The 55,145-nt window shown below is 47.0% G+C and overlaps 3 protein-coding genes across 4 annotated transcripts; 1 reads left to right on the top strand and 2 right to left on the bottom strand.

Moving 5' to 3' along the window:
• The first annotated feature begins 9,283 nt into the window (after positions 1-9,283).
• CCDC65 (coiled-coil domain containing 65) lies at positions 9,284-20,178 on the top strand. Its single transcript, XM_047740681.1, has 8 exons — positions 9,284-9,627; positions 10,203-10,370; positions 16,388-16,557; positions 17,093-17,231; positions 18,564-18,761; positions 18,962-19,180; positions 19,515-19,667; positions 19,782-20,178. The coding sequence occupies exons 1-8, from the start codon at positions 9,496-9,498 to the stop codon at positions 20,097-20,099; spliced, it is 1,497 nt and encodes a 498-aa protein (XP_047596637.1). The 5' UTR covers positions 9,284-9,495; the 3' UTR covers positions 20,100-20,178.
• Positions 20,179-20,559: 381 nt separating this feature from the next.
• Positions 20,560-25,986, bottom strand: FKBP11 (FKBP prolyl isomerase 11). Its single transcript, XM_047740682.1, has 6 exons — positions 23,928-25,986; positions 23,683-23,748; positions 23,214-23,301; positions 22,878-22,911; positions 22,440-22,510; positions 20,560-20,796 (listed from the first exon to the last, which is right to left on the bottom strand). The coding sequence occupies exons 1-6, from the start codon at positions 24,054-24,056 to the stop codon at positions 20,579-20,581; spliced, it is 606 nt and encodes a 201-aa protein (XP_047596638.1). The 5' UTR covers positions 24,057-25,986; the 3' UTR covers positions 20,560-20,578.
• Positions 25,987-34,763: 8,777 nt separating this feature from the next.
• ARF3 (ADP ribosylation factor 3) lies at positions 34,764-51,978 on the bottom strand. Of its 2 annotated transcripts, XM_047740684.1 has the most exons (6): positions 51,756-51,978; positions 38,469-38,537; positions 36,987-37,226; positions 36,065-36,175; positions 35,703-35,827; positions 34,764-35,159 (listed from the first exon to the last, which is right to left on the bottom strand). In XM_047740684.1, the coding sequence occupies exons 3-6, from the start codon at positions 37,132-37,134 to the stop codon at positions 34,998-35,000; spliced, it is 546 nt and encodes a 181-aa protein (XP_047596640.1). In that variant the 5' UTR covers positions 37,135-37,226; positions 38,469-38,537; positions 51,756-51,978; the 3' UTR covers positions 34,764-34,997. The 2 variants fall into 2 exon arrangements, with proteins under 2 accessions (XP_047596640.1, XP_047596639.1); XM_047740683.1 differs by lacking the exon at positions 38,469-38,537 and having other exon boundaries at positions 51,756-51,977.
• Between the last annotated feature and the right edge of the window lie 3,167 nt (positions 51,979-55,145).

The raw sequence follows: 55,145 nt of genomic DNA, 5'->3' as shown, positions 1-55,145 counted from the left end.
TCTGTCAAATAAATAAATAAAAATCTTAAAAAAAAAAAAAAACCTAACATAAAAATGAGCAAGAATTTTGCATGGCTATCCTGCAAAATTGGATGCCCAGACGGCAAATAAACAGTGGAAAGGGTGTTTGACTTCATTAATCATTAAGAAAATACACACCCACCAGAAACACTCAAATTAAAAAGATTGAAAATAACAAGTGCGGGGAGGATGTGAAGCACCAGGAACTCTCATACACTGCTGGTGGGTGTAGAAACTGACACAGCCACTTTGGAAAATAGCTCAGTCTATTCTGATGAAGTTTCATGTGTGCACAGTCTGTGAACTGGTGTTCGTACAGACTCATAGCAATACACGCACACGTGCCCCCAAGGAACACGTACGAGAATATTCACCGCCCCATTATTCATGACAGCTCTCAACGGGAAACGATCCCAATGTGCACTGACAGCAGAACAGGAACAATATACAAGTCATACAAACTTATTGCTTTTATTTACATACATTTCAGTAAAAGGCACTACCACACTACGGCTTTTTGACTACTGATCTGAGGACTTCTCAGCCCCCATAAACACATGAGTCAATTTCCTATAATAAATCTGTCATGTCTCTCTCTCTCTCTCTCTCTCATCTATCTAATCTATCTTTTATTGGTTCTGTTTCCCTGGAGAACCCTGACTACTACAGATTTGGGTTGGTAGTGGGAGTGGTTCTAGATGAACAGAACTTTAAAGATGAGTTTTCTGAATTGGTTCTGGGGTTTCTGGAATTGACTCTCTAATCTGATGAGATATAAAGACATTCATGATTCTGTTTCCATTGATAAAGAGAACACTGATTGTCCAGGGCATGATCTGGCAAGAGAGGTATGCAAAATATTACCACTGGATGTCTTTTTTTTTTAATTTTTAAATTTTTTAAATTTTTAAAATATATATTTTTAATAATCCACTGGATGTTCTTAATCAACCCCCTATAAGAAGCAGGGACCTGGGTGCTGTGTATATGATACTCTAACATTTTTGGCAAACTAACAAAAATAATGAGATTAGCTGCTTGCTGATTGTTACGGGACAAACGAGGAAAGAAAAGGAAGATTTTAGAGATTCAAATTCTGAGCTCAAGTGCCACATAAGTGACCTCTAAGCTACTACGTGTGTCCTCAAAGAGCCCCTGTCTCCTCTGGCAGCAGGGTGGACACGGCTAAAAACCAAACACAGATTCTCATCTGAATTACAACACAACTTGAACTCCCAATCTCCCAGGGTGTCTACTATTAAAGCAAGGGCAGTGTTTGGCAAGGAATGGGATCTTGAAAGCTGGAATGGGGATGTGTGGGAAGGCCCTGATGAAGGTGTGGTCATTGAGCCCCTAAATTCCAACAAGCCTTCAGAAAAGTCCTCTCTACCCCTGTGGTATTGGCCTCCCTATCCCCCCATCTGAGGAAATTGACCTTGCATTTCCTGAGGAACCAGGATTGGCCTCCCCTGAGGCAGTTGTCATGCAAGACAAGGCCTATTCTCTTCAGGACCCACACCCACCACCCCTCTTTGCTTCAGGCTTATAACCAGACTTGAGTGCCAGCAGGTCCCTAAAGGTGAGGTGCAAAGTGTGTCCCACAACGTGTACTACATTCCAAAAGAACTACTTGAGTATTCTAATTTATACTGACAGAAATTTAGAGAACATGTGTGAAAATGGATATTAAGGGTATGGTGTAATGATGAAAGAAACATTCAAATTGGCTCTGGCTCAGTTTATTGACATGAGCTCATTAAGCACGGATTCTGCAATTAATATTGCATCCTGGGGGATTAGAAAGGATTTTAACAGTTTTACTGGTTGTCAGAAACATGGACCAGAAGGTGACCCACACTGAGCAAGCTGAAAATGCCAGCCCTGACTTGGTTTCACGTAGAGAAAGGAATTCAAAGGGTTAGGGGAACTGGAATGTTAGAATGGAGTTGTCATTTAAGATCTACTCACACACATCGGGAAGGTTCAGATGACATAACTTTCACCATGACTGTGGAGGGGGTGGGGGGGATAGAAGTTGTGACGGGAGCATCAGCATCCTTATACAGCTTTGTGATGGCTCTTCTCTGTGGGCCAGACCTTACGATGGGAACTGCAGTCACCAAATTAGTAAAACAAAATGCAATAAGAGTAACTGGATCCCAGGGCGGCCGACACCAAGTGGTTGCCCTCAACCACCAAAGGCAACATGGGAGCAGTTACCATAATGGACAGCAGAGTCAAAGCAGAAATTAGAACAGTCTGACTTGGGACCCCTGGCTGACTTGGTCAGAAGAGCACGCTACGCTTGATCTCAGGTTCATGAGTTCGAGCCCCGTGTTGGGTGTAGAGATTACAAATAATAGTAATAATATTTAATAAACTTAAAAAAACACACAACAGTGTGATTTACAAAGACTTATGGCATTGGCTAGTTGATCATGGTGAGATAGAAGTGAGATAGATAAGAGGCCTACTAAATTCTCACTTGATCTATATGAACAGAGAAGTTCTAGGTCAAGTGAACAAAATTCTAACCTGAATCACAAAATCAGAGTTTCCAGACTTGAGCCAACTGATAGACCAGTAATCCCCCAAATGAAGGGGAGTTTGGGTCCTCTTAAGGGAGGACCCCAGGACACTACCAAAGATTTATACTGTTAATCTTTCTCCTAGCCTTCTCCCCACCCCAGAACCAATGGCCTTTTATCAGGCTACCTGTGCACTGGGGGAAAGGAAATCATCAGACTTTGGGGGGACTACTGGACACTGGCTGGGAACAGACACAAATTCCAGGAGACCCAAAATGTTGCTGTGGCCCACCAGTGACAGTAGGGGTTTATGGAAGTCAGGTGATCACAGAGTTTCAGCTCAAGTCCAACTCACAGTGGGACAATGGGTCCTTGAACCCATCTTATGGTTAATTTCCCAGCTCTGGATACCAAACTGGACTAGATGCAATCGGCATTTGTCAGAATCCCCGGATTGCTTCTCTGATCCATGGAGTTAAGGAAAGACCAAGTAGAAGTGACTAGAACTGCCTTTTTCTAGGAAAATAGTAAACCAAGAGCAATACTGCACTCCCAGAGGGATTGCAGAAATTAGTACCATCAAAGATTTGAAAGATGCAGGGTGGTCATTCCTACCACATTCCTATTCAACTCATCTATTTGTTCTGTGCAGAAGACAGATGGCTCTTGGAGAATGACAGCAGGTCATCCTAAGCTTTACCAAGTGGTGACTCTGATTGCAGCTGTTGTGCCAGATGTGGTTTCATTGCTTGAACAAATTACTGTATCCTCTGGTACCTGGTGGGCAGCTGGTGATCTGGCAAATGCGTTTTTCTCCATCCCTGTCAATAAGGACCACCAGGAGTAGTTTGCTTTCAGCTGGCAAGGTCAGCAATACACCTTCACTCTCTTACCTCTGGGTGTATCAACTCTCCAGGCCTATATCATAATCTAGTTCACAAGAATCTTGATCACCTTTTGCTGGAAAAGACAATCTCATGCTTGCAGCCTTTCCACTGCTGCTCAGCCATGTAAGAATGGACCTTGGGCCTGCAACACTTCTTTACCCAGAGATAAAGAACCCACACAGCCTGTGCTAGACTTATCACCTTGTATGGGAATATCTTTGCTTGTTTCATTGTGTGTACTCCTTTGTTCTGCTGAAGTGTGGTATCAGTGGCCCTCTGGCATGCCCCCCAGCTGTCAAACTCCACAGGTGAGGTGGGGAGATCCTTCTACTATGGCACCACGGGGTACACGTCAGTCAACTGCCCTGCATTGGCTTCCAGGAGGCACCTGCTAGCATGGGGGACCAAAGCCCATGACCAAAGCTGAGCTCGTTCTATCTCTTCTCTCTGCAGAAAAATATCGTTTCATCCAGTGCTTGACTGCATTGTGTTTCCTTGGTGACTCTGACACCCAGATGCAGTGGGCAGAAGTGTTTGGGTTTGTATTTCTGGTGACTGGCACTGTGATGATCTTTGCTAGCCTCCATGTCATTGGCACCTTCCCCTGACACTGGTAACAAGTTCATACTATTCTGCTTAACACCTTTCCCTTCCACAAGATATCACACTTGTCCATTACATTGATGACATCATACTGATCGGATTTAGTGAGCAACAAATAGCAACTACTCTAGAATTACTAGTAAGACATTTGTATGTCAGGGACATTTGGCTGGCTCAATCTGTTAAGCATCTGTCTTTGGCTCAGGTCATGATCCCAGCGTCCTGGGATCGAAACCTGCATGGGGCTTCTTGCGAAGTGGGGAGCCTCCCTCTTCTCTTTGTCCCTCCCCTGCTTGAGCTCTCTCTTTCTCCCTGACAAATAAACAAAATCTTAAAAAGGAAAATAAAGACATTTGTATGTCATAGGGTGGTAAATAAATCTGACCAAAAGTTCAGAGGCCTTCTAGCTCAGTGATATTTCTAGGGGGGGTCTAGTGGGGTGGGACATGTTGAGATATCCCTCCCGAGGTGAAAGATAACTTGTCGCACCTGGCTCCTTTTATAACCAAAAAAAGGCACAACACCTACTTGGGCCTCTTTGGATTTTGGAGGCAACACCTTCCTCCTGTGGTTGTGTCATTCTGGCCCATTTTCTGAGCAACCAGCAAAGCTGCTAAGTTTGAGTGGGACACGGAAGAGGAGAAGGCTCTGCAACATATCAGACTGCCGTGCAAGCTGCCCTGTCCCTTGTGCCACTGGATCTGGTCGATTTCGTGGTGCTGGAAGCAGCAGGTCAGACCAGATGCTGTTTGAAAACTTGGTCAGCCCCCGCTGGGTGAACTGCAGCACAGACCTTTAGGATTTTGGAGCAAAGCCTTGCCATCCTCCACAGATAACGACTCTTCTTTTTCAAAACAGCTCTTGGGGAGCACCTGGGTGGCTCGGTCATTGAGCATCTGCCTGCTCAGGTCATAGTCCCAGGGTCCTGGGATGGAGCCTTGCATCAGGCTCCCCACTTGGCAGGAAGCCTGCTTCTCCCTCTCCCACTTCCCCTGCTTGTGTTCCCTCTCTCGCTGTGTCTCTGTCAAGTAAATAAATAAAATCTTCAAAAACAAAACAAAACAAAAACAACTCTTGGCTTGCTAATGGGCCCTAGTAGGGACTGAGTGCTTAAAAAAGGACCAAGTTACTCTGTGACCTGAGCTGTCCATCCCGAACCAGGTGTTAGCTGACCCACCATGCCATGGAAGCTGGGCGTGCAAAACCGCATTCTGTCAGCAAATGAAATTGGAATAGATGAGACTGGGTCCATGTAGGCCCTGATGGCATAAGTGAGTTACATGGAGATGGGTCCCGACTGCCCGTGGTCCCCGTGGTGCCCCAGCCTGCACTCTGTCCTCCGGGGCACTTCTCTGGGGTCATTTCACAAAGGAAGAAAACACTGAGGCCTGGCTGACAGATTATTCTGCACAATATGAAGCACCACCCAAGAGTGAACAGTTGTAATACCACAGTCCCTTTTAGGGACGTCCCTGTAGGATGGGGGTGAAGGGGAAGCCTCCCAGTGGGCAGAACTATGAGCAGGTCTCCCGGTTGTTCACTTTGCTTGGAGGTAGAAATGGCCAGATGCTATGGGCTGTGGCCAAGGGTTGGCTGGATGGTCAGGGACTTGGAAGAAACATGATTGGAAAATGGTGACAAGGAAATTTGAGAAGGTATGTAGATAGGTCTCTCTGAATGAGAAAAACAAAAAACACCCACAAAGAAACAAACAAGCAAACCCATGAAGACAGCGGGTCTCGGTCTCATGTGAGTGCTTACAAAGGGCAGCCTCCGCAGGAGAAGATTTTAACAATCTAGTGGATAGGATCATCTGTACTGTGGAGACCAGTCAGCTTTATCCCCCAGCCTCTCCTGTCATCTGCCAACAGAGACCAACACTGGGCCTCTGACATCAGATCATTCCCTGGGCTGAACAGGTTGATTACACCAGCCCTCTTCCACTGTGGAGGTGGGGGTAGGTGTTGACTCTGGCTGCAGATTTGCCTTCCCTGCCTATAATGCGTCTTACCCAAACTACCATTCACAGACTTGCCATTGTCGTGGTAGTCCCCACAGCACTGCTTCTGATAACGGAATTCACTTCAGAGCAAGTGAAACATGGCAACAGGCTGGTGCTCGGAATTCACTGGTCTTATGTTCCCTACCATCCTGAGGCAGCTGGTTTGAGAGAACAGTGGACTGGCCTTTTGAAGACTCAGTTACAGTACCACCTAGGTGGCAATACCTTGCAGAGTGGGGGCAAGGTTCTCCAGAGGGCTGAAAGTGCTCTGAATCAGAGTCCAACATGTAAGGCTATTTTTTCTGACAGCCAGGATTCACAGGTCCAGGAATCAAGGGGGCGGAAACGGAAGTGGCACCAAGAACTATGATCCCTAGTGAACCACTAACACAAATTTTTGCCCCTGTCCTGTGCTGGCTTAGAGGTCTTAGCTCCAATGGAGGAATCCTTCCATCAGGTGACACAATAACGATTCCATTGAACTAGAAGTTAAGACTGTCACCCAGCCACTTAGCGCTCCTCATGCAACTGAGTCAACAGGGAAAGAAGGGAGTCACTTTGCTGGCTGGGATTCGTCCTGACTACCAAGGGGGAAATTGCATGACTGCTCCACAATGGAGGTAAGGAAAAGCATGTCTGGGATACAGGCGATCCCTCAGGGTGTCTCCTAGCATTACTATGCCCCATGTTTGGGTCGATGGGCAGGACTACTAATAGCCCAGTTCCTTTAGGAATGAGAGTTTGACCAACAGAGGTGTTTGCTGAAGGCAAAGAGAATACAGAATGGATAGTGGAAGAAGGTAGTTATAAACTGTCAGCTACAACCACATGACCATTACAGAAATGTAATTTCTGTAATTACAGAACTATAATTGTCATAAGGGTTCCTCCTTGTTTTGCTATGAATATGTGTATGTGTGTGTGTATAAAAATATCTTTGTTTTCTTTCGTCTCTTATTTCCTTATCACCATCCTTAGTATCCTATGACTTTACATCATAGTATTTAAGTATTATATCTTGTTATTGTCTTTATTTGGAGTTTAAATATAGTTTAAGAAGATGTGAACTGAGAAGAGGTAGACCTGGGATGGTTAATTTTCTGTGCCAACTTGACTGAGCCACAAGGTGTCCAGACATTTTGGTCAAATATTATTCTGGGTATGTCTGTGAAGGTATTTCTGGATGACATTAACATCTGAATCAGTAGACTGAGTAAAGATTGCCTTCTATACTGTGGGTGAGCCTCAACCAATTAATTGAAGGCCTGAATAGGAAAAAAAAATGCTGAGCAAGAGGGAATTCTTCCTGTTTGACTGTTGAGCTAGAATATGGTCTTTTCTGGCCTTTGAACTCAGACTAAAACATCAGATGTGTGTATGTACATACATCCTATGGGTTCTGTTTCTTTGGAGAACCCTAATACATCATTATATCTCACATTTAAAACAACTTTATTGGGGGTACGAGGATGGGGTAACTGGGTGATAGACATTAAGGAGGGCATACGATATAATGAGCACTGGGTATTATACAAGACTGATGAATTGGGACACCTGGGTGGCTCAGTTGGTTAAGCCGCTGCCTTCGGCTCAGGTCATGATCCCGGCGTCCTGGGATCGAGTCCCACATCGGGCTCCTTGTTCTGTGGGGAGCCTGCTTCTCCCTCTGCCTCTGCCTGCCACTCTGTCTGCCTGTGCTCGCTCTCTCTCTCTCTCTGACAAATAAATAAATAAAATCTTTAAAAAAAAAAAAAGACTGATGAATCATTGACCTCTACCTCTGAAACCAATAATACATTATATGTTAATTAACTGAACTTAAATTTAAAAATGATAAATAAAATAAAATGATGTTTGTTCATTAAGGATTTTTTGCATTAATTTAGATATTTAAAATATTGCATTAAAATTGTATTTGTCAGGTACCTGGGTGTCTCAGTCCATTAAGTCCATTTAGCTCAGGTCATAACCTCAGAGTCCTGGATTTGAGCCCCTCATCCGGCTCCCTGCTCAGTGGGGAATCTGCTTCTCCCTCTCCCTCTGCCTGCCACTCTCCCTGCTTGTGCCCTCTCTCTCTCAATCTCTCTCTGTCAAATAGGTAAATAAAATCTTTTTAAAAAAATAAAAATAAAATTTTATTTGTCTTTTAAAAAAACAACTTTATTGAGGTACATGTTGCCTATCATATAATTTGCCCCTTTCAAATATACAATTCAATTCTTTTTTAAACCAAATTCATCAAGTTGTCCAACATAAATCAATTTTATTTTCATTTATTTTTAAATTTTTTTTAGAGAAAGAGTGTGTGTGGGGGAGAGAGGAAGGGCAGAGGGAGAGGGAGAGAGAGAATCTTAAGCAGACTCCATGCCCAGCATGGAGTCTGACAAAAAGCTTGATCTCATGACCCCAAGACCATAACCTGAGCCAAACTCAAGAGCTTGACATTTAACTGAGCTACAGACACCCCCATAATTCAATTTTAGGACATTTTCATCAACCCAATATAATCTCTCATGCACATGTTATATTAATCTCCCCTATCCCTCTTCCAAGCAATCAGTAGTCTACTTTCTGACTTTATAGCTTTGCCTTTTCTGGATATTTCATATAAATGGAAACTTACAATATATGGTCTCTTATATGTGGCTCCTTTCACTGAGTGTGTTTTTGTAGTTCATCCACGTGGTAGTATGCACCCATAATTTGTTCCTTTTTATTGCCAAATAGTATTCCATTGTATGAAAAGAGCATATTTTGTCTACCCATTCACACATTGGTGGACATTTGGTTTTTTTCCAGTTGGGCTATTATGAGGCATGCCGCTAAGAACAGTTCTGTGCAACTCTTTGTGTGGATACGTTTCCACTTCTTTTAGATAGATATGTAATGGCTAAATGGCTGGACCACACAGTAAATTTCTGTTTAACATTTTAAGAAACTGCCAAACTGTTTTCCGAAGTGCCTACACCATTTTACATTCCCACAGCGAAGTGTGAAGGTTTCCATTTCTCCACATTCTCTTCAAAATATGTTATTACCTGTATGCTAAAATATGGACACTCTATGAAAAATAACTTCCCCCAAAAAGTTTTAAAATATTCAGTGAGGAGGCTACCTTTATCCAGGTGAAACGACCATCTCTCAAAAACTGACTGCAGTCCTCCAGCCAGCAGGGGGCGCCCTAAGCCAAGGTCTCTCCTCCTAGCCTTTCACAGCGCCATCTTAGCGAGATCCTCGTTGCTAGGAGACGTAAACGCGTCTTTGGGTTCCGGACCCCAGCCTCACCGCTGTCCCAAATTCTCTCTCTTGTGTGAGGACTAAGATCTAAGGTCCCACAACCATTCAGGGGCAGTTCCGCAAGGCCCACTTTGGGGGCGTTTTCCTCCTCCTTCTTCTAAAGCTGACCAAAGCGGACTAAAGATCCTTACCTAGCTCCATCCCTCTCGACCCCGCTATGGCTAAGAAAGGGAAAAAGGCCAAGTTGCCCCTGTCCGATGAGGAGCAGCTGCTTCTGTTTCAGCAGAAGTTGCTGGCAGAGGAGGAGATGGCCAAGAAGAAAGAAAGGCTCCTGAGCCAGTTCTTGAAGGTGATGGCTTTCTGCATTACTCTCTGCCCAACCCCACCCACTCCCTGCACGGCCCCGTCTCCTTGACCCCTCTCATTGTGGCAGCCTACGTTCATGCTGGCCTCCCCTGCTCCGGGAATCTTGAAACCCAAATATACTCAGATTTCTGGCAACACTGTTTGGGGAGGAGGCAGTTCTTTGTGAAGCACGGAGGGGGTAAGTGGTATAGAGGTTGACAGCCACGACTGAGCCCCAGACTGGGACAAGAGGTGTTAGCTGTCTGAGCGGTCTGAAATTCTGATATGCTCCCTAGAGATTACAAACAACATCCTGCTCTGATGTCTTCACCTGAAAGAAATTCACACTTGCCCTCCCTAAAGTGCCATCAGGCTGTTCCTGTCTTACTTCAGACCTTCCCAAAAACAAGAACAGGAACTCCCTGAGTGTTAGTCATCAGGAACTTTGGTCTTCTATGAAAAAAAAAAAAAAAAAAGACAAAGGGTAAGGTGTCAGTGACAATCTGTGATCTTGTTTGTTTTACCGTAACAGGGCTTCATGCCCTGACCTTCTGGGGGCGTATTTATTCCTTCACACAGGACAAGTTGGCCAAGGAGGAGCACAATAGTGCTCTGAACCTTAACAAGATTAACACACAGTGGAGAACCGTCCTTAGGGAAGTCAAGACCAGAGAGCTTCATAAGGACATTGAGATCCTCAGCCAAACATTTGAACGAGTGGTGGACTGCAAGGACAGTGTCATCAAGGTAGGCGTTCTTCCCAAGGAAACACTTAAACCTGGTTGCCTTGATCTCTTAACAGAATGGTCCTACTGAATTAATTTATTAATCAGTTTTGGGGGGCAGAGGGGGAGAAGGATGGGAGAGAGGTAGAGGGACAGAGAGAGAAAGAATCTCAAGCAGGCTCTATGCCCAGAGCGGAGCCTGACATGGGGCTCAGTCTTTCAACCCTGAGATCATGACCTGAGCTGAAATCAAGAGTTGGACGCTTAACTGACAGAGTCACCCAGGCACCCCTAATTTTTTAATCAATATTAAAGCCCTTACAAGATGCAAGCTGTAATGAAGCCAGCATTAGTAATGCCAGTTTTCACTGAAATGAAAAGTGGACTCCTGGGCTGTCCTCCCCTCTCCCCTGCTTCAGCGTAGCCATCTTCCTTGGTCATCTACTGCCTGAAACCAGCGCTATACAATATTAGAGTTGTAAGGCACAGCAGACGTCACCCAGTGACTTGAACTTAGTTTTGCACCTTCACTTTGATATGAGAAGACTCGGTTCCAGAGAAGGGAACTGGCTTGCCCAATGTCACACAGCCAGTCAGCAAGAGAACTGGAACGAGAGCATGAGTTTCTTGATTCCTCCTACTCCAGTGCTTTATTTAACCAAACTGTTTGGCCTCTTTGATTCAAGCTCACTGGCCCTGGGTGAATCTGAGATCTCCATGCCCTCCATGGGTAAGGGCTCTCTAGGCATCTCAATCACAGCCATATGCTCTTGGGAGACTCCCTTCTTTCACCTATTTTTAACCTCTTTTTACCACTCCTCCTTAGTCTTTTCAATCTTAAAACAACAACAGAAATCCCACAGTAATAGCAAAATATACCTTACTGGCCTGGCATGCCCCCTATTGAAAAGACGCATCTTTCCTTCACACCCTAACCCCTGAGGGAAAAAAATTTCAGTAAACCTGGGCAAGCTTTCAAGTGATACATATTAAGAGTCCCCAAATTTGCAAAAACCACTATATATTAGAATTCCTTACCCCACTCGTTGTACCTTATGGCTTTTTAAGTGACTTCTTCAGCCCCTTATTGGCAGTTATCAAATACTTGCGGAGAAGAGAACCAGCAGGGTTCGTTTAAGGATGCTGAGCCGTGGCCAGGCTCACCCTCCAGCCAGTTAACTTCCAGCTTTGTAGCTAATGCTGCCAGTCCCGCCTTAGGAAAGTCACACGCTGCTAATTAAGCGCCTTCAGGGTCATTCCTGAATAATCGAACCTACACATGTTAAATGTGCAAATGTTAGCAATCTTGCTGACTCTTGCTATCTCCACTTCTTCACTTCCTCTGGACCCTGCATCCCACAACTGCTTTCCCTCTTCCCTAGGAACTTGCTCTGGTAAAGACTACCAGGCCCGAATCGCAGATACTTTCCATCATTTAGTCTTCATCTAACCTGAGTCCTCTGTGGCATGGACAATTTTTTTTTTAATTAAAAAAAAAATTTTTTTTATGTATTAGAGAGAGAGAGAGACCCCGAGCCGGGGGCGGGGAGGGGGGAGAGGGAGAGGGCCAGACACACTCCCCTATGAGCAAGGAGCCCTATGTGGGACTCGATCCCAGGACCCCGAGATCACCACCCAAGCTGAAGTCAGAGGCTCAACCAACAAAGTCACCCGGGTGCCCCTGTGGCACTGACTTTCTTATTCACGCCCTCCTTGAAACTCCCCTTTGGTTTCCATGACATCACTCTTTCCTGGCTTTTCTCCTGCCTTGGGAATATATAGCGAATCCTCTTTGTGAGTTTATCTTCCTCTCTCCCAATGCCTGAACTTAATTTTGCACATTTCTGAGTCTGGCCATCTCGCCCTTTAACCACATGTCTAGGGCCTAGACAGTCGTGCTCATTACCCTGACTCAACTTTTTTAGATTTCATTTATTCATTTCTTTAGAGAGAACACAAGCTGGGGAGAGGGGAAGAGAGGGAGAATCTCAAGCACACTCCTCACTGAGTGTGGAACCTGACGCAGGGCTCAATCTCACAACCCCAGCTGACAAGAGTCAGCCACATAACCGACTGAGCCACCCAGGTGCCCCTCATTACCCTGACCTTTAATACCACTTTTATATCAATGACTTCCAGGTTCTGCAACACCAGACTGGATTTCTTTCTCAAGTTCCACATCATTCTATTCAAGATTCCTAGATATCTGTTCCTGGCTGTTGCATTGTCCTCACAACCAAGCTCAGGAGCTTCCTCTTCCCTGGCCAGGCCCAAACCAATTTTTCCACAATCTGGTCTTCCTTACACTCAATTCAGGTGGCCAGTGCCATTCATTCACCAAACCACCCAACACAGATATCTGGGAATCATCCTAGGCATTGCTTCCATCCCTGACTTCTGTTCCAAGTTTTGTATAAATCCTCTGCTTAAGTATTTTTCAAAGCTATACTCTGCTCTCCTTCCCCACTGTCCTACTACAGGGGAGACCTGGGCATCTTCTCTTATATGGACTGTTCCAACAGTCTCCTATCTTCCAGCCTTCATGCCCAGCCACCTGAGATGACTGTTGACAAAACTACCAGGATCATCTTTTTGGAACAAAAATCTGATTCTGTTATTCCACTGCCTAAATTTTAGTGGCTTCCCACTTCCACAGGAAAAAGTCCAAACTCCAGGGAAAGGACATCAAAGCCCTTCATGATCTGGCCTCTCCTTGTACCTTTCACACACCCCACATTGTTTCTTACCTGTGATTTTGCACATGCTGTTCCCTCTATCTGGAAGTCTCTCTTCCCCATCTCATCAGTCTTCCTGGCAAACTCTTACTCTTTCAGGAGTGCTACAAATGACATCTGTCCTGTGAAACCTTCCATGGTGCTCTTAGTCAGACGCAGGCATTCAGTCTTTTATATACCATTGTCACTGGTCAATCATCAACCTCATAGCAATTTCCAGGTTATACAGTAAATTTCTGTTTATGTAACTCCTTTCCTACTGCAAGACTGCAAGCTCCTTTGGAGGGCAATGAGCATGTCTTTTCATCCCCAAATCCTTGGCACCCAGCACAGTGCCAGTAATGACAGGTTTAGTAAACGTTGGCTGAGTGAATGAAGAGGCTTCCATTATCAGCACCTATCTCAAAAGATCCTATTTCATACCAAACATATAAAGTAAAAGCTAGCTCTGCACAGAGGTTGTGGTAGTTTACAGTGAGTGTCTCAATATGTCTGATCGTGTAGGCATTCACTAAATCCTTTTTTGTTTGTTTGTTTCATTTACTTTTTTAAAGAGATTTTATATTTAAGTTACCTCCACACCCAACATGGGGCTTGAACTCACAACCCCACGATCAAGAGTTGCATGCTCCACCGACAGAGCCAGCCAGGCACCCATTTCTTTCCTGTTAATTTTAATTTGTTTTACTTTTTTGAATAGGTAATACACTCACATTATTCAAAATTGAAAAGATAAAGTTATACAGAGAAAAGTGCCCTCCCACCAGTGCCTTTCAGCCATGTAGGGCCTCCCTCAATCATTGTAGTTTCATGAGTAAACCTTTTTTTTTACACAAATGGTAGAACTACATGCTGTTCTGCCCCTTGTCTTTTTCAAACAATTTATCCTAGGGACTATTCCACATTAGCCCATAAAGATCTTCTCTTTTTCTTTTATTTATTTATTTATTTATTTATTTTTTTTTTAAGATTTTTATTTATTTATTTGAAACAGAGAGAGAGATCACAAGTATGCAGAGAGGAAGGCATAGAGAGAGAGAGGAGAAAGCAGGCTCCCCGCTGAGCAGAGAGCCCGATGCGGGCCTCGATCCCAGGACCCTGAGATCACGACCCGAGCCGAAGGCAGAGGCTTAACCCACTGAGCCACCCAGGCGCCCTCTTTTTCTTTTAATAACTGCATCATATTCTATATTGTAGTTTAACAAATTACTTTGTATTCTGTATTTCCTAGATTTTGGTAATTAAATCTAGAAGGTTGGAGGTGTTGTATTCTTCCATATTCTTCCATCAACCAGGGACATATGTATGGTTATCTTTTTTTTTTTTTTTTTTTAAGATTTATTCATTTGAGAGCAAGCAAGCATGTGTGAGTAGGGGAAGGGGCAGAGGAAGAGAATCTTCAGGCAAACTCCTTGCTGAACGTGGAGCCCAGGGGGGTGGGGGTGGGGCTCAGTGGCACTACCCCGAGATCATGACCTGACCCAAAATCAAGAGTCAGACGCTCAACTGACTGAGCCACCCAGGCACCCTGCCTGGTTATCTCTTTTTGTGATGTTAGTAGCTGTTGATTCCATTAATTCATTGGGGGTTGCAAAATGCTGATTTTTTAAAATTAACATATAATGTATTAATAGCCCCAGGGGTACAGATCTGTGAATCATCAGGTTTACACACTTCCCAGCACTCACCATAGCACATACCCTTCCCAATGTCCATAACCCAGCCACCCTCTCCCTACCCACCCCCCTTCCCTCCACAACCCTGTTTGTTTTGTGAGATTAAGAGTCTCTTATAGTTTGTCTCCCTCCCGATCCCATCTTGTTTAAAATGCTGATTTTCTAATAGTATCATTCCTTTTTCATTTATTAGCTTGAATAGTGCTATAAAGAGATACCTTCTATCATTGAGCATTCAGTTACCAGGAGGTATAGTTTATACAATAAAGGCAGCATAAATACTTGATTATTTCTTTGTCCTTTATACACCATTAAGAAAAAAAAAAAACCAGTGGGTTGTCTGGTATTCTCAATGGTAACTGATTTTTTAAGTATCCTTATGAATTCATAAACATAACTGATATTTTTCAGTCCATTGTAGTTTTTACCCTTATCAATGCTCACGTTGCCCCCTTTCTGCCAGTGAAGTGTTCCAGTTATCCAATACCGTATAACATGGCATCCCTAAATTAGTGACTTAAAACAACAATTTATTTTATTATTTCTCATGATTCGTTGATCTAGTTCACCCGCTTGGTGCTTGCTTGCTGTCTCTCCTACAGTGTTCAGTCAGATGTCGGCTGGGGGTACAGTCACCTGAAGGCTTGACTGGGCTGGATGTCTAAGGCGGCCGGCGGTTGATTCTGTCAGCTGGCAGGGAGGTCAGGGGGGGCTGTTGACTAGAACGCCTTAACGTGGCTCCTCCCCGAGCACTGCCCTGCTCACACTGTGATGGCTGGATTCCTGGAGGGAGTATCCCAAGAACAAACATTCCAAGGGGCAGGAAGCAGAAGCTGCCAGGTCCCATAAGGGCTATGCCTGCAGCTGGAACAGTGTCACTTCCACCATATTCTCATGGTCCAAGAGTCACAGCATTTCCCCACATTCAAGGAGACGGAAGGAAAGATTACCTCTTGATGGAGGAATGGCAAGGTCATGTTGCAGAAGACTGCAGGATAGCAAATATTGTCATGCCCATCTTTGGAAGATACAATCTGCTCCAGTGAGACACTTTTCTTGGTTCCTGAGTTCTTCTGACATGACGCCATTGGTCTTTCATAGCTGCTCTGCTATCTTGTATGAGATACCTTAGGTTCTACTCACTTATGTTCTGCCTCAGACCTTGGAGCAGCCATATCTCCAAGCATCCTCAATCCCTTTTATTATGTTTTTTAAAGATTTTATTTATTTGACAGAGATCACAGGTAGGCAGAGAGAGAGGGGAAGCAGGCTCCCCGCTGAGCAGAGAGCCCGGTGGGGGGCTCCATCCCAGGACCCTGAGATCATGACCTAAGCCAAAGGCAGAGGCTTAACACACTAAGCCACCCAGGCGTCCTCCTCAATCCCTTTTAGTGGTAGCCTCATTGTTAGAAATATCTTTTGTCCCTAGGATACTGCCTGGCTCCATAGGGTCCCGTGATGTCGCTTGTACTTTCCAATCACGAGTAGGAGAAGCAGCTCTCCTAAGCCAGAGAGCTGGCATTAGGAACTCGGGGGAAATGCCATTCACGCCATCCAGCTGAATACACTTTTATGTTCCCATACTGATGCCATTCAGCCAAAATGGGAGCTCTCTGTTTCCTACCCAGTCTTTAGCCAAGGACCTGTCAGAAGCAGAGGAGCAGTATGCCCATGCCCTGCGCAGCCACCTGCACAGCATCGACCAGCTCTTAGCCCTGCAGAGACGCCGGCTCTGCCTCCTAGAGGAAAGCTACAACATGGAGCTGGAGGCCCTAACCAAGGAGTTTGAGACCGAAAGGTATGGAGGCCTATGAGGAAATTGGGGATTGAGTCCAGGAGGGGATCCAGAACCTGTGTCAAGGAGCTACCTCTACGGAGGCAGCCAGCAACCTGGAGCATCCCACCTTGCTTATGACACGACCCCCACAGAGTCCATCCAGAGTTCCTTCTGAACTAACACAGGTTTAAGCTTGTAGCCTTAGCTTCCCTATGCCCGTGCCAGGTCTCTCCCTCTAACTCCCTCACCACCTACTTTCAGCTATCAAAATCCAACTCATCTGGCAGGGGACAGGGAAAGGAGGGAGACCTCTCACTGAAACCTTTTGTACTTCTTTGCTTTTCGTATCATATGAATGTATTCCCTGTTCAAAGATGAAAATAATCTTATTTACTCTTTCTGACCCTAATATGAATAGAGCCTACCCTCCCTCTGTGATCCTTCAAGTACCTAGGAGTTTGTATCACTCATACAGCTCTACATACTGTGCTGAATGGTGGTTATTGGTCCATAAGCTTTATCCCTCAGAGCAGGGACAGTGTCTTATCTCCTGTAGGAAGACAATTATTGACCAGCATGAAAAAGAGATTCACTACCTACAAGATGTCTTCATGGCCATGGAGCAGAACTATATAGATTCTGAGTATGAAAGTAAGCTGGAGTTCCAGAGCATGTGGGATGATCTCAAAAACAAGGTATGGAGGGAGTACCTGGGCAAGAGCTGGGAGAGAAGGGAGAGAAAAATGCTCAAGGCCACTGGAGGGCCTACAGACACTTAACCAACACAACCAAGAAAATGCCTGTACCCCTACTGCATTTTGTAATTTTGTAGAAATTAGCTGGGAATACTATTCCAAAATGTCAAGGAAATGCACTTTAGAGCTAGAAGGCACCAAGGAGATCATCTGGATTCACCCTGTGATTTGCAGATGAACAAACTAAGGCCCAAAGAAGTAAAATGATCTGCCAAAGTCATGCTGCTGCACTGTGGTAGAACCAGGAAAATCCAGGTCTGCCCTTGTCCCAAAGTGCTTTCCACCATCCTAGAGGCTGCAAATTTAGGTAACCTGCAGACCTGGGTTTGGGCATGGGTTTTGTTTTGTTTTGTTTTGCTCCACAGTGTTTTTTAAAGTTTTAAAATAAGCTTCCTACATTCAAAAATTGGGAAATTTCAGGGCGCCTGGGTGGCTCAGTTGGTTGAGCAGCTGCCTTCAGCTCAGGTCATGATCCTGGACTTTCGGGATCGAGTCCCGCATCGGGCTCCCGGCTCCTTGGGGAGTCTGCTTCTCCCTCTGACCTTCTCCTCTCTCATGCTCTCTCTCACTCATTCTCCCTCAAATAAATAAATAAATAAAATCTTTAAAAAAAAAATTGGGAAATTTCAGTGGTGGCGCCTGGCTGGCTTAGTTTGTAGAGCGTAAGACTCTTGATCTCAGGGTCATAAGTTCAAGCCCCATGTTGGGCATGGAGCCTAGTTAATAAAAAAAAAAAATCGGGGTCCCTGGGTGGCTCAGTTGGTTGGGCGACAGCCTTCGGCTCAGGTCATGATCCTGGAATCCTGGGATCGAGTCCTGCATTGGGCTCCCAGCTCCACGGGGAGTCTGCTTCTCCCTCTGACCTCTCCCTCTCATATGCTCTCTCTCTCTCTCTCTCTCAAATAAATAAATAAAATCTTAAAAAAAATTTTTTTTAACCAAAACTAAAAATGGGGGAAGATTTCACATAAAACCCCAAAATTTTAGCTTCTCTTGAAAAAAAGATCTGGTAACACTGGGTCCCATTTCCAAAGGGGGACACTGGTGTGGAGCTGAGCAGATATGCTCTGCACCACCCCCAAAGCCCATGAAACATTTCTTCTCTGGTTCACCACAGGCCTCCTCTAGCTTACAGCACTTATTTACATCATCTGCCTGGTCTTTGTAGCATTCTCATTGGTGACCTCTGCACTGTACTAGGTTATAAACCGTTCAAGAGGGGGAGGGTGCTGGAGGCAGCCAAGCACTGGCTATTTTGGTGCCACTTCCTAGAATCTAGAAGAGAAGCATTTTCTAAGACTGCAACTGGAGAACATAGTAGAAGACCTGTGGAGAAGGTTCCAGGAGGCACTCAAGAATTACACCGATGCCACAGAAGACCAAAAGATTGCCTTTGAGACTCTGAAGGTGAAAGATGAGAAGAGCTCCAAAGAGATTGAAGCACAGATGAAAAAAATACAGAGACTACAGGTGAGTGCAGCCAACTGGAAATACTCACTGCTTTAAGTGCTCCATTATCCCCTGGTCATCTTCTCCCAATTTCCACTGGACCCCGTCACTGGTTGGGGAAAAACAAGATCCTTGGATTTCAGTCCCCAGATTGTCCTTTTACCTGTCTCACTGAAGGCCTTTAGCTCATCAAGGGTTTCCTCTAACCTCTATCCCTCCAGGACTCCATAATTATTTTAAAAAGCAAGATCATGATGCACAACCGTGAGAGTGAAGACCAGAACCAGTACATCCGTAAGGACAAAGAGCTGGTCCTTGCCCAGCTGCGAAAACTTAAAGCCCAAAGGACTCAGGCCCGGGAACTATCACAGGAAAACTTAGTCAAACTCACCTTGGAAAGTAATGCCACCCTCAAGGCCCTGAGAAAGATCGTCGATAAGGTAACAGGGGAGAGGACAGTAAAAAAAAACAAGGAACTTGGCTCCTTGCAAAGTGAAAGGGGTTTGAGAGAGGTAGAGGGCTTTCTCCTGCTTCCTACCTGCATGGATGTCTGGACTACCTTTTGTCTTCCACGTTCCCTCCCCTCTTACGTTTTAAATTAAATGAATAATGAATTTGCTCAGACTGTAAAGTACTTGGAATAGTGCTTGGCACGTAGTAAGCACTCTGTGTTAGATGTAGTCATTACTCTAGTCTCACATTTGGGTGAATAGCTCCCCTATTTCCCCTCCCCACCCCATTTCCTTATAAAAGGTCTCTTCCTGCTTCTGACAGGGTGAAAAGATTCTGAAACTTGCTGAAATATGTAGGAAGTTTGAAACCGAGGAAGAAAAAGTACTGCCTTTCTATTCAACAGTCTTGACTCCCGAGGAGCAGAAGGAGATAGAAGAAATTTACCCAGAGGAGCTTACTGAGGAGCTCACAAAGGTAAAAGGTCCTAGGGTCCTGGGGCCACCACCCAAGGCTGGCGATCACGGGCCACGGGGACTGCATTTGCGAATGGGCCTCAACACGCACCTTCTTCTTTAACTCCACTCCCAGGTGATAGTGAACTACAAAGGGATGGAGAATTTCTGGAAAAGGTACAACAAAGTGAAACTGGAGCAACTGAGCCTCCAGCACAGACATACCCAGTTGTCAGAAATCAATAAGAAGTTGCGGGAGATGCTAAAGCAGTACTTGGATGGCATCTCAGTGAGTGATGAAGTGCTAAGCCAGCTCAACCCACTCTTCATCGTCAACCATCGCAGTAACTTACCCCAGCCTTTGTCCACACCTACCACCCAGCCAGGTGACAAACCACCTCCAGCCACTTACAACATCATTGAAGCAGCCCACGTGATCTCCCACATCCTGTGATAGAAGGAGAAGATCGCTTTTCAAACCCCAATTTTTTGAGAGAACTGAAGACTTTGCTATTAAACATTTCCAAGAGGGTTTATGAGCGCCTTCTATGTTTGCTATATTGGAGAGCGCAGCCTATTTGGAAGATACTAGGAATACGGTGGCCCCACAGAGTGGAGATAATAGCCAGGCAATTACCAGGAGGCTCGCTATTCAAGAAGCACTGCTTCAAGTTCTGGGCGCTAAGAGGGCCAGAACCCATACCTTTGGGATGTAGAGATCCTACAGGAACATTCAAGTGCAGGTCCTTGGCAGTAAGTTAGGACAAGAGGAGGCAGGGGAAGAGGTGATCCAGAGCCTCCGACCACCCCAATGTTAGGCAGGATCCAACTCAGAATGCCTTTTTCCCCAGCCCTTTCCCTCATTCCCACTTACAGAAGTAGCCTCAGAAAGTATCAGGTGAAGAATCCAGAGAAATTTTTAAAATTTATTTATTATTTCTTTTTGCTCTTGTTTCGTTTCTCTTCCTTGAGCTTCTTTTTGGAGACTTTAGGTCTGTTGGCCTTTTTGTATAGGTGATACCCAATGAGGCCCAGGAGGGCTGGCACCATGGCCATGCCTACCAGAGGCAGAATGCCCTTCACCAGCTTTTGCCAGTAGTTGGCTCGGATCAGTGCAATCAGCTCCACATCAAACTGCAGCACTGCATCCGCTGAAGGCAGAGAGGAGGCGAGGGTTAGAATCTCTGCATTTTATCCAGGGCTCCCAATCTAAATGAAAGCAGGGAGGGCAGGCCACACAAAAGCAACAACTACGAAGGTGGCAAGATTTAAACAAGGTGAGTTCCTCTCGACAAAAGCAGAGAAGGGTTATGAGCAGACTCTACTGATAGTTATGTTTACCCCAAATCTATAAATGTGGCTTGTGTTCAGTGACAAGTCTATGACAGGACAGGAAAACTCTGTGGATCTAAGACATACAGGCTGTTCTCCATTGGTAAGTCCGAGAACCCCTATACTAACTGCACTCCCATTTCCAAATAGCCACATTGACAGAATCTTTGCAGGGCTGTAATTAACTGGCTTTAACCTAGACATTTTAAAATGTCACCAACCAATGAGCCCAGGCGATGTGACTGTTAGAAAACACAGATGTTTCATCACAGAGGAAGGAGGTGGCTTAAGAAGGAAGAAGCAGGTGAATGAACAGGAGTGTCAGGGGAGAAAGGCAAACACTAGAAAGGGGGAGATCGTAGAGCTTTGGATGAAAGAGCTTTTCTTTAGTCCCATGACCCTCTTTGTGGTTCTTCCTCTAAGTTGGAACTAGGATAAGAACTTTTATCCTAATACTCTGAAGTACAAAACATTTTAGCTAATAGAACATCTGTTATAACCCAGAGCAAGAGATCTGCATCTTGGGAAATCTGTCCCGGGACCTGTTGACAGCTTTTAAAGTTATAGGGTGGGCTTGGCTTTTTTTTTTCCTTTTAAATTTTTTTTTAAGATTTGATTTATTGGGGCGCCTGGGTGGCTCAGTGGGTTAAGCCTCTGCCTTCGGCTCAGGTCATGGTCTCAGGGTGCTGGGATCGAGCCCCGCGTCGGGCTCTCTGCTCAGCAGGGTGCCTGCTTCCCTTCCTCTCTCTCTCTGCCTGCCTCTCTGCCTACTTGTGATTTCTGTCTGTCAAATAACTAAAATAAAATCTTTAAAAAAAAAAAAAAGATTTGATTTATTTATTTGACAGAGAGATAGAGAACACAAGTAAGCAGAGTGGCAGGCAGAGGAAAAGAGACAAGCAGGCCCTTTACTGAGATGGAAGCCCAATGCGGGCCTCGATCCCAGGACCCTGGAATCATGACCCAAGCCAAAGGCAGACGCTTAACCAATTAAACCACCCAGACACCCCTGGGCTTGGCTTTTAAAAGTTGTTTTTTGTTTTGCTTTTTTTAAATTACTTGACTGTGATGATTTTTACTGCCTCTTCCCTCATGGAGGCTGAAAGGAGGGGTGGAGATGTGGTGAGAAGCCATGCCAACAGCATAAATGACACGGGTTGGAGTTGTGGAGAAAAGGCATGAAAGAGGGCTAGCAGAGGCAACAGACCCAAGTGGCTCAAGTCGGTATTTCTTCCCTAACAAGGTGCTGTCTGCCAGAGGGAAGCCAGGGAGCCTTAACGGGTTCTATGTGTCTAGTCCCTATTGGTGATCTGAAGAGGAAAAAAGCAGCAGCCCTACAGAAGGAGGCCCCAGCCACCCCTGGCCTTTTCAGCAAACTGGATTCAGACTATCTCAAGCCCCAGACAAAGCTCTGAGGGACTGGGTACTTTGATTGCCTGACAGAGAGGACTAGTCAGATTACCTGGGATAGACGGTGGAAATCCCCGTTTTCCATATGCCAAGTGAGAGGGAATGATTGCCCTTCTCTTCTCTCTGAGGGAAGAAATATGAATCACAGCTGGGGTGGGACCAGGTGGGCTAGGAGCCTCAGTCCATCCTCAGCCCCACCAGCAACACTCTCTGGATATTCACCCCAAATGATGAACCCTCCCAGCTGAGCACCAAACAGGTTGACCAGGAAAGGTCTCTGTCCCCCCACATGCCTCAGCTCCTCCAACAGAACCCACAGCCAGAGAGGCACAGTGGCTCTGGATGCCCTTTGGGTTCCCAATGACCAGGACCTGCCCAGTGCAAAGCCTTTATGACACATTCTTCTGCCTCTCTGAGGAGCAAGGACAACAAAGTAAGCCTCCACCCATGCAAAGAGGGTGCCCAAGCCCACCCCTGCCCTGATACTCACCCCACACACATGTCTAGAAGGCTCTGCTCCAGACCTTGAGGAAGAAGACACAACTGAACAGGAAGCTACCTATCCCCCAAAGCCCAGGAGAGGAGAATCAAACGCTCCCTACGACCTTCAACTAAGTTTCCCACTTCTCAAATCCCTAAACTCCCCACTTCTCAAATCCCTGGTTATCCGTGGGGTGTGGGGCAAAGGGAGTGTCAGAAGCTGGGTTTGAACCTCAGGAGGTGACTGGTAGAGTCCTGGTGGCATTTTCAACGTATGTTAGGGATTGAGGAGGCTAAGAAGGGCTTAGGTCGGGAAGAAATAGAATGGGAGGCGCAGGTCACATACCTGGGATCACCTGCTTTTGGCCAAGTTCTATAACCAGAGGATCTCTGGTCAGGGAAGTGTCAATAATGCGTCCATCTACCAAGCTGCCCTGTGGGGAGAGAGCAGCAGGAGCGCACACCTCGCAGGGCACCACACACACCTGGGCCCCTGGGCAGCGGCGGCAACCCCCTCGCAGCTGCAGCCCAGCATTCCCCTCCGGGCAAAAAGCAACAGGAAGCCCCAAAGGGCTGGCGCTTCTCGGAGATCTCCCCACCCTTCGCTTCTCTGAGCCGGGGCGGAACTGGCGGAAAAGCCGGGAAGGGAAATGGGCAGGCAGGAGGCGCGCCCCTCCCCCCGCCACGTGCTTGACGACCCCAGAGCTCCAGCTTCACTCCCGAACCGCTTGCCACGTGTCCCAGCCAGCGCTGACGTGTTCCAGCAGGGCGCCGCCCCCTCCCGGGCCCCGCCCCGACCCCCCCAGATCCCTCACCGTGTAGTGTATGTGCAGCGTGTCTCCAAAAGCAGCGGGCTCCGCGCACGGCTCGGGGGGCTCCACCTACGAGCGGACTACAGGAGTCACGCAGGCTCCTCCAGAGATTCCGTTCCGTCCCCGACACCCAGCACTCCCCAGATCAGTTCCCGCACTCGCTCTCCTCCCCGCTCCCAGGTTCGTTCCGATCCCCTCGTTCCCCACCAAGGCCTGGCCGCCGCAGCCCCGGGACACCCTCTCCTCACCAGGGTCTCCACTTGGAGGGTCCGGACGGGACTTTCGGTTTCAAACCCAGCCTCAGCCCGGCACATCGCCCCACTGAGCAGCAGCAGCAGCAGCAGACGGAGCGGGATAAGTGAGGGGCGCAGGGTCATGACTGGACGCGGGGCAAGGCACGGGGCACCAGGACAGGCTGCTCCGGTGACGGCGCCTAGGACAGCGGTTCCCTCGGAGCCCAGGCCGGACTGGACGGGACGGGGCGGGTCGCAACGCGCCAGCTCCTCCTCCAGCAGCCCTTCCTCCACCTTGTCCCCACCTCCTGGAGGGAGGAGGCCGCCGGGAGCCCTTCCCTACCCTCAGAGATAGGGAGGTCGCGTTTTAGGGTCCATCCGTTGGCCGTCCGTCCCCTAGCGAGGGGCTGGGTCACTTAATGGCACCCACTTACGATGACCTCTTGTGTGCCAGTCACTTTTCTGTAATCCTCAAAGCCACCCTGAAAGGTAGGCATAATTGTTTCCATTTTACAGATGAGTTCAGGTTAAGAAACCTGCCCAAGGTCTTCTAGCTAGGTGGCGCCAGAGACAAGATTCAAACTCAGGATGGCCTGAGTCCCGCGTGTTGGGTCTTTGGTTTTTCCTCTTAAGATACAGGTCTCTTCACATCTGTCCTGGCAGTGTCTGTTTGGCCCAACCCACCCCAGCGGTTGTTAAAGAGGGCACCCCTGTCCCACTTCCAGCCATTCACCTTGAATTCTGGAGGTCACAGGAGGCAGAGAGCGGTCTTGTCTGCCTGTTCTTTGGAAAGATAATTTCAAAGAGCCAGAAACTATTTTCCTGCAAGGATGGGGCGAATCCCTGATCTTTTCCTCACACCGACCTATCCCTCCTCCTTTATCAGCAAGCTTGTAAAAAGGGCAGCTTACAACCTTTTAATGTTTATTTTGCCCAACCTAGGGCTTGACCTCACCCCAAAATCAAGTCTCATGCTCTACAGACTGAGCCAGCCAGGTACCCCCAAGGACTTCAATTTCTTAAAGGGGTTTTAAAGTATTTCGGGCAACACAACCAGTCCCCTTTTGTATGACTTAAACCCTCACTGCCCACTCAGGCCATGGCAACTGAATTCTGCTCCCTCAAAAAGTCATCGAGCTCAGTCACCAAATTCTTGTGTCATTTCTTGGTCCCTGTCCTCTTCAGCATCTCTCTCGTATTTGATGCCGCTGGGCTCTGAATGCCCTCCCAAGCTCTAGATACAACTAACTGCCTGCTGGGTATCTCCACCTGGGTGTTTGACCAGTACATCAAATCAACACACCCAACACTGTACTCATGCCTTTTTCTCCATCCATCCCATCTGTAACAATCTAGAATTCCCTCCCAATTTTCTGTTTCTGTTAGTGGCTCTGCTGTTAGCATTCTCCTAAATTCTCCTCTCATTCCCACATCAACCAGTCTCCTTTGATTTGTCCTTCCACCACCTCTCCAAGCTTTCCTTCCATTCCCAAGGCTACCACCCTAATTAAGCCACTACCTCTTTGGAATTGTTGAAAAAGTCCCCTCAGGAGGAAGGGATTTCTAGGGATGATGGAATGCTCTATATCTTGATAGGGAGGTGGCTAACATGGGTGTATGCATTTGTTAGAACTTAAACTATATGAGAAGATCTGTGCATTGCACTGCACAAATTATACTTCAAATTATACTTCCAATTAAAAAATAACAATAAACACAAAACTACATTTTCAAGTCTTCCTCAAAGCTGGATAAGGTCATATGACTAAGTTCTGGCCAGTAAGACATAAGCAGAAGTGTTGGAAATATTGTCCTGGACTTCCAGCAAGGCCCCTTAAAGAAAATTAATTCAGCTAAGAAGTGTGTCATTGTGTGCTCCTCCTCCTCTCCTCCAGCTCCTTCCCTTCCTTTGTTCTGCTGCCTGGCATATAGATGAGATGAATTACACTCTAGCAGTCACATCAGACCATGAGGTGACCATGAGGATGAAGCTATGTTCGAGGACGGTGAAGCAAAAAGAAGTCTGAGCCCTGGGCACCTGGGTGGCTCAGTGGGTTAAGCATCTGCCTTTGGCTCAAGCCATGATCCCAGGGTCTTGGGAGTGAGCCCTGCCCGGGGCTCTCTGCTCAGCAGGGAGTCTGCTTCTCCCTCTCCCTCTCTCAAATAAGTTAATTTTTATTTTTTATTTATTTATTTATTTATTTATTTATTTATTTATTTATTTATTTATTTTAATTTGACAGACAGATCACAAGTAGGCAGAGAGGCAAGCAGAGAGAGAGAGGAGGAGGAGGCAGGCTCCCTGCTGAGCAGAGAGCCCGTTGCGGGACTCAATCCCAGGACCCTGAGATCATGACCTGAGCCGAAGGCAGAGGCTTTAACCACTGAGCCACTCAGGCGCCCCAAATAAATTAATTTTTAAAAGATCTTATTTATCTGTCGGAGAGAGAGCACAAGCAGGAGTGGCAGGCAGAGGGAGAAGCAGGCTCCCCACTGAGCAGAAGCCTGATGCGGGACTTGATCCCAGGACCTGAGCCAAAGGCAGACACTTAACCAACTGAGCCACTCAGGCATACCTAAAGTCCTTATTAAAAAAAAAAAAAAAAAAAGTCGTCATCTAAGCTTTGATAACCATAGAGTCACCATTCCAGTCCTGGACTGCCTACCACTTTTTTAAAGATTATTTATTTATTTGTGAGAGTGCACACAAGCAGGGGGAGCAGCAGACAGAGGGACAAGCAGACTCCCCACTGAGCAGGGAGCCCAACCCAGGGCTCAATCCCAGGACCCTGAGATCATGACCTGAGCAGAAGGCAGATGCTCAACCCACTGAGCCAGCCAGGGGCCTCCACCAGACACTTTTTAACTGAGGTAGAAATGAATTGCTACCTGGTTTTAAAAAGAGAGAGCACTCTAAGCCCCCCAACCCCTAGCGTCTCCCTACTTTAGCCCATTCTGTACACTGCTGCTATCTGCTCAGCTCCAGTTATGAAGCCTATGGCCCCACATTGCCCAGCAAATAAAATTCAGCCTCCAGGGGCGCCTGGGTGGCTCAGTGGGTTAAGCCTCTGCCTTCAACTCAGGTCATGATGCCAGGGTCCTGGGACCAAGCCCCGCATCTGGCTCTCTGCTCGGCAGGGAGCCTGCTTCCCTTCCTCTCTCTCTGCCTGCCTCTCTGCCTGCTTGTGATCTCTGTCAAATAAATAAATAAAATCTTTAAAAAAAAAAAAAAAACCTCAGACTCCATGACATGTCAGTTGAAAACTTTCATCATCTGGTCCTAATCTGCCTTACCAAACTTGGCTTTTATTCCATTAAATTGAAGGCCTTTTAATGACAGCAACCTCATCTTTCTCATTTCTATATTCTCACTGCCTAGTATAGTGTTTGATACATAGACGGGTTGATGAACATTTATGAATTGAACCAAATCCTCTTCCTGCTCACAGACTGTACTCTGACATCAGATGAACCTGCATCATATGTTTCCATCTCTGTGCCCTGGCTCATGCTGTTCCTTCACCTGTCACGCTTCCTCCAAACCAAGCTCAAATATTACTTCCTCTGTAAAGTCCTGATTCCCTTATTAAGAAGTCACTTATTTCTGAACATCCAGCACACTCTGGGGGACATTATTACATTTTCCTTTGTGTTGCAATTGTTTGTGTATGCCCCACTTCTCCCTATCTCCGAAGAGCCAGCTCACTGATGGCAAGGACAAGGTTATGATCATGCCTGGAGACCCCTAGGTACTAGCTGCACAATACCTCCCATATAACAGATTCTAGACAAATGTCTTTTATATTGAATAAGTATTATGCTATGCAATACTTCCAATAGAATTAAAAATATCTAACTATACTGGGGTGCCTGGGTGGCATAGTTGGTTAAGCAACTCTTGGTTTCAGCTCAGGTCATGATCTCAGTGTTGTGAGATCAAGCCCTGAGTCAAGCTCTGTGCTCAGCATGGAATCTGCTTGAGATTCTCTCCTTCTCTGAAAATAAATCTGTAAAAAATACATATATAACTATATTAACTTGGAAAACCTCCAAGACAAATGTGTGTGTGTGTGTGTGTGTGTATCTCCTTATGTTTAAAAAAAAAAAAAAAAGGCAAGAATAGGGACAAGACTAGAGCCTGGATGGCTGAGTTGGTTAAGTTCAGGGTCCTGGAATCAAGGCCCACACTGGGTTCCTTGCTCAGCGGGCTCTCCTCCCTCTGCCTGCTGCTCCCCCTGCTTGTGAATTCTGATAAATAAAATCTTTTAAAAAATAAATTTTTTATAATAATAATAATAGATATGAAAGGAGTACACTTATATTTTAACCCCTCCCCAAGTGTGTGGAGGTATATATATTTACAAAAGAAACTACCAAAAAGAGGCACACTAAGCAGCCATGCGTGGTTACTTTGGGAATGGGAGTGAGAAAAGTAGAGGGGAATGGGTTTCACATGTTGCTCTATATACTTATGTATTGTTTGGATGTTCCACAATGAAAATTACTTTGGTTACAAAAATAAATTTTAAAATTAAATAGTAAATGAATGAACACAATATATAATTATACAAGGGAATGTATGGGAGGTGTTGAATGAGTTGTGCTAATGAAACTAAAGGAGCAGGTAAGAGTCCTTGTGATTAGAGAGGTCATAGCAGCTTTGCAGATCTTAAAGAAAAGTGGTATTCTTTAAAAAGTGAGAAAAGGGGGTGCCTGGGTGGCTCAGTGGGTTAAAGCCTCTGCCTTCGGCTCGGGTCATGATCCCAGGGTCCTGGGATGGAGCCCCACGTGGGGCTCTCTGCTCAGCAGGGAGCCTGCTTCCCTCTCTCTCTCTCTCTGCCTGCCTCTCTGCCTACTTGTAATCTCTGTCTGTCAAATAAATAAATAAAATCTTTAAAAAAAAAAAAAAGGTGAGAAAAGAGGGGCACCTGGGTGGCTCAGTGGGTTGAGCCTCTACCTTCAGCTCAGGTCATGATTTCAGGGTCCTGGGATCAAGCCCCCATTGGGTGCTCTGCTCGGTAGGGAGTCTGCTTCCCACTCTCTCTCTGCCTGCCTCTCTGCCTAATTGTGATGTCTCTCTGTCAAATAAATAATTAAAATCTTAAAAATAAATAAATAAATAAATAAATAAATAGAAAAAGGGATAAAGGCAGCAGGTCGGTTATTTGGGAAAAATGAGTGGACAATTTTGGTTAAAGTAATGGATTCAGGCAGAGGAGCAGAGAGAGATAGTTCAAGAAGGAAGCAAGAGCTAGTTGTGGAGAGCTTGAATGTCAGATGAAGGCAGCGGGAACCCACTGAAGGTTTCCGAGCAAAGCCGTGACCATGCGCACTGCACAGATGTGTGGGGTGATTGGAATGGTGTCATGAAGATGGAAGGCTACTGCCCAGTCCAGGTCTGACACTTTGTTAGGAATGGGAAGGGGAAGTGGAGGTGGAGTTGGGGCAGGGGGTGGATAGTGGGAATCAGGCAAAACTAAGACAACACTATCACCCACAGAGGGCAGCCCAAGCCCACCTGAGCCTAGAAGGGAACAGGGAGGAAGGAGCTTTCTCCTTGGATCAAGTTAAGAGGAACCTGAAGGCCAGAGAAAGGCAAGATGGTTCTGGGAAAGGCAGGGGAGTTGGCACAACCCTGACTGGAGGCACAACTTTGAAATCAGAAGCATTCCTGGAAAGGCCTCCACCTTCAAAGGTGTCTCTATCAGCAAGAAGACGAAACTCTACCACAGCCCCCTGGACTCACAGGGTACCCGCCAGGATCCAGTTTGGTCAAGGACAATGATGTTTATTCATTTATCAAGGCTGAATGCTTATTATGTGCCAGACCATAAGCAGGGCACTGCTTTCTAAATATTTTTAATATGTTTACTTTTAACAGACTGTTAATAAACAAAAAGCCTCTGAGTCAGCATATGTAAACCTGGATCCAAAATCTGATGCCGCATTTTTAAGGGCAGGTATACCTTGGATGACAAAATGTTTTCTTTTTAAGTATGGTTATGCCCTCATTCAGCCCACTCTCTTCTGCAGCTTACAGCCGAAGTGACACACACAAGCAGACACTCACCTTCAAGCCATGATGGTGAATAGTCCTGACCCAAGTTCCTCACTTCCAGACCTTCAGGTACTGCATAGCTCCCTTTCCTAAGGTTTGGATTTCCTCAGACTTAACCTTCTCTTCCCTTTGCTCAGGAACTTGGGGTCATTCTTACCCAATCCCAGCAACCACAGCCAGGAAACCCAATTAGATTGAAAACCTTTAGAGGAAGGCAGGCCTCTGGATCCTATCACTCCCCAGTGACCAGCACGATATTTACTCTATCCCTCCAGTTACCAGGTTAGAAAGTAGAGAGCTGGACTTTGGCTTTCCTATCTCCACACCCTTCAGAACTGGAAAAGAAGTGTTCCTAGTACTATGACTGCCTGCCCAAAGACACCACGCTGTGCAGCAGCAAAGGGGTATCCCCCAAATAGTTATTCCCCAACTCTCACTGCCCCATGTGCTGCACTATGGATATCCCAAAGGATTTCAGAGCATCCCAGAAATGGATTGCCAGCTCTCTCCACGAGGACAGTGGTAAGACTTCCTTCTTAACACAGGTCTGGAACCGTAAAAGGTACTAAGTAAGTACCTGTCAATTTTCTGCTCTGACCAAGCTAGGCACTTGAACTGGAAGTGATGCAGTGAACCCCCAGAGCCTTCAGACCTAATACCTCAAGTCTGAGAAACTCCTACATACCACACTCATTTTCCCTGTCACTGTCTCCAAACTCTGAAATGAAGGCGACAGTCTGTCCTCCACCCCAGTCAGACCAATCCAAGGCTTTCTGCTGGCTCTCTCTAGGCTCATGTCGGAAACTCCCCTGCCCAGAATATTCTGAAGTAGATCCTGGGCCTAAGTCTTCTGTCAAGCCATAACTGAAGAGCTATTCAAGTTCTGGGCAGATATGGTTGCTCTTTGTCCTTAAGAGCTGGATGCTGAACACTTATCTTCCAGGTTAAGTCTCTCCCTCATCCCACCATGTGCCCCCAAAAGAAGCTGAAAAGTTTAAGCAACAGCCACAAGGGACTGTGCTCTGACATCAGATGATGTCAACTCATTCCTGGCACCTTAAATGGAGCACTGAGGGGCAAAATGGACTAGGTTATCCTCTTCAGGAGTCAAAAAGACACCCACTGACCTGCCATCCAGCTAAAGTCCTCTCCATTATCACTATCTTATGATGGGCTATAGTACTAAAAGGAATATGCTTATTAATGTACAAATAAAGCACTTGGTAAAGGTGTTCTTATCAGTAACTGTGGTCACCAAGCAGGATTTTTGAGGAGCACAGACGTAACTAAATACAAATGATTTTCTTCACACTGGTACTTGGGGCTCTCAAACTTACCGTATGCCTAAATCCTGTCTCTTTCCCATAACGTCAGGATCAGAAGGTCTCTGTCCCCAAAGCTTAAGAAGGTGGTGAGAGTGAAGAACGCCTGCCTAACTCACCTAGACTTCACCCACCAAAGGAAGGAGAGCACCATCTCTTTCTGTTCCTGGAGCCAGACAGTAGTAGCAGGAGAGGAAGAGAGTAGTGGCAGGGTGGGCTGGGAGGGCAGAGGCTTGTCCTTTCCCTCAGGACACTTTGGAATCTCTGGATGAGGCTTGGCATCCTGACAATGGGGAACTACATGCCTGAAGCAGAGGTGATATAGGGCCATAGCTGTAAGGAAGATCAAGTTCATTATACTATCCAGACCTTTACCCTTCATGTTTACTCACTGCCAAAGTTCAGAAATAGTCGGGTGAGGGGACTCCAATCTATGGATGAGGGAACCCTGTTCCAACCAGAAGCCCCTGATTGCACAGGGCTGGGGAGATCTGAGAGTGGAGGTAGGGTGGGTCACTCCAAGTTCAGGGCCCTCTAGCCACTGAAGTCCCTAATGACTACCAACAGGTGATAAATAAGGCTAAGAACAGGATGAAAGCCTTTACAACTAAAAGAGCACAGTCACGAAGCCCTCACATTTTGGTGCCCAATTCATTTAGGCTCCCCTTCAGAGTATGATGGAAAGTAGTAAGCAGTGGAGAAATAAGCCTAAGTCCCTCCATAACCTCACTCTCCCCCTGTCAAGTGTACCCTTTACCCCTCTGCTGAGAGAAGGAGCAGTCTAGAGAGAAGGACCAGAGACAGGAATACCCTCACGATTAAAATGCTGCCCAATGGCTGCTGCACATCAAGGATGAAGGTCTGCTCCAAAGCTGCATAAAACAAGTTTAATTTCCAACCAGGGTCACAGTCATCATGTATCCCACATTTTGGGCAAGGAGAGAGAAGGTGAGTTATTAAACATATACAGTCTACATTCCAGAGGGGGAAAAAAAAGAAGAGAAAAACCAGGACTGCAGTTACCACTGTAACACCACAAAACAAACTTCGGAGGGGAGGGGGGCAGAGGGGAATCTCTAGGGGAAAAGAAAGGCTGTAACAGAGGAAAGCATAAAATTAAATCTACCAGAGGAGAGTGTGGGAGGGAGCAGGCAAAAATGGAATGAGAAACCCAATCCAAAAAGAGCTTTTAGGAGAATGGGACTGTAGCAAGGACCACCCCTGCCAAGGGCCTAGCAGCCAAGGACACTACCACGATCACTTACTGCCCCCTGCTGGATGGATCCTTGAGCAACACCAAGGCAACCTCCAAGGCTGCTGCCTAACACCCTCAGGCCCACTGGTCTCTGGAGCCCCCCAAAACAAGGTAGGGGTGGGCCTTAAATAAGAAAAACGTAATTGGGACTGCCATCTAACTAGTGACGGTCAGACTGGGAGGCAGGAGAAGAGGCAAAATCCTCAGCTATTGCAGAGACCAAGAGTGGAGAATCCTAAGTAGGAACGGAACAAGGAAAGGGGAGACAGATAGGCAACAGCAGTGAATGAGTTGAGAAGGCAAAGGAAAGAATTCAGGAGGGGAGAGGCAACAAGTGCAGGAGCAAAAAAAAAAAAAAAAAAGAAAGAAAAGAAAAAAGAAAGAAATGAGGGAACAGAGGCAAAGGAAAGCATCCACGGGGTCAGGGGAGTGAATACATGTTAAAATGAACTAGAAGCTCCAGCACACCTCTCCCCTTATCCCTGCCACCAAATACACACACACACACACACACACACACACACACACAGGCCTAGAGATCAGGAGACCTGCACACTCCCACTGCATCTTGGGCTAACAGTACATCACTAAGGAACTGGCACTGAGGGAGACACCCCTGGAACCTCTCTTTCACAGTTCAACCTGGGGTAGGGTAGGGGTACTGATCTGCCTGTTGCAGACAAAGGTGGCAGGAAGCCTGGCCCCATGGGGTGGGTTTGGGACAGTCCTTCTGGGAAGGGGCCCCTCAGCCATGTTGTGGAGGAAGGAGGGGACAGGGCGCCTGGGCCCTGACCATAGCAGAAAGGTCATGGGCAGCCATTTTGGAGCTCAGGGCGCAGCCAGCACACACGGGAGCCCACAGAAAAGCCACGGCTTCATAGAAACCGCAAAGTCAGGACCCAGGCCAGGACCTCAGGGACAAGCGCCCCCCGTAAACAGAGAGACGCAGTAGCAGCAACTTCTGAACAACTACATAATGGTGGGAGGACCTGAAGACCACTACATCCCACCAGCACCAACAACTACTTCAGAGTTCTAATTTCCTCCACTCCAAGCCTCAAAGTGATGCAGGGGAAGGGGCTGAAATGGGCAGAAGAAAGCTGTTGGGGTGGTGTAAGGAGGGACAGCAGGATAGTCTGAGGGTCTAAAAACAGAAAAGAAAATTTTCAGCCTTCAGCACATCCCAGACTAGAAAAAGAGAGAAATGGAGAACAGGGGAATTGAAACTGAGGCCTGCCATGTCACCCCCACTCCCCTGCTCCCCATTAAACCACCCAGCCAGCCCTGGTCAGGTCAGCAGGACTACTAGCATGAGGACACTCTGACAAAGGACAGATGAACCACCCAGTCCCCGAGATCAGAAGATGAGGAAGGGGGGGCATGGGAAGGCAAGAGTAGACTGATCCATGCCTCACCTTCTCCTAACAACACAAAAGGATGAAGATGGAAAACCTGAGGCCCACCTGCCCGGTGCCCTGGATCCCAAACATACCCCATGGTCTTGCTCACCCCCCCCACCCATCCTCCTCACAGGCTCCTGAGGAACCAATCTAAGGAGGAGGAGGAGGATCAGCTGAATACTGGGCTGGTAAGAGTGAGTGGGCTCTTCTCTCCTTCCCACTGGCAAGGCAGGGCAGAATGGCATCTCCTTGGGAACAGTCATCTAGCTATAAACACCACCCCCCTGCCCTGAACGGGTTGGAGAGAGGGGTACAAGGAAGACGGTGGTGGAAAATCCATCATCCGTCCTATCATCTGGAAAAACCTACCTGCAGAGAGGAGAGGAACCAGTGCGAGACTGCGGCAGCCTTCCCTCTACCTTCTTGCCTCTACCTTCTTCCGTTTATCTCACCAGCACGGGAGGGGCAAATGATAGACTGGAGTGGGCAGTGTGACCTGACCCCCAGCACCGAGTCTCACCCCACCCCTCCACCCTTCCCCCTGCATATACATCTCTCTATACACGTATATACACGCGCACACACGCACGCACACACAGAGAGGCCCGTGCAATTTCCATGTAGAACAGGAAGAGAGGGGCAAAGGAAAGGAAGATGGGGAGTAGGAGAGGAAGCTATGGGGAGAGGGAAGGGACTGAGATGCCAAGAGCACAGCAACCAGAGCCAAACGAAGCGAACGGAGAGAATACCCCACCCCACTACCCCTCCCAAACCCCAGAGGATGGGGGGGCCACCCATGAAACCATAACAACCTTGTTTTTGTTTTAAATCCGATAAATTGGAATGATTCATCATCAGGACAGCAACTGGGGACTGGTCATGGACAGGGGAGTGGAGGGGAGGCAGGGAGCAAGGCTCTTGTTGGGCATGCGGACATGATACCCAGGGCCCTGGCCACACTGGCAACGGGAAGGAAGGGGCAGGGCTGGGGCAGGGAGACAGTAGGTGCGTCAGGGGTGGGTGGGGTGGTCGGATAGGGCTGTCTGGCTCTCACTTCTTGTTTTTGAGCTGATTGGCCAGCCAGTCCAGGCCTTCGTACAGCCCGTCCCCACTGGTGGCACAGGTGGCCTGAATGTACCAGTTGCGGTGACGCAGGGAATGCAGGCCCAACTTGTCTGTGATCTCAGCAGCGTTCATAGCATTAGGCAAATCCTGGAGCACGAGGGAGACACACAAAAAGGAGGCTAAGGATCTTTCAAAAGCTTCTAGAGCACCAATCTACCAAAGCAATGTGTACCAGCACCCTCTCCTCCTCCTTCATTGTAGGTACCAGAACCCAGGTCCGAAAAAGCTGCTTTGGATTTAATCATCCCAGAACCATAGATCTAAGCGCTAAAGGTCATTCCACTGGGGAGCTGCAAACCAAATATGGGGTTGGTAGGGAAGTGAAGAGGTGATTCAGACTGGACAAAGAATCAGGTCTGTCTGACTGCAGGAGTGAGGGCAGTTGCAACAGGGAAGATGAAGGAAGGATCTGAGGTATCTCCCACCCCAATCCCTGAGGATAGAAGTGTTGCTGACTAAAGCTGGGTAGGGGACAAGAAGAGGAACATCAATAAGCCAGGTAATCATATTTCCCCCACTTCCAAAACTCACAACACAGTCACAGGACTTCCCCTACAATGAGCCCCAACACCGATGATTTCCATAGCCAGGCTGACCTCTCTCAGATCCACGGGTGGGGAAAAGTCTTACCTGTTTGTTTGCAAAGACAAGGAGTACTGCATCCCGGAGCTCATCCTCCGCCAGCATCCGCATCAGCTCCTCCCGGGCCTCATTTACTCGCTCCCGATCATTACTGTCGACCACAAATATTAAGCCTAGGGAGGCAGAGCATGGGCTGCGTAAGACAGCAGATGAACTCCCCTCATCCCTACCACCAAATGCCAACACCACCCTCCATACACCTCCAAATATGTGCTCCCTTTCCTCCTGTTCTCCCACCTCTAGGAGCTGCGGCAGGGTGAGGACTGGTTGGCCAAAACCAAGAATGACGGCCACACCTTCTGCTCACACCAAACCAACCCATGTCCAGCTGGGCAATTCGTATGCCGTACCTTGGGTGTTCTGGAAGTAGTGTCTCCAGAGAGGTCGAATCTTGTCCTGGCCACCCACATCCCAAACTGTGAAGCTGATATTCTTGTACTCCACTGTCTCCACGTTGAACCCTTTGGAAAAAACAGACAATGGCAGTGGACAATACCCCTGCAAACAATACCCCAGTGGTTTGTTCTGTTTCCCCCAGCACAGCTCTGATCCTAGCAAAGAAAAGAAAGCTAAGGCTTCCTCAGGTCTAGTATCCCCTGACCTAGTAGCCTAAAGGCCAAAAAGAAAACCTTAGAGAAAAAATGGAAGAGGACCAGGAGGGCCAGTTAGGAGGTTCACAATTCCCTTGGTAACGTAAGCTAACCTCCGCTCATTCTGTCTTTGACTCTCCCTCCTGCAAAGAAATGACTCAGCCTCACTCCTGTACCTCAGCCATCACAGTCTGCCGCAGCTAAAATGTAGGCCTTGGGAAACACAGTGAGGAAAAAGTGAGCTCTAGTCCCGGAGGCCCAAACGCAGAACCAGTGGACAAAGACGATCTGGAGCCCCATCTGGAAGGCAAACGTTCTCCCTCGCACAGGCAGGTCTTAACCAGGATCAGGGCCACTGAGGATCTAAACTGAAACAACTCCTGGCCTCTGGCAGGCACATCAAAGCCTTTCACCCGCTTTCTAAACAACACAGAGAACAAACCAGCTCAGTGCCTGAGGGCAACTGTTCAGTGCCAGGCTGCGGAAGTTCCCGCATCAGAGAGGGCCCGGGGAGGTGGGCAAACGGCAGCCCCAGCACCTGCTAGTAAGCTAAATAACCATCCTTCCCTGAATCCCCCCAAGTTGTATGGACTTGCCTGGTGGCCAGGTGGGGGATCTAGGAATAGGCCCTTGCCTGGCCCAGCTGTTGGCATGAAAGCCTCCATCTAAGCTGTGCCCTTACCAATGGTGGGGATGGTGGTGACGATCTCGCCCAGTTTCAGCTTATACAGGATGGTGGTCTTCCCTGCAGCATCCAAGCCCACCATCAGGATGCGCATCTCCTTCTTCCCAATCAGGCTCTTCAGAAGGTTTCCGAAGATATTACCCATGATCACAGCAACCACTTTCTGAGGACAGGAGGGCTCAAGTGCAGGAGTGGCAGTCTGGTTTTGGCCCAGGCCCTGGTATGGAGAACACGATCCTAGGCAGAGAGACACATTCATTACCACCCTCTGCTAGTCAGGATTTCATGTAAATGGGATTTGTCAAAGTCATGGCTGAAATTTATAACAAGCTATGAAGATCAAGTCCCTGAGTCTTTGGGAGCAGAAACAAAGCCGTGAACACTCAGGACACCTGTTCTGCCACAATGTACCTGTGGGACTTTGGATGAGCTTTTCTCCCTATCCATATCTGCCCCTATAAATGGAAGGGATTGAACTAGATGACTTCTGAAGTCCCTTCAATTCTCTCACTCTATACCATACAAGGCCTTGCAAGACCATGAATGCCCCTCTCTCCCCCAACCTTACCCTGAGACTCCTGGAAAGGCTGAAAGAGGAAGGAGCGGAATGAGGAGTGGCTCTTTGTGACCCCTGACAAAGTTCAGGCTTGTCAGGTTCCCAAGGTCCATGCTCAATCAAAAGACTCCACTTCTTCCCTTTCTATATGCCTACAATTCCACCCTCCTTCCACATACCAAAATTAATCAGGAAGAAATAAGGTCAAGTTGTGCCCTATTCATACAACGGAGCACCTAGGCTAACCCTCACTCCCAGGCTCACCGTGGCCTATCCAAGGAGAGCTCCTCCACATTCTCACCTGCAATGAGGCAGTCACCTCACTCCCTGCCTCCTCCCTAACCCCCTTCAGTCTATTCCCCATATAGCAGCCAGACTACTTTTAACACCAAAATCAGGTCATGCTGCTTCTCTGTTCAAAACCCTCTCTTGGCTTATCTTCCTTTCAGTAAAATCCAAAGCCATACCGTGGCTTACCAGGTCCTGCACGATCTGCATTACCCTGCTTCTCTCCTACTACTTTTCCCTTGGCTTACTCCATTTCAGTTTCCCAACACTTTCCTGCCTCAAAGCTTGCTATTTGCTCTGCCCTGAATGTTCCTCTCCCAGAGAACCTTCACAGAGTATCCCCTCACTTCCTTCAGGTATCCATTGGAGGATCACCTTATTAACAAGGCCTTCCACAACCACCTCTAACACACACACATCACTCTTCACCCCATTTATCCCACATTCTTCTTCATAGCATTTAGCACCACTGGATACATCACATATTTGTTTCTTGCTGTACTATTTTTCTCCTACTACAACGTCGGCTCCTTATCTACTTTATTCACTGCTGTGTTCCCAGTAGCTTGAATAGTGAGTGCCTGGTACACAGCAGTTGAACAAATGAACTAAAACTTCCAGGATCTAATACTGACCTTACTAAGCAGCTCTCTCAGATGGACTGGAAGCTTATGCCTGATGCATACTAGGATCTTAACTAAGATCTGCGGAAAATACAAAAATGGCAGTAAGAAGCCTATGAAGCTACAAAATGCCCATCTTCCCACCCCACCTATTGCCCCCGAAGACAGAATCCTAGAGTCACTCATTCCCTCTCCTCTTCCCTCCCTTCTCTATGGCACAAGACAGCCACAGAAATGCATCTCTGAGACAATGAAACAGGGGTTCAGAATTGCCCATGCCAGCCAGTTCTCTGTGCCTGCTGGAGACATGCGTCAGCGGGCAGCTTATTCAGCAATCACCATATGCCAGCTGCTGGCATTCTCTTCAGAGTCTGGGAACTAGAGGCACACACACACACCCCAAACCCAGCAGGCAAAGGAACAGGTCAAGACAGAGTGCACCCAAACCCAAGAATGTGAAAGGTGGATGGGGAGGAATCTGGTTTACAAGCTAAAGCATGGGGGTTTAGTGGGAGCTGAGCTGTTTTCTCAAAAACTATTTCAGTTTTGTTTGTTTGTTTCCGACTCTACTCAGTTTGCAGCAAATTCCAGACTGGTACAGAGGAGCCAGATCGACAGCCCCTGGAGACCAAAGTACTAGTTTGTCCAAAAAACAGAAACAATGAGTGCTTATGGAGTGTTTCATCTTCAAAGGCCTTCCCAGACATCCACTAATGAGCCAGGCGTGGTGCTTCTGGTAGGTTCCTCAGATGAGCCCTGCCCCTGACCCAGAGGGCTCACACCCCAGGGAGAGGACCTGGCTCAACCCTAGGGCTCAACTTCAGCCAAGTCGCCCACTAGCCATCCTCCCTGCCCATCCTGCCTAAACCCACCCAGGCAGGCAGATCCCAGAGGATCCCTAGGCAAGAGGGGACCTCTGCCCAGCTAATAAGATCAGATTCCATCACCCTGGCAATCTGTAGTAGTCAGACTTCTGGTTCTGCCACCCTCACCTCCAGAAATTTAAACCTTCCCCAAGTCTTCCTGGTCTTTGTTTCCTACTCAGGTCTCATCTTCTCCAACTCCAGACGATACTTTGCTTTAAGGCTTTGGTAATAGGCTTTGGCCCAGGTTTCGAACTGAATTTACACCACGCATTTATCTTGCTGTCCTCATGCATGAAGCAAATGCTGACTGAGAGATTACCAACTGTGAGTGGCTGACAAATACCCCTCGCCCCAAAACATGCACACACTGTCCTCTGTTTTGCTTCTCTGCTAAGCTAATATGCTAACGTCTTGGTTCAAAAGCCGATCCCAGTGTTATACTTACTTCTCTTTCCTAGCATGTCCCTGGACATGTGGCACTTACTACCTCATGGAGCTTTCTCTCTCTCTCAGAAGTCTGTACATTTACTGTCTGTACAGTTTAACTGTATTCTCCATGGGCAAGGACTATGCCTTTTACTTATTTTGGATCTGTCCCCACTCCAAGTACCAAGCCCTCTATAGCAGTTCAACCAAGCACATGGGCCGATTGGAGCCTCCTCTGAGGATGTCCCTATCATTTCTTCTGCGCTAGCAGTACTTGGTCTCTCTGTGTAATGCACAGCTGGTTTCTGTGATATCCTGTCAATTCTTGGCCATCTTCCACACCATATCTGGCCCCAAGACTGGTTTGGAAACACCACAAAAGAACTAGAAGACGAAAATCGGTGGAATTTTCTGCCATTGAATATGCAATGGGCCTGATGGATAACTGATGAAATGCCCACGGAGTCACTGCATGTCCTCTGGCGGCAGCGCCACGCCTTGAAATTAGTGGACATTCTGACTCCTCTTTAATATAATCAGGAGCTGGACTCAGATGAGCATTCCCAAGTGGATGCTGGTTCTCTTGTCCTGGCCTTCTCTGTCCCTATCACCAGCTAGCACGTTGCCTCTACCACGAGGATGGTGGCAACTTACAGCTTTGTGTCACGAACACACCTCTTGGGTTATATAGTCGATCTTCACTTTCACCCATACTGCATTCCTAAAAAAGCTATGGGAAGCAGCATGGCAAAAAAAAAAAAAAAGAAAAAAGAAAAAAAGAAAAAAACCCTGGACTGTTTCCCTATGTACTGCACAGCCTCTAGTTACTCTCTTCTACCACAGATGGCACTCCTGTGTCGATAGGGCAAAATGCCAGGGTTCCACGGGCTGTGAGAAACCAAGAATCGGCAGTCAAAACTGAAGATGAGTGGCTTCAGATGAAAAATGGGCTACAGCAATATCCCTATTATCAAAAAAGTATATCTCAACATTCTATTTTACAGCCACAAACTTTGTTATAGCTGGTACAAATAACAAGAAGAGCTCCTAAAGTGTGTTCCAGTACAATCTGTGTGGAACACTGCAGGAGCTCAATCAAGCACACTGCCTGATTTAAGCTTCATCTGAGGATGTCCTCACTGACGACTGCTTACCACTCCTGAGCCGGTCCTCCCACCCCGCCAGGAGAGGCAGGCTGTTGCTGGGATGGCTCAGCCATCCTGGCCTGCCTTACTCTCCAGGTGATTCTGAAAGTCACACTCACTCTGCCACACACAACACCCCCCCCACCTAACTCTGCTGGCTGACTCGGGCTTGCCTCTGATGACACCTACCTCTGAGGGGACTTCTGACCTGGCACCTCTTCCTCCTGTTCAGGCTACCCGGGTCCAGGGAAAGGGAGACCAAGGTCTCTCAAACCCTCTGCTGCCAGGCAGGGTGCGCTAAAAGCAGCTTTGTTCCCAGACCATTTTCACACTGAGATATCACTAATAGAGATGCTATTTTTAGTAAAGCCAATGGAGCAGCCCAATAAAATATAAGGAAACAAAAGCAGGTTCTGCCCGTATTTAGTTTCCTTAGCACAGCTGGCTTGTGACCTCTATAAACTTTCCAAGTTTTTGTCTCAAGAGCACTGTAATCACAAGCACACAAGAACTCCTAGATTAATATCTCAATGACTTCTACTGGACTCAGAGATTTCCCAAACACAAGAAATAGCTTCTGATGGCAGCTTCCATCCATTCACTAAGCAATTATCAACTATACAGAACTAGGGATAAAGAGAGGAAGACAACTTCTGCCTTCATGAAACTCAGTCAATGAGAGGGAAAGACTAGCAACCAGAGAATTACAGAACAGCATGAGGGTTAAGTGTAGAATAAGCACATAGTATTATGGGGACAGAAAACTAGAGCAATTCATCAAGACTAAGGGCTAAAGGGCAATTCCCAGACATGATTCTCAGGTCACCCTTGAGCTGACTCCCAACAGAATAGGAAGTAATCAAACAATAAAGAAGAGGGAGTGGGGGAGAGGAACAGTGTGTCAAAGGCATAAAGACTTGAATTAGAGACAGCACTTTTTACTAGCCAAGCCAGGTGCAGTTGGAGTCAGTTTATTTGGGTGCCACATTGTGAGTAAAAGGAAGTGACCACAATGGAGAGATAAGAAGGGACTAGATCATGAAGGGCCTTAAAGGCCACACTGAGTAACATGATCAAGTATGTGCTTTAGGAAGACCATTCTTTCTGAGTACCTAGCTGACTCAGTCAGTAGAGGATGCAACTTTTTTTTTTTTTAAGATTTTATTTATTTATTTGACAGAGATCACAGGTAGGCAAAGGGCAGGTGTGGGGGGGGTGGACAGCAGGCTCCCCGCTGAGCAGGGAGCCCGATGTGGGGCTCAATCCCAGGACCCTGAGATCATGACCTGAACCGAAGGCAGAGGCCCAATCCACTGAGCCACCCTGGCGCCCCAAGGATGCAACTCTTGATCTCACAGTTGTGAGTTCAAGCCCCATGTTGGGTCTAAAGCTTGCTTTAAAAAAAAAAAAAAAAAAAAAAAAAAAAAAAAAAAAGGACCATTCTGACATTCATTTAGGGTATAAATTAAAAAAGAGGAAAGACTTGAGGAAGAGAGCCCATGTGGGAGGTACAGTAATACAGCTGAGAAATCAAAAGTTCTTAACCACAGATGGCAATAAAAACAAAACGACAGATTTGAAACACCAAAACAGGGCACCTAGGTGGCTCAGTCAGTTAAGCAACTGCCTTAGGCTCAGGTCATGATCCCAGAGTTCTGGGATTGAGCCTTACATTGAGCTCCCTGCTCAGTGGGGAGTCTGCTTTCTCCCCACCACCCCCGTACCCAGCCTTGCACATGAGCAGGCTCTCTTGCTCTCTCTCTCAAATAAGTAAATAAAATCATTTTTTTTAAAGAATAAAAAATAATTTTTATTTTTATTTTTTTTATTTATTTATTTCACAGAGAGAGAGATCACAAGCAGGCAGAGAAGCAGGCAGAGAGAGGGAGAAGCAGGCTCCCCGCTGAGCAGAGAGCCAGACGTGGGGCTCGATCCCAGGACCCTGAGATCATGACCTGAGCTGAAGGCAGAGGCTTAAACCACTGAGCCACCCAGGCGCCCCAAAAAATAATTTTTAAAAAAACATCGTGTTCCGAATATCCAAGGCTATAGTTGTAGGCATTGGAAGAGCCATGGTATATCAGGAGATGGAATGGTTGTAAGCTGGTCAGTTTCTAAGAATAGGGCAGCTTTGGTTAGAGGGCAGTGCCATGGAATGTTCCAAAGAAACAAATGAGTCTAGTTTTTATCTCATCATTTTTTTATCTGGCCATGTATTCTGAAACAGACCAGATTCTCTGTTCTGACTCAACTGCTGGTTGTCCACAGGAAAAGGGCTGTCCATGGGAAAAACCAGACCCTTCCCAGGTGCTTGGGTCTCTCTAAGCAGACAGGGCAAGTTCGATCCTTCTTTTCTTGATAATGTGGCCTCCTTTCAGGTTCTTCTGTACTGAAGTCATCTCAGACTAGAAGGAAAACTGGCATGATTCTGGCCTGAGCCTAAACACCGTTAATTGAGTTAAGCAGAGCCTAATTTTAATTAGATATGTTTTAATTTGTAAGAATATCATCAACTGTCTAGTAGCTAAGTCTAACAGGCATCTCTCAGGCTTTTTAAGATTTTATTTATTTGTCTGTTTATTTGAGAGTGAGGGTGTGTGAGGGAACAGGAGGATGGGGGAGGAAGCAGAGGGGGAGGGAGAGGAAGGGGGAAAGAATCTCAAGCAGTTTCCACACTGAGTGTGGAGCCGTAGTGGAGCTCAATCTCAACCCTGAGATCATGACCTGAGCTGAAACCAAGAGTCAGACTTAACCCACTGAGCCACTTAGGTGCCCCTTTCAGGTCTTATTTTTTTTTTTTTTTTAATAATTTTTTTTTTTAATTTTATTTATTTGTCAGAGAGAGAGAGGGAGAGAGAGCAAGCACAGGCAGACAGAGTGGCAGGCAGAGGCAGAGGGAGAAGCAGGCTCCCTGATGAGCAAGGAGCCCGATGTGGGACTCGATCCCAGGACGCTGGGATCATGACCTGAGCCGAAGGCAGCTGCTTAACCAACTGAGCCACCCAGGCGTCCCCAGGTCTTATTTTAATTTGCCCTTTCTACAGCCTTTGACCTTCCTGCCCTTTGTTTTTGTTTGTTTGTTTTTCAAAGATTTTATTTATTTATTTGACAGAGAGATCACAAGTAGGCAGAGAGGCAGGCAGAGAGAGAGAGGGGGAAAGCAGGCTCCCTGCTGAGCAGAGAGCCCTATACGGGGCTCAATCCCAGGACCCTGAGATCATGACCTGAGCCGAAGGCAGAGGCTTTAACCCACTGAGCCCCCCAGGTGCCCCTGTTTTTGTTTTTTTTTTAAGGTTTTTTTTCCTCATTGGTATCTATGCTGTCTTACTGTCTTGTCCTTTTGGCCACTCTGGTTGCTTCTTATTCTCCTTCCTGGCCTTCATTTTTTGCCCGCTGCTTTAAATGTTGATGTGCCCCAAGTTTCTGCCTTTGGCCTTTTCTCCTGTCCCACTGTACTGACTCACGCTAGATATATCAGTTAGAATAGCATCAGTTGCAAAAGACAAAAGACACACCTGGGGCTTCAACAAGTAAATTTATTAAAGCGTATAGCTTGAAGTCTAAGTAAAATAAGCCAGACACAAAAGGACAAAATTGTATGATTCCATATATATGAAGCATCTAGAATAGTCAAATTCATAGAGATAGAAGTAGAATGGTGGTTGCCAGGAGTTGGAGGTAGGAGAAATGCAGGTTATTATTTAACAATTACAGAGTTTCTTGGGGCGCCTGGCTGGCTCAGTGGGTTAAGCATCTGCCTTCGGCTCAGGTCATGATCCCAGGGTCCTGGGATAGAGTCCAGCATCAGGCTCCCTGCTCAGTGGGAAGCCTGGTTCTCCCTCTCCAACTCCCCCTGCTTGTGTTCCCTCTCTCACTGTGTGTGTGTGTCTCTGTCAAATAAATAAATAAAATCTTAAAAAAAAAAAAAAAAGAACAATTACAGAGTTCCAGTTTGGGAAGATGAAAAAGTTCTGAAGATAGATGGTGGCGATGGTTGCACAACAGTGTGAATGTACTTAATGCCACTCAACTGTGCACTTAAAAATGGCCAAAATGGTAAATTGTGTTATATATATTCCCCTACACACATACATATACACAAAGAAATCTAGAGCTAGAACACTTGGGTTGGTTTTTTTTTTTAAGATTTTATTTATTTATTTGATAGAGAGAGATCACAAGTAGGCAGAGACACGGGCAGAGAGAGAGGGGGAAGCAGACTCCCCACTGAGCAGAGAGCTTGATATGGGGCTCAATCCCAGGACCCTAAGATCATGACCTGAGCCGAAGGCAGAGGCTTAACCCACTGAGCCACCCAGGAGCCCAACACTTGGTTTTTTAATCTACCAGCTTTACAGCATTATTAAGGACCCACATTTTCTCCATTTTTCTGCTCTGACATCCTAGAGTTCTTATGTCTGTCTCTTCATGCTCTCAGAATCACTCCAGCATCTCACTCTTCTACATAAACATCTAAAGTCAGACAAGAGAATGTTGCCATATGTCTTTTTTTTTTTAAGATTGAGGAAAACTTCCTCAGAAGCTCCCAGTAGACATTCCCCATATCTTATTGGCTAGAATTAGTACATGACCATTTGTGACTCAGTCACTGGCAAGGGAAATGGAATGCCCACATCCCTTAGGGCTGGGGAAGGGTATCTTTATGCCCCCCTCCCCAATATCTGAACAGATTGGGGTTCTGTTAGAAGCAGGAAGGGGAAGAATGGCTCTTTGGGTAGATAGCCAGTTAACTGCTGTCATCCTGGATCTTGGTTTCTCTTATGGCTTCAGTTACTATCTGCGCAGATGATTCCCAAATACCCAGCCCAGACTTTCTCTTGAGCTCATACCTTAGCACCTCAAAATCCAAGTTTAATCTAAAAAAATATATCTTTGGGGCATTTGAGTGGCTCAGTCGATTAAGCATCTGCCTTCAGCTCAGCTCATGATCTCAGGATCCTGGGATCAGCCCAGGGAGCATTGGGCTCCCTGATCAGTGGGCAGTCTGCTTCTCCCTCTCCCTCTGCCTCCTCCCCCTTTGCTCATCCTCATGCTGTCTCTCTCTCAAATAAATAAAATCTTTCAAAAATACAAAGAATAGGGGTGCCTTGATGGCTCAGTCATTAAGCGTCTGCCTTCAGCTCAGGTCATGATCCCAGTGTCTTGGGATTGAGCCCTTCATCGGTCTCCCTGCTCGGCGGGAAGCCTGCTTCTCCCTCTCCCACTCTCCCTACTTGTGTTCCCTCTCTCCCTGTCTCTGTCAAATAAATAAAATCTTTAAAAACAAACACAAAAAATAAAAAATAAAAACAAATACCTTCAATCTCAGATCTGTTCCTCTTGTACTTCTTGGCTAAAGAAGTGACACCAGATCACCCAAGCCAGAAACCTGGGAATCATCTTTGACTCATCTACTCTTCCTTCCTATATTTATTTTTTTTTAAGTTTTTTTTTTTTTAAAGATTTTATTTATTTATTTGACAGAGAGAGATTACAAGTAGACAGAGAGGCAGGCAGAGAGAGAGAGAGAGGGAAGCAGGCTCCCTGCTGAGCAGAGAGCCCGATGCGGGACTCGATCCCAGGACCCTGAGATCATGACCTGAGCCGAAGGCAGAGGCTTTAACCCACTGAGACACCCAGGCGCCCCTTCCTTCCTATATTTAATCAGTCGTTAAATCCTGTGGATTCTACTATTTTGATGTTTCACTATACTTTCTTAATTACAAAAGCACTGAAATTCCACAAGTAGTCATCCTCATCCTAAAGCCCTAATAAATGTTGCCCCAATCTGGCTCCCACTTCACAGGTCAAAATGGAGCTGCTGGTGAAGAGATGACACAGGACGCTATGGTTTAGACAAGGCCCACCATTACAGAGCAATCTAAGGATTCAGAAAACAGGAAACTGACTAGCTTGGGGAATAACAGTTACTGATTACCCCTGAACACCTCAAACACACTCCTACTCTAGGATTTAGTATGTTTTATTCATATTTGTCTGTTTTGCTTTCCAGAGCTAAAAGTTCCCAAATAATGTGCCTTTAATGCATTACAGGTCTGTCAAACATCCCATCAGTACTGGATGGCTAGGCAGGGCTTAGGGTGGCTACAGCTCAAGGGCCAGTCATCTTAGGCTGCAAGAACTAGGTCTGTCTCACTATTACCATTTTCTGTTTATGCGATGATGACAAAAGGTTGAGGAATTACTTCACTAAACTATGAGCCCCTTGTCAGCAGGGACCATGCCTTATTCATGTTTCATGTCCCCAGCACCATGACTAATCTGTAGCTAGTGACTAACATGTTTGCTTTTGAGGAGTATGTTTCTACTGATGGTGGTAAAATATTTCTGAGCTTGAGGAAGACAGTGTTCTATAGGTGATCCCTGATCCTTTTCTTGTATCTGACAAACTCGAGAAATGGTTGCTATGTTCTCAGAGCTCTAGGGTTCCTTAGATGGGATTCATAGGCTTGGGGATGGGGGTACTATATAAGAGGCTGTAATTATGCTCCTCCCCTCTACACCACCACCAGAGCAGCCCATTTTTATCCACGTAACATATCAGACTTCAAATAAGACTTTATATAAGGTAAGGTTTAATTGCTTTTAACAGAAGAGTTAGAGGGGGGTTAAAAACCACTACAACAAAGAGCAGATGTTCTCCTGCATCCTAAATCACGCTAAGGTTTAAACATCCATGCCTGATGCTCTAGTGTAAAAGCTCATAAAGGAAGGGTTATACCAAGCTCTCATCAGTAATGGAAGAGCTAAAGGGTAGGATGAGATCTGCTACACCCAGTCATCTCACCTTTCTTCAGGAATATGGTGATAATGATAGCGGTGGATCCATGAAACCCCAAGCCATGTCCCTTCTGGTCCATATGGCACAGCAGATCCTTTGTAAAAGTCCTATGCAAAGCTCTAAAACGTTCATGGAATCCCTACCTCAATCAGGTCTTTCCCAGACTATAATGCAAGCCTTCAAACATCTGTGGAACTTCCGAATGCTCCCCACGTCTTTTCAGTATCAAAAAGCTTTCCTAGCACTCTACCTGTATTTGTGACAGATGCTGAAAAGGTATAGCAGATAGAATTACACAGACATCACAACTCTGGGCCTTAATACAGTACATTCTGAAACATACTCAGAGGCAGACATTTAAAGGAGATATGACTAAATGAAAAGAGTGGCCCAGGAAATGGAGGATGCTGAAATACTGAGTGAGACCTAAGGTAAAGGGACCCAGGAATTTAAATCCCTGACCTAGGTCAATTAGAGTGCTCTTGTACTAAAGAGTCAACCATTACTTCAATCATGCTGACTTTCCTTTTTTTTTTTTTTTTAAGATTTTATTTATTTGACAGAGAGAGAAAGATCACAAGTAGGCAGAGAGGCAGGCAGAGAGAGAGGGCGAAGAAGGCTCCCCGCTAAGCAGAGAGCCCAAAGTGGGGCTCGATCCCAGGACCCTGAGATCATGACCCGAGCCAAAGGCAGAGGCTTAACCCTGAGTCACCCAGGCAGCAGCCCTCATGCTGACTTTCTAACATGAACACTATTCTCGAGCCCCCACGTCCTTACCCTGCATCCAAGTTGATGGTTCAGGGCCCCTGCCTTGCTCCAGCTTCACCTCCCACTCAGGCAGCAGGAGCTGCCTCTGTGAAGCTGATGCTGAAAAAAGATTTCATTGCTCATAAGCCTACGACCAGCAAAGAAAGTCATGGTAACAATCATCCCTCTACACAGGCGGCAAGTTATTCTTTTGTCAACCTCCACTCCTTTAAGGCAGCCCTGAGTGCTCATATTATTATTACTATTATGATGAAGATTATTAATAACAACTAACATTTATTTGGGGCTTACTATGTGCTTTGTATGGTACTAAGCACTTTACATAGATTATCTCATTTAATTCACATGCCAATACTATGAAGTAGGCACTATCATTATCATGTTCTTTACTGATGAGGAAAATGAAGCTAAGGGAGGACAAGTAATTTCACCAAACTCATAAAACTAGTAATTAGCAGAGGCAGGATGTGAACCCAATTTTGTCTGATTCCAAGGTCCACCTCTGAAAAACCACAACATATTGCCTCTAAACTGACCCACAACAAAAATGCTGAGGAGAGGGACGCCTGGGTGGCTCAGTTGGTTAAGCAGCTGCCTTCGGCTCAGGTCATGATCCCAGCGTCCTGGGATCGAGTCCCACATCGGGCTCCTTGCTCATCAGGGAGCCTGCTTCTCCCTCTGCCTCTGCCTCTGCCTGCCATTCTGTCTGCCTGTGCTCGCTCTCTCTCCCTCTCTCTCTCTGACAAATAAATAAATAAAATCTTTAAAAAAAAAAAAATGCTGAGGAGAGCCAGAAACGGTGATATGCTTTGAGTCTTGGGCTGCTTGGCATCCATTCTTAAATGTGTATGGGGAAGCAGATTCCACAATTTCCCTGTTATTTACTCAGCTTTAACAAACCTGGTTTTAAAGAAGTTCCTCCTTCAAGCAACAAATCCCACCCACTACCCTCTGAGTCCATTTCCTCTTACTATGACTCCAGGGCAAAAGAGAGCAGCAAAAATGAACACACACAATATGATCCTCTGTGCACCTGAGACTTCACTTCCACTCTTTCCAGCCTGCTGTCACCCCTCCTTTATATTACATTCAATTTAATAATAGCAACTACCATTCACTGGCACCAGTTCTGTGCCAGGCACTACATACATACATTGACTCTCTCCTCCATCATTTCCAGAATTTCAATTTTGACAATACTCTGAAGGACTTAACATCTGATGGAGAACCCTTTGCCCATGATGGGGAAGCAGGAGATCTGGGATTTCAGATAAATAATGACTTTGTGTTCTAGTAATATTTTTCTTTATGGGTCTTAGTTTCCATTATCCATGTCTGTACTGTGCCTCTTAGGAAGGTGGAGAGACCAAGATTCCTTAATTACAATGCCTAAGGGCCTTTGTACCCTCACTCAGCTATCTCCAGGCATTCTCCCTGACAGCCAAATCACCTTTTTCTCTTTCCTTAAACTTTAGTCCAAAAGCTCGTTGGGTTCTCTCCATCCACATCCTGTATTCATCCTGAGGGCCTACTGTTCGTGTTAGGCACTGTGGGAGATACAACATAAAATCTAATCCCTCCAATCAAAGTGTCTCATCTCTTGGAAAAACAAGACTTACACATAAAATTTTTGATGATGCAACGTAATAATTCTATGCTGTGGGGCGCCTGGGTGGCTCAGTTGGTTAACTGGCTGCCTTTGGCTCAGGTCATAATCCCAGGGTCCTGAGATCAAGCCCTGCATCAGACACTCTGCTCAGCAGGGAACCTGCTTCTCCCTCTGTCTCTACCCCTGCTCATGCTTTCTCTCTAACAAACAAATAAAATCTTTAAAGTAATAATAGTAAGTAATTCTTCTATGCTGGGAGGCAGGAAGCATGTAAATGTGTGATACACAGGGGGCCCTTCCCAGCTAAATCCAAGGTCAATGATTCATTCTGTGAAAAGGTGACCTCTGTGGATCAGTTTCTTCCTTAAAATGAGCTTTCAGAGACATGTTATTCAAACTCAGGTCTAATGGGCAAAACCCAATTCACTGCTCCACTTCAGTCATATTAAGTGGAGACACTTACCCAGAGAAGCTCAAGACAAAATGGCAGCAAAGATGGTCACCACCTGATTAAGGCCAGTGGAGAAAAGTATGCAGAGACTAAATTCTTTCCTGTTGCACTGACCAAGCAATCAGACTCCTGCAGCAGATCTCCTAGCCATAAAACTTTCATGCCATAGACCAGGGGTGACCCAATCCAACAGCACTGAGGTAGGTTTTGAGTTACGCTTCTCCCTCAACTGGATGACCTCACTATTTCTTCTCATTCCTGACCACATACCACACTCCTCCTGGCCTGGCCAGAGGAAGACCAGCTGTAATAAAACCCAGAAAGAAGGGAACTCCCCCAAAAGAGGAGCTATCACTTTGCTATGCAAGTGGCCCGGGTTAACAGGGAACTCCACCTCCCCCTCCTTCCCTCAAACATTGGTGTAAGCAATGGCTCCATTTTCTGTTCCGGGAATCCTGGTACTTCTAAAGAAGAATGTGGATTGGAAGACACAAACTCAGAGCGAGCGACAAGCTGCTCCCTCCTCCTGTGAGACCGCCCCCGCTTTGCCTGGGGCAGGAAGGCACCACCTCTGCTCTCCAAGCAAAGATCTGATCCCCCCCCCACTCACCTTCGCCCGCTCCCCACCTGCTGCCCTCTTCCCAACGTGCAGTTCCCAAGACTCAAAGCTCAACCTCTACCGGAATAGTGCCCCTGGGGTACCCCACTAGCTTGCCTGGCAAACTGAAGCCTAAACCCCCTACGCACTCCTGCCCCATGGAGGGAGTACAGGGTGTCACTGCAGCAAGGCTCTGGTCTCCTAGTACTAAGGTGGAGGAGACAGGATAGGAAAAAGCGGCTTTCCCTAGCCCTTTAACAGGAAAACGATACAAAACAGTCATCACCGCCCCCGCATCACCTCCCTCTGGACTGTCCCTTCACCCCAACCCCGACCCCCCGTAAGCCCACCTCCTGCAGGCGAGGGGAACCTAACTGCAGCCCGGGTCGCCCCCGCGTGAGAGGCAGAGCACAAATTCGTGTGCGCCCCCCACCCCCACCGCAGCTCCGCGTCCTTCAAATGTGGGGGCAGGCGAGAGACTGGCCCGGCGCCCCCTCCCCGAGCTCTCGGGTGGGAAAGACCACACGGCTCCATGGCCGGCAGTGCCGGGGGCCGGGGGGGGGGGTCTGTCTCTTCAGCCCCCACCCCGAGCCTCTCCTCTACGGGGACCCGCCTTCCTTCCCCAGCCCCTCACCTGTTCCTGCTCCCAGCTCCGCCGCCACAGCCACCGCCTCCGCCCCCGCAGGTTCCGCTCGGCACTGGTTCCGCTCCCTCCGACTCCCCCACGCCGATTTCGGCAAGGCGGCTCCCCTGGCCCCGCTCCCCAGCTCCCTCCTTCCTTTCCTCCACCTAGCACCGGAAGCCGCGACGGCGACGGGAGCTGTGCGGCGCACCCCCACCCCCAGACCGGGATACTTCCCACCTCCCCGATCGCGCGAGAACTGCGCGGTAGCGAGCGGCAGTTCTCGCGAGATCCATCACCATGGCAGCGGTTGCAGCAGAGGCAACCGGGTGCTGGAGCTAAAGCCTGGGCGGGGGCGATGTGGGGGCTGCAGGCTGCGGGCGGCGGAGGCGGAAACCGGGAAGTGGGGATGAGGCAGTGGGCACTGAGGTGAGAATCCCAAGCTCCAGCACCGTGCCTGGAATTTAAGGAATGGAGCTGCATGCTGGCCACACTAGAAGAGGCTGGGCAGAGAGGCAAAACCAGGCGCAGGGTATGAGTGCAGAGCCCTTGCTGTGGCCTACCCTGTTCTTCCAGACCACAGGCGTATTTCTTAACCCTGGCTAGCTGCATGAGAGCCCTCGCTGCATCACTGTTGCTACTCACTCCTCCCAAGCTAAGGCTAGGTTACTCAGGGGTCTAAATCAGGAGATCCTTTACCATGGGGAAGAAGAGAGAGAGAGTGATGAATTTAAGAGACTGAAGGAAAAAGCTGGATTCTGGTCCAGTTAGGAAGTCGGAAAGTGAAAGATAAACGGTTGAAACCTAATATTCAGAGGTGTGGCTTGATGGAGTGTACCTACATGACTATGACTTTTAGCATCCCAAAGAAAATGAGAGACTTTATACCCTTGTTTCTCCACTCCTGCCCAGCCCCCACTTTCCTTACACTCATTTCTGCACCTGATCTAGACATGCAGAACTGCCTTGAAACAGTCTCTGCTATTACAGAAGAAAGGCACTGGTAATACTAAGAAGAAGGTTCTTTTTAAGTGGCCTCTCTCCTCAGTGTATGGGAACACATAGCTCCTCTCTAAGGCTTGGGCCAAAATTGTTGCTTTTCTGTTTTGGGTTTTTGCTGTTGGTTTTGGTTTTGGGTTTTGTTTTTTTGTTTTTGTTTTTTGTGGGTGTTTTTGTTTTTTGGGGGGTTTTTTGCCTTATTTCTTGTCTCAAGAAGAACCAGGTTTGGGGCACCTGGGTGGCTCAGTCATTAAGCATCTGCCTTCGGCTAAGGTTATGATCCCAGGGTCCTGGGATCCAGCCCAACAGGCTCCCAGCTCAGCCAGAAGCCTGCTTCTCCCTCTCCCACTCCCCCTGCTTGTGTTCCCTTTCTCACTGTGTGTCTCTCTCTCCCAAATAAATGAATAAAATCTTAAAAAATAAAAAAGAAGAAGAAGAAGAAGACGAAGAACCACCAGGTTGGTAGATAGCCACACTGTGTCTATCCCTCATCCCCCATCAACCCCTGGTGTATACATTCATCACTCTCTTCCTCTTATCCCAGTCTGTTTTCTCTCTTATTTTAATGTGGAGAATAACTATACCCTAGAATGTGAAGCCAAGAGGACCCTAATTTAAGATGGTGAGGGAAGATCTGGATAACAAGGAGCATGTTTATAACAGAGTTGCATATGTCCTGGGCTGTTGCTATTAAGAGGCTTTGCCCTGATAAACTCTGTGTTGTAAATGGCAGAAGACTTCTTCAGTTTTATTGCAAACTATTGGATCAGGCCCTGGGATACTTCCACATGTACTCTTTCCCTTTCTTTTCCCCAAATTTTCACCCCACCAAGTTATGCCCCTACACCAACCACCAAAATTATGCTTTGCAGGATGCCTGGGTGGCTCAGTCAGTTAAGCGGCTGACTTCGGCTCAGGCCATGATCCCAGAGTCCTGGGATCGAGTCCTGCATCGGGCTCCTTACTCCGCAGGGAGCCTGCTTCTCTCTCCGCCTCTGCCTGCCACTCTGCCTGCTTGTGTGTGCTCTGACAAATAAATAAATAAATAAAATCTCAAAAAAAAATTATGTTTTGCACCCCCCCCTTCACTAGTGCCCCAACCACGCCAACATGCCTTTGGAAAATCTGACAGGAGGTAAGAATTCAATGTTCCTGCCCAAGACTTGTAGATCCTCTTGGGGTTGGGTCTCAGGTGTTACAGAAGGATGGAAATGGTGACAGCCTAATATGGTTAGCAGCAAATACCATGACATTTGAGTCAGAACTGATGGATGAGGGGTGCCAGGATGGCTCAGTCAGTTAAGTGTTTGCCTTCAGCTCTGATCATGATCCTGGGGTCCTGGGATGGAGCCCCACATCTGTCAGGCTCCCTGCTCAGTGAGGAGTCTGCTTCTCCCTCTCCCTCTGCACCATCCCTTCCCCTACTTGTGCTCACTCTCTCTCTCAAATAAATAAAATAAAATAACTGATGAAAATCTCCCAGGCTTTCTGTCTTTCACCTGTCTGGAGTCTGGAGTCTGCTCCAGCATCACTGGGTGTTTTCCATTGAGCAAAGAAGAGGAGCAGAGATAGCAGAGGTGCTGCCTAGTTGGCAATAAGCCAACCACCGCCACTCCCCAGCTTCCCAGCCACTTGAAAGGCTAAGGGAAAAGAGCTCATCCAGAGCTGAAAGAGGCCTAGAGGCCTCATCAGTCTTTCTCCCTCCCTCTGACTGTCAGTGGAGCTAAGTAAAAGCTGAAATTGTAGCCACCCGCTCTGTGGGTTGCACACTCCCACTCTCGTCACTGACCCCAGGCCTGGGTCTGAGCCCAGCACGTGTGCCGGGAGCAGGGGTGGGGGGGTGTTGGCCTTGCTGACAAAATCCATTTGGAATTTCTCAAGGTTGTGGTTTGGGGCTTAAGTTTGCCACAGAGTGTGTCTGACAAAAGAGAAAGCTAGAAAGAGAGGGAGCCAAAGGGAATACAGAGGAAGGAAACAGGAAAAAGCTGAAATATTCTTGCTGTAATGCCATTGGAAAAATGAGAAATTCCCATTCTGGTTGTTCCTTATCATTATTCTCTCTCATATCCTTTGCCCATTCTAGCTGTATCCCCTCTCTGCTCCATACACACCAGGCTTAGTCAGTGACTGAAGTAAGAATGAGATATCTTCCCGCTTCCATCAGATTTCCAAGTCCAGGACTCTTTTTTTTTTTAAAGATTTTATTTATTTATTTGACAGAGAGATCACAAGCAGGCAGAGAGGCAGGCAGAGAGAGAGGAGGAAGCAGGCTCCCTGCTGAGCAGAGAGCCCGATGATGCGGGGCTCGATCCCAGGACTCTGAGATCATGACCCCAGCCGAAGGCAGCGGCCCAACCCACTGAGCCACCCAGGCACCCCCACAAGTCCAGGACTCTTAAGTGG

Source organism: Lutra lutra, chromosome 8, assembly GCF_902655055.1.
Source record: "Lutra lutra chromosome 8, mLutLut1.2, whole genome shotgun sequence".
Classification (NCBI taxonomy): domain Eukaryota; kingdom Metazoa; phylum Chordata; class Mammalia; order Carnivora; family Mustelidae; genus Lutra; species Lutra lutra.
This window is presented reverse-complemented; position numbering and strand designations above follow the sequence as displayed.

Coding starts and splice junctions, on each gene's coding strand:
- ARF3 (XM_047740684.1), bottom strand. CDS start 37,134: ATGGGTAATATCTTCGGAAACCTTCTGAAGAGCCTGATTGGGAAGAAG. Junction 36,176..36,986: donor CACCACCATCCCCACCATTG/GTAAGGGCACAG, acceptor TTTTTTCCAAAG/GGTTCAACGTGGAGACAGTG. Junction 35,160..35,702: donor TTGTCTTTGCAAACAAACAG/GTAAGACTTTTC, acceptor CTCGTGCTCCAG/GATTTGCCTAATGCTATGAA.
- FKBP11 (XM_047740682.1), bottom strand. CDS start 24,056: ATGACCCTGCGCCCCTCACTTATCCCGCTCCGTCTGCTGCTGCTGCTG. Junction 23,749..23,927: donor CCCTCCAAGTGGAGACCCTG/GTGAGGAGAGGG, acceptor GTCCGCTCGTAG/GTGGAGCCCCCCGAGCCGTG. Junction 20,797..22,439: donor ATTTCCACCGTCTATCCCAG/GTAATCTGACTA, acceptor CTCTGCCTTCAG/CGGATGCAGTGCTGCAGTTT.
- CCDC65 (XM_047740681.1), top strand. CDS start 9,496: ATGGCTAAGAAAGGGAAAAAGGCCAAGTTGCCCCTGTCCGATGAGGAG. Junction 10,371..16,387: donor GCAAGGACAGTGTCATCAAG/GTAGGCGTTCTT, acceptor TTTCCTACCCAG/TCTTTAGCCAAGGACCTGTC. Junction 17,232..18,563: donor GGGATGATCTCAAAAACAAG/GTATGGAGGGAG, acceptor GCCACTTCCTAG/AATCTAGAAGAGAAGCATTT.